This window comes from Panthera tigris, chromosome D1, assembly GCF_018350195.1.
Source record: "Panthera tigris isolate Pti1 chromosome D1, P.tigris_Pti1_mat1.1, whole genome shotgun sequence".
Lineage (NCBI taxonomy): Eukaryota > Metazoa > Chordata > Mammalia > Carnivora > Felidae > Panthera > Panthera tigris.
Genome location: NC_056669.1, coordinates 31,923,033 through 31,995,121, shown reverse-complemented (window position 1 = coordinate 31,995,121; position 72,089 = coordinate 31,923,033).

Sequence of the window (72,089 nt, the reverse complement as noted above, 5' to 3'; positions counted from 1 at the left end):
TTCTCCTTGCTTTTGGGCTGAAGATTTTTTCTTTCCTTTTAGTATTTTGAATATATCATACCATTGCCTCCTTGCTTACAAATTTTCTGCTGAAAAATCTGCTTATAGTCTTGTGAGGTTTCCCATGTATGCAGCCACAAATTCTCCTCCTCCTCCTCCTCCTCCTCTTCCTCCTTCTTCTTCTTCTTCTTCTTCTTTTTTGTCTTGATAGCTTCAAAATTCTTTCCTTCTTACTACATTTTAACATATTAATTACTACATGTCTTGGAGTGGACCCCCTTGGGATGATTTTCTTAGAGAATCTCTGTTCTTTCCCAGATTCTGAAAGGTTTTGGCTTTTATGTATTCAGTAAATTTTCTGCCCCCCTTTCTCTATTTTTCTCCAGGGATCCCTATAACATGAATGTTATTACACTTGCTGGAGTCACTGAGTTCTCTAAGTCTATTTTCACTCTGCATAGCTTTTCCCTATCACTTCCTCAGCCTAATTAATTTCTATTACTCTTTCCTCTATATTGCTAATTTGTTATTCTCTTTCCTCTAGTCTGCTATTTATTAAATTTAGTGTATTATTTTATTTTATTTATTGTGCTCTTCATCTCTGATTGGTTCTTTTTTACATTTTCTAACTCTTTTTTATAGGTCTCACTGATGTCCTCCACTCTTTTCCATAGTCCAGTGAGTATCTTTACGATCATTACTTTAAGTTATCAATCAGGTTTGCTACTTATATCTGTTTTATTTAGGCCTTTTTCAGTGGTTTTGTCCTTGTTAAAAAAATTGGGACATATTCCTCTGTCTCCTCATTTTGTCTAACTCTCTCCATCTGTTTTTTATGTTTCTCTGTGTTAGGAGGATAAGTTAAGTATCTTAATCTTGAAAGTAGTGGGTAGAGTATACACTTTTTGCAAGGTGGCACTTGTTCTTTCCAATAGGAGACATGACTTTATTGCTGTGACGGGGCCTGGCCAGGGCCACTCTGCAAAGTGTGCATGGTTGGAATGTGTAGTGCCAGCAAGTTGTGCACCCTGGTCTTCTTCCACAGGGGCTGCAAAGACACTGACAAGACAGGAACAGCTATGACTGCTCTACAAAGTATGCCCAAACAGTTTTAACAAAGTGGGTCCCTCCTCTGTGGGAGGTGACAGGCCATAATGACAGTCAGGACTGAGGCCCCCAAAGTTCACAGTCTGGAGGCATAGTGTTGATAAGGTTTGTTCTAGTCTTCTGGAGGAGAGGACTCACAGTTCCAGGACTGTAGCAGGCCTCTCTGGAGGGATGTGCCATGGTTTAAACAATTTAGGTAGTGAATGCTGGGTGCTGTGCTGGTTCCTGCAGGTGGCTGTGTTTATGCTGGGAATTAGGTAAAGGAAATGGTGTCCGCCATAGTAGGAGTCTCCAACTAATCTCTGTCCCTGTGGGACACAATCTGCAATTAGTAAATAAGTCCCCCTCCCATAGGTCCCAGGAGTTTTTCACACTGCTGCTTCTATGCTGTATTTTCACAGGCTCTTTGTTGTGCTGTCTTTTAAGGGCATGCAATTACTTTCTTATTACTCTCGGAGCTCTGTCTCCCAGAGCTGAGTCTGCTGATTTTTAAATATCTAGGCTTAAAGTCCCACTGCTAGTAAGAACTCAGGAAGTAAGTCCCCTCTGGTTTTCAAAGTCAAATTCTATGTGAACTCACCTTCTCCATGTAGACTCCCCAGTGTGGGGGTCTGTTCCTCTCCCTTCTCTGTGCCCATGATTCTCTCCTTCAAATAGCCCATGAGTCTATTTAGCTCCTGACCACATCTCTGCTCTTCCTATCCTCTTCTAAGTGGCCTCTTCTCCGCATTTAGTTGAAAAGTTTATTCTGCCAATCTTCAGGTCATTTCTGGGTTATTTCCACTGATGTAAGTGCTGTCTAGTTGTATCCGTGGGATGAGGTGAGCTTCGTGTGCTTCTACTCAGCCATATTCCATGGACATAGGAAGTGTATTTTTAAATGGTAATTTTGTCTCCTGCTTTAGAAGAAGATGGAAAAGTAGAAGGATAAGAAGGAAAATGAAGAAAGAAGAAGAAGAAGGGGGGAGGAAGAGGAGGAGAAGGATGAAAGGGAGGGGGAAGGGGAGAGGGAGGAAAAGGAGGTGACAAAAATTCCTCTTTGACCCAGTAGCGATTCACTAAGTATCATTGGCCACCAACAAGAAATCACCACAAACTTGAACTCTTGTTTTTCTCCAATAAACTTTGTTTTAAAAAAACATTCCAAATTTTCTCCTAAAACTTAATAAAGCTGACCATCCCTTTATCTCTTCATATTTTCCCATGTTTTTCTAGAGTTTGTCTTTACTGAATTGCAATTCTGCTATTCTTGAATAAACTCATTCTGCTTGTAAAATTGGCTATTTTAAGATTTACACTTTATAAGCACACAGCTTCTGATTCTCTTTTTGTGCCCTTCTGTCTTCTCTCCTTTCCTCACCCTCCCTCATCTCCGTCACCTAATTGATCTTCTCTTGAACCACTTAAAACTTGTGTTTTTTCTACTTTTCCTCAATTCTTCAATTCTAGAATCTTATAATTGGGTTTCCCCTTCTTCATTCTTCTATTTATATGTCTAGATTTAGTACTGTTCTTTTCTCCTTTAGTTCCTGACTCAATTCAAGTCAAAAAATACACTTAGGACAAACTACACATCAGGCACTGTACAATTTAATAAAACAGAACATCATGACAGACTGGTCCGAGCCTGGGTGAATTTGCCACTTCCCCGCCTTTTCCTGAAACCTTTGGTCTCTTCTTTTCAAATATCCATCAATCTCTACCTCTCTTCTTCACCTTGTGTTTCTTTTCCTTCCTTTCCACTGTATGTCATTTTCTCTGTCTTTTTCTTTTCTTTTCTTTCTTCCCCCCCCCATTTTTTTTTTTTTTTGGTCTTAGATGGCATCAGAATTCTATAATAGAAACTCATATCCCATGTTACATGGCTAAATTTCTGTTTTCTCATTATATTTTTCATAAATGAATGTAATGCAAGTAATTTTTGAAATATTATTTAATTAAATAAATTATGAAAAGTACACAGCAAACACAGGGATTCCTATAATCATTTATAACGATTATTAAATCTCTGCACAACACTACATATTGAACTATATGGATGGCTTCTAGGCTTTGTACGTTTAAAAAAGTCCTTTCAAATTAAAGGATTTTATATCACCTTCTTTATCATTTGTGCATACACTCTTCTTCATCCACATTGCCAAACTTCACACTTCAGTTCCTTTTAGCCCATACTTAATTTTGTTTAAAAATAAAGTGAATCAATGAAGTCATTTTATTAATACTGTATAGGTTTTATTTGTTTCCCTGCAGTCCACTGTGATTATAAAATGAGAAAGTGGGTCTGAGATTGGTTTGGTAGTGCCAGTCTCAGGAGCTAGGAATTGATCTATCACCTTTCTCTGAGAAAACCTGAGCAATTGCAGCTGCTATGGTCAATGGTTGGGCATAAGAGGAGACTGGAATGAATTCGGGAGAAAAAAGGCCATCCCTGTTCTGGTGGCTATGAACATGATCTGCCCCCGGCCATTCCTGGCCTAAGTTGCAATGAAATGGGCAAAGCCCTCATATGGGTCTTGGGGAGCTGGACTCATTGGGTCAAAATGCCCAAATATGACTGTTTAGAAAAACATAAGATACAGAGCCTGGCCATATCACCAGCACATAACCTTGTCATCTCCCCAGTGTAATGGCAGAATACCCATTCTAATGACCTTTTGGGTCTGACTTTTCCCTACCTCATACTTGTGCCCACTTCCTCTCTCGCAACTGACTTGATTTTTCACCAAACTCCTGAATTCTCCTGGACACATCATTTTATTCTTCCACATTCTGCACTTGCACTTTTACTGTCTTTCATTCATTTCCCCTTGTCTTCCTGGAGAACACTTTCTTATTCTTTACGTTTAGCATGAAAGTCATCATCTCATGCAACCTTCCCTCATTTCCGGTGCAGTGTGACCACTGGTCACTCTGTACCTCAGTAGACATGCCCATGGCTCAACTCTAACACACTTACTCTGTTCTCACTTCATTCATTTGCTCATATGTTTTGCCAAGACTTTTATAATGTCTTGGAGGACAGGGACTATGTCCTGTTAATATCTGAGCCCTTGGCACCTTGCCTGGACCTCAGCTCAGAGCAAATGTCCTGATGTTTTATAACTGAGTAAATGAGTGAATTAAGAGTGCAAGAGGGATAAAATCTGGGTTCAAATTGCTGAATTCCAAGCCTCAGAACACAGCTTTCAGTGCTACTGATGGGTTTCTTCCCTGCAGTATTGTTGGAGAATGTTGAGCTGACTCAGGAATATCTTTGAGGGGATGACCATTCCTATGATCTCTTCTCCCTTTGAGAACAAGTTGTCCACTTTGCTATTGTCAAAGTTCCCTACCATCAGTTCTCCTGTCACCCATAGATAGATTATAAACAAGGTGGGTTGTGAGTCTCTCTGTAAAGAGACAAGGTTGCCGGTTTGAGGATGTGCAGTCCCTGTGTATGCAAATGCATCCCTCTGTCACCAGATAAGGCTGGAGAAAGTGGCACACAACCTGGGTCTACCTTGTCACTGACAGAGCTATGTCTCTGTTCTTTGGTATCCTAGTGAAGGGAAGTCACCAGGAACAGAAATGACAATAGATGGCAAAGTTGAGGCATAAATGAGGTAATCTGCCCAATGTCCTGTACATCATAAGTGGCAGAGATAGGAACTGAGCCAGGCAACTAGAGTATATCCTCATAACGTCCCTGTTCTCACAGCTGTTAAAAAAATAAATATCTGCTAAGCTGATCGTTTAGTAGGAAAAAAACCAGGTTTATTGGTTAGGAAACTCATATGAGGTTTTTTTTATCATCTGTGAGCTACCTCCATCTATCCATGTTTATAAACATATTTGCCACATTATACACAAATGCTTTGTGCATTTGGTTAGTTTATTGTATATTCCAGAATAATAAGTAATTTACCTCTGGGAAGCCCAAGGCTTGGATAATTAGAGACTTTACATTTTTTTTAAATTTTATAAAATGTTTATTTATTTATTTTGAGGGACAGAGCAAGCAGGGGGTGCAGAGAGAAAGGAAGAGAGAATCACAAGCAGGCCCAACACTCAGCGTGGAGCCTGATGCAGCACTTGATCTCATAGCCATGAGGTCATGACCTGAGCTGAAATCAAGATTTGGATGCTTAATCAACAACCACCCAGGTGCCCCTTGAGCCTTCTAATTTATGTGAAAATTCATTGTCCCTACTACTCTAGTCAGCCTGCTATAAATGTTACTACTATTGATCTGAGGGTCAGATTCATTAGATTAAAGACCTTTGTTCTTTGCTGAGCACAGGTTCTTTGCTCTATAACTGTGAAAATGAGGAGGGTTGACTTTTATGCTGACCTTGGTGCTAAAACCAACATCTGGGGTCATTCATGATTCAATTACCACTGTGTGTCTTCACAAGGCTCCATCCCCACATCCATTTCCACCTGTGTTATCAGGAAAGGTTTTAAAAACCACACAAAGGATATATATATAAAATTTTTATTTATTTTTGAGAGAGAAAGAGAGAGAGAGAGAGATCAGGGAAGGAGCAGAAAGAAAGGGAGACACAGAATCCAAAGCAGGCTCTGGGCTCTGAGCTATCAGCACAGAGCCTGACGCGGGGCTCGAACTCAGGAACAGTGAGATCATGACCTGAGCTGAAGTCAGATTCTCAACTGACTGAGACACCCAGGAGCCCCACAAAGAATATATATTTTATCCAAATATCACCGAATAGCAATTGGAGGGTTTTAAGCAATGTAAGTAACATGATTTGTTTGAATTTTTGAAAGGGCATTCCTGTTCTGATAGAAATGTTGATTATTAGACTAAATAAGCAACTCTTTCAGAAATTCTGCCGGAAGATAAAATTTATTTGGGAAAGAATTTTGATGGAGAGAGTAATATAAATTTAAATTATGTTTAAGAAGAAAAACATAGTAATAGTTTGGATTATGATGTGAAGCAGAATGAAGAGTCAAGGGTAAGTACTAGTTTTCTAACATGTTATTAGATGACTATTTTAAGTTGTAATGTTAAGTCACATTAAAAGAAGAGGTCTAGTTTCAGAGAGATAGAAGATCATAAGCTCTCCTTGGGACATGTTTTCTTTCAGGTATGTTGAGACATTCCAGAAGAAAAACCATGGAGGCAGTTGGATACATAAGTCCGAAGGTCAGAACAAAGCTCTGCACTGGAAATAAACACTTGTGTGCCATCTACCTATAGGGGTAATAGGATCCATAGTTTTGGATGAGATACTCTAGGAAAAATGTTGAGTGATTTAAAAAAAAGTCAGCTTAATATCTAGCTTTGATTGACATATCATGGTCAGGTAGAAAAGGATGAGCCTACAAAAAAAAATGAAGTGAGCATTTTTTAGGGACTAATTTTCTGTCTTCTCCCTATCTCCATCAAGGCCAACACTGAGCATAATGAGCCTTTACAGTTGAAATTAGTCAAGGAAGAGAGCAGACAATACCAGATAGGGTGGCCCGACATGCAGAGGAAGATCTTTGATAGATTTTCCTTCTGAAAAATGATACTTTACCCATCACTTTAAGAATGTGGCTGGAGTAGAAACAGTCATGGTATTTTAGATTCTGTTTCCCTAGCTTAACCTAGATCAATCATAGATCTTCTTATTTCCTTTTCTTTAATATAAGCCCTGTGAAAAGCTGTTTCAGTCCCTCTTTGGGGCTCAATGTGGAGCATGTGCCTGGACAATGCCATGTGGTTGTTGTCTGAGAGACATTTATCTATGTGCTAAGTAAATGATATTAAAGAAAAATATATTCATTTACTTGTTAAAAAACAGTAAGACAGAATATTCAACAGGAACCATCAAGATAGGTGTAGGGACCACTTCAATGGGGTCTTGCAGGGAGAGAGAGAGAGAGAGAGAGAGAGAGAGAGAGATTGGGATCAATTATAAATACAAAAAGTTAAAGTAGGAATTTACATCCAATAAGCAGAATGGGACTCAATGGATGGAAAATTACAAAGAGAAATATCAAGATAATGGGTATTCTGGCTTAACTGGCCTAAAAGTTTTCTTGCTAAGGCAGATCAAGGTTTTTAGACATTATCTGGGGAATGGTGGAGGATGAGGATTCCGATCATATATGCAGGGTGAGAAGATATTGAGGGTGGCTAAACTGACTTAGCAGAATTCTTTTTTTTTTGTTTTTTGTTTTTTTAACGTTTATTTATTTTTGAGACAGAGAGAGAGCATGAATAGGGGAGGGTCAGAGAGGGAGACACAGAATCCGAAGCAGTCTCCAGGCTCTGAGCTATCCGCACAGAGCATGATGTGGGGCTCAAACTCACAGACTGTGAGATCATGACCTGAGCTTAAGTCGGACGCTTAACCGACTGAGCCACCCAGGAACCCCTAGCAGAATTCTTAATAAACTCAGACAATTCAGAGATGAACAAAAAAAGTCCAAAAACCGAGACCTAGTTGAAAAAAAAATCAGAGAAAGCTATTTAGAATTTGGTCAGGGAGAGAATCTTTGTCAATGATCATCTCTTGACCAGAAAGTGCCATTACCGGCCATGAAGAGGCATTGATGGGGACTGTAAAGTGGTTGAAGAAGATGAGAACTCACTCTCAGGAGTGAGGAGCCCATCACACAGGTGGGCTGTAAGTTGTTCACTGAAGGGACCCTGTTCTGCACTGAGGATGGGTGGAAGGAATCAACTCAGAAAGGGTCAGATGTATATGGTTTACTGTGAATAACATGTGTTATATTTTGTGAATTTTGTGTCTTGGATCTGGAGGTGTCATTATCTCTTACAAAGTACTGAAGCCTTGAAGACACCACTGTACTTATGCTGATTTCTGTGGAGTCACTGGAGAAAACTGCCTGAGTCTCTGAGGTGGAGGGATAAAGGGAGATGCCTCTAGGTAGAAGGAAAGGAGATTCATAGCCAGGAGGCTTTCTCTGACTGTGGATTCCTCCTTAGGATCCACATAATGCATGTTGGGGCCAGAGCAGGACTGTGTGTTGTACAATATATAAAAGCAGAGTAATTTAGAACAAAATCTTTTAATAAAATTATTTTCCCTTGGTTATATGAGATTATTTACTTATGTAAATTATTGGTCTAATTAATACTTTCTGTGTCAAAGAGAAAAATATAGTAGCTAGCATGTATTTTGCCACGAGCTGCATGCCTGGAGACATCACTTGACACTGGCCACTCATCACCTTTCACCTTCTCAACAAATCTGAAGGGTCATCATCCCTCTCCTCAATTTATGGTTGAAAACATAGACTCAGAGGGGCTGGTGACATAGGCAAAGTCCTTCCTGGAAAGAGAGCCAGTATCCAAATCAGGATCAAGGAAACTGAACTCATAGTCCTGTCACTTCTCATAGACATGATTCTGTCATCCTATCAGTGATTCTTATTTGATGAGTTGAAATAACAGCAGGCAAGAGAAATACTGATCTATGTTGTGGCTCCAGTGTCACCACTTACCTTCTCTCTGACCTCCACTGTTAGCCTCAGCCCAGAAGCCTGAATTTTATGGTCCTTGGAGGACCCTGACTGGAAATACCTCAAGGTTAAGAGGTCTATGTCACTTGGCATGTTTTGGCTGATTGCTTCCTTGGGAAACAGAATGGAAGGAAGGAAAACACTGGGACTGTCAAGCAGGAGTTGGCATGTTTAAGGGAGGTAATCAATCCCATACCTCCTCATTTCTCATGCACAGCTCTAGAACATGCTTCTATATCTTGGCCTGGTAGTCTATTTTGTGAGGCACCTAGCCCTCCTTGGGCCTTGATTCTGGAAATGGTGACTTTGTGGCAGTCAACATCTACAATTTTGAGCTCTTTGCCAGAATAAGAGGTTGAGGCAGAAAACTAAAAAGGGTCTCTAATATGAGAAGGGCTGCTCCTGCCTGTCCAGGATGCCTTTCATGTCACGTTTGTGGGCTTACACAGATTGCTCATACAGACTGTCACCATGGAGCTTCCCTAAACCACTGATCTACCTGCAATTAAATTTCATGGAGGGGTTGCATTGCCATCCCTACATTATGGCTATGACAGCCACACATCAAAGTAGGAAATCAACTTCTAGTTTAAGAATTACTGTGACAACCAGTTGCCCAACAGGAAGCCAGGGATGTGGCTGCCCTAGGAGAGGAGGGACAGGGACTCTACTTATTTCCACTCCGACCACATAACTCAGCTGGTGGCTTTTCTGAGCCAAGAGTCATGTGGGGGACTTTTTTTTTTTTTAATTTTTTAAAATGTAAATCCAAGTTAGTTAACATATAGTGTAATAGTGATTTCAGGAGTAGAATTTAATGTTTTATCACTTACATATAACACCCACTGCTCATCCCAACAAGTGTCCTCATTAATGCCCATCACCCATTTAGCCCATCCCTCCACCCACCTCCCCTCCAGCAACCCTCAATTTGTTCTCTGTATTTAAGAGTCACTTATGGCTTGCCTCTTTGTTTTTATCTTATTTTTGCTTCTCTTATGTCATCTGTTTTTTAAATTCCACATATGAGTGAAATCATACAATATTTATCTTTTTATGACTGACTTTTTGCATAGCATATACCCTTTAGTTCCATGTATGTTGTTGAAAATGGTAAGATTTCATTCTATTTTGATTGCCTAGTAATATTCCTAGTTATATTCAATGGAATATATACATATACCACATATTCTTTATCCTTTCTTCAGTTGATGGACATTTGGGCTCTTTCCATAAGTTGGCTATTGTTGATAGTGCTGCTATAAACATTGAGGAGCATGTGTCCCTTCAATTCAGCATTTTTATATCCTTTGGACAAATATCTAGTAGTACAATTCCTGAGTCATAGGGTACTTCTATTTTTAATTTTTTTGAGGAAACTCCATACTATTTTCCAAAGTGGCTGCACCAGTTTGCATTTCAAGAGTTATATGGGGGACTTTGGGTGACAGTGCAGAGCCCATCTTCCTCTGAACCAGCCAGCACTATTGTCTTTAAGTCTTTGGCTTGATCACTACCCCAAGGTGCATCCTCCTGCCTCTGTCCCTCTTGTAGTCTTTTTTATTAGTCTCACTATCCTCCATCTCCTGTGCAGATATTTTTTCTCTTCTACTTTTTCTGTCATTAAAATCATTGCTCATGTTTTTTTTCCTTCCTCTTATCCTGCTCTCCATCAATATCCCCACATGTACAACTGTCCCATCTTCTCTTCCTTTCCTCATTCTTTTTTCTTACTCTTCCTCACTGGTATTCTCTCTATATTATTTTCTGTAATTTCCTCTTTCACTTTCACCTTTCATTTCCTATTTAACTCTGTACTTCTTTCTTTCTCTGTGCCTTCATCTCCTGGTTTCATCTTTTCTTGACTCACTCTTTTCACATTTAAATACTGGCCTGCAGCCATGTGTCTGGTCAGATAATCATCCTAAATATGAGGTCATTTAGCAGGTCCTAAAGAAGTTCATGACTGCCTGGGAAGAGGAGTCTAGATGAGAGGAAAAGAGAAAGGGATTCATTCACAATCAAACCAGTAGTTTTACACATCAGAATCTTCAGTGCTTCTGATCACACCTGATTTACTACTCTGAAAAGAACATGAACACGGGACCCATTTAACTAATGTCTCCCTTGGAGGAGATTTGGCAAGGATCTGGGTGTCTTCAGGTTTTTCACTTCATGCTTCTGCAAAGGCTCCTGCCAGGATACTTGCAAACAGAGGAAAAGTTAATCTTCTTTGGGGATTCTAGGACCAGCTGGGCTCAATCCATTGGTGTTTATTTGGAACCATTACATGATCATCTTCTCATTCTTGGTAATGAGCCATTATGTTCCCAGATAAAACAAGTCAGCTTTTCTTCTTTGGCTAATTTTGCTAGGACAATCCCCTAGGACTAGGGTGAAAATTGAAAACACTTTTCATTTCAGAAACTAAAGGATATGTAATATCTTGGCAATGATATTGAGAAAAGCCAACTAGTGTAAAAGGGAGTTGAAAGAGAATGAGGCTGTGGAGAAGGACCCCCACGGTCAAGTCTGGCATGAATACCAGACTTGATATGCCATTATCAGAAGACAAGCATGCTTTATCTTTGTTCTTTTCCCCAGATTTCATTGTTTCTTTTCTGGAAAACTCAGTGGTTTTTGCCTTTCTCCCACTGTCCCTTATAGTTACCCCTGATATATATGGCAATTCGTCTTAAACATGCTGTTACTTATCCAAAGTATACTGCTGCTTTCATTGAAAGCGGGATGTCAGTAATACATCTTTATAGATTTCTGTTTATCTCAAAATCATTATTCTGTCAGTAATATTATTACTAAAGATAGAATTAGTGTAGGAGTTGAATTAATGTCTTTCAGGACATGAAAGCATATTCTTTCTTTTTATATAGGAGATGTTCAGTGGAGTGTGTCTAATGCCATTAGGAGAGATCCCTTGGCCCCAGTCATAGAGAGCTTGGCTTTCTCCTCTCATTCCAAAATTTCCATATATTCTCTTTCCTGATGCCACAGTCAGTCACAACAGATGAAGACACAAAGAGAATGGAGCGGAAGGTAATATAAGACTCCACATGTTTCAATGTCAGAGGATGTTATCAAGGAGGTCGAGGAAGAGAGAGAGAATCCCAAGCAGGCTCTGCACTGTCAGTACAGAGCCCGATGTGGGGTTTGAACTCATGACTGTGATATGACCTGTAGCTGAAACCAAGAGTCAGATGCTTAACTGGCTGAGCCACAACAGTGCCCCACACTTGCTTTTTATTCTCAGGAAAAACAGTTGCAAAAATTTTTCTCCCCACTGGCCTCACTGGTCTGGTTACTTTGAAAACCAACTCACTGTTTGCCTGCTTGTTTTCCTTCTTTCTTTCGTGAAATGTTTATTAATTTTTGGGAGAGAGAGCGAGAGAGAGAAAAGGAGACACAGAATCTGAAACAGGCTCCAGGCTCTGAGCTGTCAGCACAGAGCCTAACACCGGGCTTGAACTTGTGAACTCATGACCTGAGCTGAAGTCAGAGGCTTAACTGACTGGGCCACCTAGGTGTCCTAATTCACTTCTTTCTGTAGCTGGAGCCAGATAACTCCTAAACCAACCACTGTACATGTTTAAAAGTGCTCTTCTGGACTTATGCTGAGCTTCAGACAGAAGACAGAGAAGCCATGAGCAGGATTGGCAGCTCAGAGTATGCGGTCTGGTGCTGAGAGTGATCCGGAGAAGGCCCTGGAGAGGACTTTATCCCACACAGGCCTCTAAACCATGACTTGTGTGTTCAAGCTTCATCCACCTCAAGTGGGTTGTTCTCCTAGGAGAAATTAGTAGATGCCCAGAGAGGGAGAAGGTCAGTTAGCAGGGCCCCACAATGACTTTTGTCAGAATGAGTCTGTAGTCAGTTGATGGAATGGGTGTGAAGGCTTGACAATAAATGCTCTGCCATCTTCCTGGCATTCCCCTGTGCCCATGCATTCATTTATGTGACTATGTATGAGAAATCAGGCATGGTGTAAGGCCCTGAGCTACAGAGTATTATCAAAGCCTCACTCCCTATGTTCCACTCCTTGTTGCACAACTAACTTAATATGTGACCTTGGCTATATCACAAGATCATTCTGAGCTTATTTTCGCTCAGTTATGAGCAGTATGTAATGACACCTATCCTGTGCCCAAGGTTATGGGGAGGATTAATTGAATTAATATATGTCAAAAAGTAGTCATAATAGTATCAAGAAGGGGCAAAAAAAGATAATGACATTCAGAGCTTTCAAGACATACTCCTGTCCTCAGAGAGCTTGCAACTTCCTGGGACTATAGAACAAAGGAGTTAAGCAGCAAGGTCTCTGGATTTTGCAGTAGAAAGTGATTTAGAAATAAGTATCTGACTTTCTAAGCTCCTGCCTGTACCCAAGGCATCCCCAGTCTCCTACAGGCTAAACGTACAGGGGGTAGCACCCTTTGTAATCTAGGCTGCTTCTCTTCCTCAAGCTGTTTTCACAAAGCTAACAAAGCATTTCCTTCGTCAGTGTGGACCTATCTTATTGATGCTTTAGTGGAAAATATTTTGTGTTGATATTTGGAAATCTTGACAAGTTAACAAGTGGAAGTGTGTGTAAGTTTATGCATGTATATTGCAAGCACACACACACACACAAAGACAAACACAAACAGACACATACACTATACACATGCACATGCACACACACTTGCAGAACAAAACAAGCACCATATATACACATGAATGTACACATACCACACACACACACACACACACACACACACCTACTCCTTTTTATGTGTCTTTCTTGGAGCATTTAACGATGCCTATTGACTGCTGCATATGAAACTTTGGAATTCCTGGCCCTGTAGACAAATGAGATGTTTGTATTTGTATCAAGGTCTTTATTTGCTTGGAGAAAGGATAATAGGAATGCAGAGAGGTGAAGACCAGTGGTGTTGAAATGGTCAGGTGGCAGGTGTTATCAATGGGGAACTCAATGAGAAAGGGGGCATAGCAACCAGCACAACATGTTTTTAGTCACCATTGCCTATTGTGATAGGACAATGCTTCTGGAAGCCTTGAGGAACATATACTGTACATTGTGATGCCCTCCACCATACCTCTTGTTACTATTCCTACCTCAAACCACACATACCACATCACACACACACACACACACACACTACACACACTACACACAAACACATACTGTCATACACTCCCAGTGAGGGTAGACTCTATGCAGTAACTGCATTACACACACACACACACACATACACACACACGAATGAAACATTGGGAGAAATCCTGTAGGGGAAGCAAAGATGAGTAAAGCAATATCTGTTTTATAAGAGTTCTAAAATCAATGGGGAAGGTATACAGGTAGACAGAAAAACTGGAATACAAGGTGATGTGTTCATAATTAAACTGAATCATGGTAAAATTGCAGAGAGTCAGTGTGTTTAAAGCAGGAAGCAGAACTGCTGGCTCTGCCAATTTATCAACATGTAGAAAATTCATTCTTAGACAGCTCTTTCTTGTTAGTGCTATTGCTTTTTCATCTGTAAAATGTAGACATGGATACTTATCTTAGAAGCTGTCTGGAAGTACCGAATAAAAACTTTTAGACTCTGCATTACAACAGAACTTGAGCAAATCTCTGGCAACATTTTGCAGTATAGGAAATAACATGAGTAAAATCAAGAAGGTGAATGTACTGTTTGTGTGGGGGAATACACACTATTAGAGTCAGACTGTAGTGTTGTACATATAGGGAGTGTGGTGTGGAGTAAAAAGTTAGGCTTTAACTTGACCATCAAGAACCTTGAGTGCCTAAATAAGAAAAAAGGAATGGGAGATAATTGGACAAGGTCATAAAGCCACTGACTGAGTTCATCACCAACGTTTCTTTTGCCTAAGATGGTGTTTTTAATTCACTTTTAAAATTAATTCAAATCCATGAAGACACTCCTGGGGCATCCAGGGTTCATCACCAACATGTTTCTTTTGCCTAAGATGGTGTTTTTAATTCATTTTAAAATTAATTCAAATCCCTGTAGACACTCCTAGGGCATCCAGGGTGCCTTAATACAGGGTATTCCCCTGTATTAAGGAAATGTGGTGATTAATCAGGTTCCAGGGTGAAGTATGTGCTAGGCTTTCAGAGTCTGGCTTAATTCATGCATTCTTTCAACAGCTCCTGACCATGAAACATGGACAAGATCCTGTGCAAACCTTAGGGATACATTAGTACTTACAGGGCCTTTCATAGTGTTAAGTTAAAGTTGTCCTGTTGATGTTTAGATCAAACAGACATTCATTGGGATTAACTGAGATATAGATATAGATGATGTAGCTATACATAGATTGGAGTAGATATATGTAGATATAGCTATTTAGACAATCCAGGTGAGAAAATGGATATAAGCACACTGTTAAAAAACAAAAACAAAAAAAACTATAAGAATTAAACTGTGCTAGAAGGAATTTCACAAGCTAGCACATGCTAATTACCAAGCTTCCCTGCAAGTCATGGGACCTTTGATACTTACCTTAATTTCTCTGAATCTGGTCTGAAATCTTTGGGATGTAGCAAAGCAGTTCTAAGAGGGAAGTTTAGAGCAATACAGGCCTACCTCAAGAAGAAAGAAAAATATAAAAAAAATAACCTAATGTTGCACCTAAAGGAGATATAAAACGAACAACAATAACAACAACAACAAAACCCTAAAGTCAGAAGAAGGAAGGAAATAATAAAGATTTGAGCAGAAATAAATGATACAGAAACTAAAACAAACACACACACAATAGAACAGATCAATGAAACCAGGGACTGGTTCTTTGAAAATAATTGATAAACCTCTAGCCAGATGTGAGAAAGAGAGAGAGAGAGAGAGAACTCAAATAAAATAATGAGAGAGTAGAAATAGGGACCAAAACATTGAACTATACACAATTATAAGATAATATTACTAAATACTGTATGTCAACAAATTGGATTACCTAGAAGAAATTGACAAATTCCTAGAAATATATAACCTACAAAAACTGCAGCAGTAAGAAATAGGAAATTTTAAAAGATCACTACCCAAGAAAGAAATTAAATCAGTAATCAAAAAGATCCCAACAAATAAAACCCCAGAACCAGATGACCAGATGACTTCACAGATGAATTATACCAAACACTTAAAGAAGAGTTGATACCTATTCTAAAAAAAAATCTATTCTGCAAAAAAAAAAAAAGAAAAAAAGAAAAGTAATGAAAACTTCCAAATTTATTCTATGATGCCAACACCCTGATGACAAAAGCATGCAAAGACATCACAAAAAAAGAGAACTACAAGCCAGGTCAATATCCTGTTGAACACAGATGCAAAAATCTTCAACAAAACACTAGCAAACTGAATCCAACAATGTATTAAAAAAATCACTCACTATGACCTAATAGAATTTATTCCTAGGTTGCAAGGGTGGTTCAATATTCCCAAATCAATCAATGTGATGCATCATATCAATAAGAGAAAGAATAAAAACGATATGATAATTTCAATGAATGCAGAAAAAGAATTTGACAAAGTACAACATAAATTCATGATTAAAAACTCTCAACAAAGAAGGTTTAGAAGGAACACACCTCGACATAATAAAAGACATATATGAAAAACCCACAGCTAACATCATCCTTAATGGGTAAAAACTGAGGTTTTTTTCCCCTAAAATCAGAAACAGGACAAGGATGTCCACTCTCATCACTTTTGTTCAACATGTTACTGAAGCAATCAGAGCAAAAAAGAAATAAAATGCACCCAAATTGTTAAAGAAGAAGTAATACATTTGCTATTTGCAGATGACATGATACTATATATGGAAAACATAAAAGACTCCACCAAAGACTGGTAGAACTGATAAACAAATTCAGCAAAGTTGCAGGATAAAAAATCAATGTATAGAAATCTGTAGCATTTATTTTTTTAATGTTTATTAATTTATTTTGAGAGGGATTAAGAGAGACAATGCACATGTGAGTGGGGTAGAAACAGAAAGAGAGGGAGAGAGAAAATCCCAAGCAGGTTCCACTCTGTCAGCACAGAGCCAAACATGGGGCTCAATCTCACAAATTTAAGATTATTACCTGAGCTGAAATCAAGAGTCAGACACTTTAACCAACTGAGCCACCCAGAAATCTGTTGCATTTCTAAACACCAACAATGAAGCAGCAGGAAGAGAAATTGAGAAAATAACCCCATTTATTGCTGCACCAAAAATAATAAGATGCCTAGGAGTAAATCTGACCAAAGAGGTGAAAAAACTGTACTCTGAAAACTATAAAACACTGATGAAAGAAATTGAAGATGACACAAAGAAATGGAAAGATATTCCATGTTCGGGGATTGGAAAAACAAATATTGTTCAAATGTTTATACTACCCAAAGAAGTCCACACAGTTAATCCAATCCCTATCAAAATGCCAACAGTATTTTTCACATAGGTAGAAAAAACAATCCTACAATATTTATGGAACCACAAAATCCCCGAATAGCTGAAGAAATCTTGAAAAAGAAAGGCAAAGCTTGAGGAATCACAATTGAAGACTTCAAGTTGTATTACAAAGCTGTAGTTAGAAAAATAATATGGTACTGGTACAAAAGTAGATGAATAGAACATAATAAGAAGCCTAGATGTAAACCCATAACTATATAATCAATTAATAGTCAACAAAGCAGGAAAGAATATCCAATAGGAAAAAAAGATGGTCTCTTAAACATATGTTGGGAAAACTGGACAGCTACATGCAAAGTAAAGAAACTGGACCACTTTCTTGAACTATACACAAAAATGAATTCAAAATGGATTAAGGACCTAAATGTTAAACCTGAAATGATCAGAATCCTAGAAGAAACACAGGCATTAACTTCTTGGACATAGGCCATAGAATCTTTTTTTCTAAATATATGTTCTGAAACAAGGGAAACAAAAGCAAAAGTAAACTATTGGGACTACATCAAACTAAAAAGCTTCTGCACAGCCAAGTAAACAATCAATGAAACTAAAAGGCAATTTATGGAAAAGGAAAAGATATTTGCAAATGGCATTTCTGATAAAGGGTTAGTATCCAAAATATATAAAGAATGTATAAAAATCAACATACAAAAAGGAAATAATCTCATGAAAAAAAGGACAGAAGGCATGAACAGACATTTCTCCAAAGAAAGACATACAGATATCTAACAGACACATGAAAATATATCATCTCTTACCATCAGGGAAATGCAAAACAAAACTACAATGAGATATCACCTCATACCTGTCAAAATGGCTAAAATCAACAACGCAAGAAACAACAGGTATGGGCAAGGATGTGGAGAAAAAGGAAGCCTCTTGCACCGTTGGTGGAAAAGCAAACTGGTGCAGCAACTCTGGAAAACACTTTGAAGGCTCCTCAAAAAAGTTACAATTAGAACTACCCTAAAAACCACAATTGCACTACTGGGTAGTTACCCCAAAATGCAACAACACTAAGTCAAAAGGATACATGCACCCAATTTTTATTTTCAGCATTATTTACAATAACCAAGTTATGGAAGTAGTTCAGATGTGCATCAATTGTGAGCTGATAAAGAAGATTATATATATATATACACACACACACACATACATATACATACAAACACACATACAATGTATATGTTACATATTATATATATGTATATATATGTGTGTGTGTGTACACACATACGTATATATATATATATACACACACACAATGGAATGTTATTCAGCCATAAAAAATAATGAAATCTTGCCATTTGCAGTAACATCAAGCTAGAGATTATTATAGTAAACTACGTAAGTCAATCAATGAAGACAAAGAGAATATTATTTAATTCATATGTAGAATTTAAGAAACAAAACAAATTAGCAAAGAGAAAAAAAAAGACACAAATCAAGAAAAAGACTTTAAACTATAAAGAACAAACTGATGGTTAACAGAGGGGAGGAGGGTTGGGGGATGGTCTAAATAGGAAATGGGAATTGAGTATACTTCTCATGGTGGGCACAAGATGTATGGAATTGTTCAATTACCATGTTGTACACCTGAAGCTAATATAACACTGTATGTTTAAAAAATTAATACACTTTAAAAAATTCTCTAATCTCTATTTTCTGAAACAAAGATTTAGCAATTCTCCTTCTTATCTTGCTACATTGCTGATTGAATCAAATGAACAATAGGGGCGCAGTATTGTAGGGCTGCAAGGAAACCCAGTAACTCAATTTGCAGATGGTGAAACAGAGTGCAGAGATGTCTAGCAATTTCTTTCCCTTTGCTCTTAGGCTAACAATGATAATTGATAAGATTTTATTTTATTGTAACTTACACTTAAAAAGATGCTGGATTCATGGAATATTTTTACAGATGTCTAATTTAATCATATTATTTTATGAATAAGCAGTACTCCAACCCAAGTCCTGTGTTAGGCTCAGGGTGAGACATACAGTGCACTCAGGGTGAACAAGATTAACAGTAAGTTCTGTCATCTTAGAGCTATAGCCTTTCGGGGGATATGGACATAAAAACTACAATAGGCTGGGGATGAAATGTATACCAGTGCTGGGGAAGTACACAGAAGGACCAGAACAAGCCAGGAAAGCCAGGGAAGGCATAAGTCCTGTTGTACAGACAGTTACTTACTAGGATGGCAGCCAAATGGGAAAGGAACATGTAGTCTTCAGCTCCAATGTCAGGGTCAACTCTCTTGAGGGTCAGTGTAAAGACTCCTTATGTCCAGCTGGGTTGTTGTGGCTGAGACTATGGATTAGGAAAGATTTGGGGGTTAGACTTCCTGGGGCCACATCTTGGCTGAACAAGTTACTGGAAGTGTGACCTTGGACAAGTTATGTCAATTTCTCTGTGCCTTTGTTTTCTTACATGCAAAATAGAGATAACAGGGCAGTTATGAAAATTGAATGGGGTAGAGTTTCTTAAGGATTTAGCTTAGTGCCTAGTACATGCAAGCACTGTAAGAATGTTTGATAAACTCTTGTCCACATATAGGTGATATGAAAACCAAGAATGGTTATTTTAGACTTAATTTGACTTGAGAATCTTCAGTAAAGATGAAAGATTTAAGAAAAGAATGAAAGGAAACTTTGGATTTAGATGGAGGCTTGAGAATAAAGAGACAATTATTTCAGGCGGAAGAGAGAAATAAAAGTTCTGAATGAATAATGTTTGAAGACTCCTGGTTTTGCCATCCACATTGCCAGTTCACAATCGTGGTGTGATTATCCTAGTAAGACCATGGAAAATTTCACACTGAATGCTTTCCTTCTCAGGCATTACTCACCTTTCAAAACAGTGGCAGCTTCCCAGAAATTTATTTCACCACTTTCAGTTCTGGGGAGAGCAGCATGCCAAACTTTCATGGAATCTTGTGTATATAAACTGGATTTTTGTTTTTGAAAAAAATTTTACTCCAAAATGGAAAATGATATTTTGTCAAGTGGTAGCAGGCTGGATAATGTGGACAAATTGCACAGGGTTGTGGTCATTCTGACAATCTGCTCTGGTTGTCATGTTGCTGCTTTTCATGACTGTTTCTATCCCCACATGGCTCACTCAAAGTGAGGCAAACCTCTTGCCCTGGGTAGAAGGGTTTACATGTCCCCCAGTTATTTGGAGAGAGAACTACTGCTGTCTTGATGAAGGCAGACAGTGTCTACAACAGGATCTGGATACCTGGGTTCTTCCACCATGGCACAAATATGGGACCAAGCAAACTTTGCATATTTAAAATGATAAAATTTACATTTTGAGATTTCAATTTTTTAGGATAACTTTCAAATACTTTACATTTAAGTAGATGCTCAATTACATAAATTATGAATAGAAATTTTTATGAATAAAAAGTAACAGTTAGGTGGTCTTGTAGTTAAGATGGTGGAGCAGCATGAAGACCCTTAGCTTATCTCATCTCTGAAATGCTGCTAGATCAGCACCAAACCATTTTTCACACCTAGGAAATTGATATGAGGATTAACACAACAATCTGTATAACTTGAGCCACATAACTTGGCAGGTACTCTGTGCGAAGAGGTGATCTGGGATAGAGAAAAGCCATGGAGGGTAGGGAGCTGTTTTTGTAGAGACAGGGGGAGAGTGTGGCACATCGGGACATGTAGGAAAAACACTCCCCTGAAAGTAGCTACAGAGAAAGAGAAATAGTGAAAACACTTGCAGGAGACTGAACAAGAAATCTGTTCCCAAAACCACTGATGGGTAGAAAGGAGATGGTTTAAATACCACCAGGATTCTGTAAACAGTAGAGTGCAGAGTCTGAAGTTCCAGAGCTCACTGCATGTTGTTATTCTGGTGAGGTAAAAGGGTGAATCCCCAGAAGCAGGCAAATGGATGTGAGGGGTCCATGTGCCATATAAGGAGAAGTGGTTCCCCTGCTTGGAGAGCATTTGGTAGAAGCCATATGACCTCCCCACAAGAAAAGATCCCAGTGAACCCTGGTGAGAAGCCATGTTTGCTGTATTGGAACAAAGACACCAGAGTGTGGTGAAGCCTGGCACCAGCTGTGTGTTGTGATGTGCCATAATCTCTGAACCTCCACTGCTACATGATTGCATAAACATTTCCTCTGGCATGCCGGCACCCAGCCATTGCTCAGTGAGACCCTCACCCAGAGAGACAGCACGGGTCCAAGCCACTGGGGTCTCTGAAGTGTGGGGTTCTGAAACACTACCCCATTTGAGATAAAACTCTGAGGGAGGTGCTGCCTGGCAGGGGGGCGGCTTGGACACAACAGTGTACAGGTGGGGAGTGGATGGAGCCCTGAAACAAAGGAGGGGTGCTTGATTATGGGTTGGTGAGAGGGCAAAGTTCCTATTCCAGAAACTAGGGAGCTGGGTGAAGCCATTTCCAGCTCTCCCGAGCAGAAGCATGCATGTGCACGCCATGTGCGGCACACTGGTCGACTCCAGTAAGCTAAGCAATGCCACCTAGAGAAGAAGAGAGCCATTACACCAAGTCTTGCCCAAAGGCACCCTCCAAGCATACTCTACAAGACCAGCACAAGTCCCTTCACCTGCTTAGAATATGAACTATAGAGTGCTTCATAGCTTCAGTTCTGGGAGAAATTGGATATAACTTCATTTGGGTTTCATTCTGTTTGCTGGTTCATTTAGTAGTTTCATTTTTTGTTTCTGTTTTTGTTTCTTTTTTTTCTTTTTTTTTCTTTTTCTTGGATAAAGAGAAAGAATATTTTTATTTTCTTTTTAAAATTAAAAAAATAAATTATTTTTATTTTATTTCTATTATTTAATTTTTACTCGATTTCATTTTCTTCTTTCATTTTATTCTATTTTTTTACCTTTTAAAATTTTTTCTTACTTTTTTCTTTTCTTTCCTTTCTTCTTTTTTTCTCTATTTTGTCAAGATTGTTTCAAAAAGCAAACTAACACACACTTACGATCTAGCTTCCCCTATTTGATTTTTTGTTGTGTTTTATTTTTTTTTAATTTAAACTTTTAAATTTTATTTTCTTTCTTCATCAAAAATGACAAAACAAAAAATTACCCCAAAAGAAAGAACAGGAAGAAATGACAGTCAAGGACTTAATCAACACAGATATAAACAAGATGTCTGAACTAGCATATAGAACCATGGCAATAAGAATACTAGTTGGGATTGAAAGGAATCATGGAATCCCTTTCTGCAGAGATAAAAGATGTAGTCTAGTCAGGATGAAATTAAAAATGCTATAACTGAGCTGCAATCTTTAATGGATGCCATGATGGCAAGGATGGATGAAGCAGAGAAACGAATCAGCAATGTAGAAGACAAAATTATAGAGAATAATAAAGCAGAAATAGGGAGAGGAACAAAGGCAAAAGAGCATAATACAAGACAGAGAACTCAGTGTGCCTGGGTGGTTCAGTCAGTTGAGTGTCTGACTTCAGCTCAGGTCATGATCTCATGGTTTGTGGGTTCGAGCCCCACCTCAGGCTCTGTGCTGACAGCTCAGAGCCTACAGTCTGCTTCAGATTCTGTCTTTGGCTCTCTCTGCCCCTTCCATGCTTGTGCTCTGTCTCTCTATCTCTAAAATAAACATTAAATTCTTTTTAAAGACTTAGAGAACTCAGTGAATTATCAAAAGGGAATAACCTCTGAATCATCAGAGTCCCAGAAGATGAAGAGAGAGAAAAGGGGGAAGAAAGTTTATTTGAGCAAATTATACTGTAAAACTTTCCCAATCTGAAGAAGGACAAGGCATCAAAATCCAAAAAGCACAAAAAACTCCCATTAGAGTCAACAAAAAACCAACCATCACCAATGCATATCATAGTCCAATTCACAAAATATAAGACAAGAAAAGAATCATGAAAGCAGTAAGAGAAAAAAGTCCTTAACCTATAAAGAAAGACACATCAGGTTCACAACAGACCTATCCACAGAAATGGGAGGACAAAAAGGAGTGACAGGATAAATTCAACGTGCTGAATTCGAAAAATATGCAGCCAAGTATTCTTCATCTAGCAAGGCAAACAAACAAAAAATAATGGAGTTCATGACCCCTAAATCAGTCCTGCAAGAAAATTTAAGGGGGACTCTTTGAGTGGAGAAAATATGAAACAAAACAAAAAAGACCAAAGGAAACAAAGAGTAAAAAGACCAGAGAACATCGCCAGAAACACCAACTCTAAAGGCAACACAATGGCACTAAATTCATATCTTTCAGTATTCACTCTAAGTGTCAATGGACTAAACGCCCCAATCAAAAGACATAGGGTATCAGAATGGATAAGAAAATAAGCCTCGTCTATATGTTGCTTACAAGACACCCATTTTATACCTAAAGACACCTTAAGATTGAAAGTAAGGGGATGAAGAACCACCTATCATGCTAATGGTCACCAAAAGAAAGCCAGGAGTAGCCATACTTGTATCAGACAACCTAGATTTTAAAATAAAGACTGTAACAAGAGATTAAGAAGAGCATTATAACATAATTAATGGGTCAATCCATGAAGATATAACAATTGTAAATATTTATTCCCCCAACGTGAAAGCACCCAAATATATAAATCAATTAACCATGAACACAAAGAAGCTCATTGATAATAATACCATAATAGTAGAAGACTTTAATACCCCAGTTACAACAGTGGGCAAATTATCTAAACAGAAAATCAACAAGGAAACAAAGGCTTTGAATAACACACTGGACTGGGTGGACTTAACAGATGTGTTCAGAACATTTCATCCTAAAGCAACAGAATAAACATTCTTCTCAAATGCACACAGAATATTCTCCAGAATAGATCACATACTGGGTTATATATCAGCACTCAACAAGTACAAAAAGATCAAGATCATACCTTCCATATATTCAGACCACAATGCTAAGAAACTTGAAATCAACCACAAGAAAAATTTTTCAAAGACTATGAATACTTGGAGATTAAAGAACATCCTACTAAAGAATGAATGAGTTAACCAAGAAATTAAAGGAAATTAAAAAGTACATGGAAGCCAATGAAAATGAAAACACAGCAATCCAAAACCTCTGGGATGCAGCAAAGGCAGTCATAAGTTGGAAGTGCATAGCAATCCAAGCCTTCTTAAAGAAGGAAGAAAGGTCTCAAATACACAATCTAACCTTACATATAAAAGAAAAATAACAGCAAATAAAGCCCCCAAACAGAAGAATACAGGAAATAATAAAAATTAAAGAAGAAATAAATGATATCATAATAATAATAATAATAAAAACAGTAGAACAGATCAATGAAACCAGGAAATGTTTCTTTGAAAGAATTAAGAAAATTGATAACCCCCTAGCCAGTTTGATCAAAAAGAAAAAGGAAAAGACCAGGGCACCTGAGCAACTCAGTCAAACATTGGACTTTGACTCAAGTCATGATCTCATGGCTCCTGAGTTTGAGCCCGGCATCAACCTCTGTGCTGACAGCTCAGAGCTGGGAGACTGCTTCGGATTCTGTGTCTCCCTCTGTCTATGCCCCTCCTCTGCTCTCACTCTATCTCTTTCTCTCTCTCAAAAATAAATAAGCATTTAAAAATTAATTTAAAAAAAAGAAAAAGGAAAGGACCCAAATACATAAAATCAAAGAATAATGAAAGAAGAGAGATCACAACCAAAATACAAAATACAAAAATACAAAATACAAACAATAATAAGAGAATATTATGAGCAATTATATGCCAAAAAGTTGGGCAATCTGGGAGATGTGGACAAATTCCTAGAAACACATAAACTACCAAAACTGAAACAGGAAGAAGTAAAAATTTGAACAGACCCATAACCAGTAAAGAAATTGAATAAGTAATCAAAAACCTCCCAACAAACGAGAGTCCAGGGCTGGATGGTTTTCCAGGGGAATTTTACCAAATATTTAGAGAAGATTTAGCACCTATTCTTTTGAAGCCATTCCAAAAAATAGAAAAGGAAGGAAAACTTCCAAACTCATTCTATGAGGCCAGAATTACCTTGATTCCAAAACCAGACAAAGACCCAACTAAATGGAAAACCAAAGACCAATTTCCCTGATGAACATGGATGCAAAAATTCTCACCAAGATACTAGCCAACTGGAGCCAACTATACATTAAAAGAATTATTCACCATGATTGAGTGGGATTTATTCCTGGGATGCAGGGCTGGTTCAATATACACAAATTAATCAATATGAAATATCACAGTAATAATAATAAAAAAGGATGAGAACCAAATGATTCTCTCAGTAGATGCAGAGAAAGCATTTGACAAAATACAACAACATTTCTTGATGAAAAAAAAAACTCAGGAAAGTAGGGATAGGAGGATAATATCTCAATATCATAAAAACTACATACAAAAGACCCACCAGTAAAATTATCCTCAATGGGGATAACCTGAGAACTTTCCCCCTAATGTCAAGAACATGACAAAGGTGTCCACTCTAACCACTGTTATTCAACATAGTATTGGAAGTCCTAGCTTCAGCAATCAGGCAACACAAAGAAATAAAAGGCATCCAAATCTGCAAAGAGAAAGTCAAACTTTCACTCTTCACATATGACCTGTGTGGAAAACCCAAAAATCTCCACCAGAAACTGCTACCCAGCAATTGCACTACTAGATATTTATCCAAAGGATATACAAGTCCTGTTTCAAAGGGGCACATGCACCCCAATGTTTACAGCAGCACTATTGACAATAGTCAAAGTAAGGAAAGACCCCAAATGTTCATCAACAGGTGAATGGATAAAAAAGATGTGGGATATGTGTATATATATATGCATATATATAATGCAATATTACTTGGTGATCAAAAAGAATGAATTCTTGCCATTTGCAGCAATGTGGATGGAACTAGAATATATTATGCTAAGTGAAATAGTCAGAGAAAGACAAATATCATATGATATTACATATATGTGAAATTTAAGATGCAAAACAGATGAACATAAGGGAAGTGATGCAAAAATAATATGAAAACAGAGAAGGGGACAGACCATAAGAGACTCTTAAATACAGAGAACAAACTGAGGGTTACTGGAGGGGTGTTGGATGAGGAGATGGGCTAGATGGGCTAAATGGGTGATGGGCATTAAGGAGGGCACTTGTTGGGATGAGAACTGGGTGTTATATGCAAGTGATGAATCTAAATTCTATTCCTAAATTAAAAAAAGTAAAAATAAATAAATTAAAAAATAAATTAAAGGTTAAGCACATAGATTTCCCATTCACTTTAAGAAATAAAGCCACTGGGGTTTCCTGGGTAGCTCAGTCAGTTAAAGCATCTGACTCTTGATCTCAGCTCAGGTCTTGATCTCATGGTTCATGAATTTGAGCCCCATGTCTGGCTCTGTATTGAGGGTGAAGGGCCTGCTTAGGATTCTCTCCCTTTGTCTCTGCCCCTTCCCCTTTTGTTCTCTCTCTATCTCTCAAAATAAATAAATAAACTTAAAAAAAAGAAATAAAACCACTTAAATTCCTTATCATCCATCTGTCCCAGATCCATTCCTATAGGAACTACCATGATTTCTTGACATATCCAAAATATTTTACCATATGTGTTTATGCCTAAGTAATACATTGTATCATATGTGTTTATTTTAACTTTGTGTAAACAACATCATATTGCATTTTTTTTTATAAAAAGATGGGGGGGGTGGCATAAGTGAGCAAAGGTCAGAGAGAGACTGAATCCAGGAAGGGCATAGAGAGAGAGTGAAGAGGGGCTCACCCAAAGCTGGGCTTCTGCTCACCAAAAGTGTGGCTCAAGCTCACATGAAGGGGGCTGAGGTTCATCCCATGTGGGACTCAAATTCAGGAACCAGAGATCATGACCTGAGCTGAAGTCAGATGTTTACACGACTAAGCCACCCAGGCACCTCATTTGTAAAGATTTCCTTATAATTTTTTAACTTATTTTTTTGTGATATCATTACTATTGCCATATAGTATTCCATTGTATCAATATACCACAAATTATTTATCTCATGCAGATGTCAGTTTTTCCCTTAACAAATGTTTTCATCATTTGTGTGTCTTCTAACAAACAAACTTTAAGAGTGTCAGATGCCCACTGGGGGGCTGTGAGGCACTCTATCAAGGCTGGGCTCCACTATGCCAGGCTGGTTCTAGGCTTCTGGCTAGGTTTAGTTCTGCTCCATGGGTCTTATTCTGCAGAAGACTGAAGGAATGGTGGCTACATGGGTCATGCTGTTTTCGTAGAGGGGCATAAAAGTACAAGAGGCCAAGCCACAGTACACAGCACATTTTCAGTTTCTGCTTGGGTCATGACTGCTGAAATTCTGTGGGTCAGATAATCTTGAGCCAAGCCTATCAGCAATGGCATGAGGAGATGTTCCAGGGGGAAGAACTGTGGGTCACACAGCACAGGGTTTGCAGGGATAGTCCTAATACCCATGAAGAATATCAGGAGCAATGAATGACTTGATCTCATAAACTGCTAGTGGGACTGCAAAGAAGTATGTGCCATGTCTGGGGAGGCTGAATCTCACCTATCCAATAATCCAGCCACCCACAAGACATGTGCTCTGTAGACACTCAAATGCCAATGCTTTATAATGTATGGTCCCCCAAACATGCAGTATTCTAATCATTATTTTTAAAAATACTTCTGGGTAGGTATTATTGTTCTTACTTTGCAGATAAGAGCACTAGGGGTCAGAAAGTTTAAATAATTTGCCAAGAAAGGAAGGAACCAGGCCCTAGAAACAAGGCTTTGAGTCTCAGTCACGTGCTATCTCCACTGCTCCATCCTGCCCACCTGCCCTCCATGTGCACCCATGGAGGTGGAGAAAAAATCCTCTGTAATGTTGGTTATATTGGGGCAGAAAACTTTTCCCTTCTTTCTTCGAGGTACTATGGCTGGCCTAATAATTCATTTGACATAAGACAAATTAACAGTATAAAAATAATTTTGTACATTGGTAGCCCCATAAAAATATGAAATTTAAAGAAGCGACCAAAGAAACATGCTTTTATACCTTTTAAAGAAGGAAACAATGCATTTGTGAAGAACTGGAAAGGCATAGAAGTTTGGGATGGGATAGTAAATTAGTAAAGAAGTAGTTAAGTTTTGTTTATACAAACTTCTTGGCCCCAAATTCCCTATTTCTTGTGATAGGGATGCCCTTTATCTTCTTGGTACAGGGAAGGTACCTTTCACATGGAAGATTTATTTCCTGATTTTAAGGGGACAAAGGAGGGTAGGAGTATACTTCTCATACTCTTTCTTAAATAACTTTAATTTAAAATAATTAATATGTCAAAATGGCACATTTTGTGCTTATATATTCTGCTCCCCCTCAGTTCTGCCTTTCAAATTTCCCTAAGAATTTTAGTAGTCTGGAAACTGAGTTGATAGATTGCTCTCTCACTAAACCAGTCTCTTAGTCCTGATAATAGGTCAGTTCAGTTAAACTTATCCAGGAGGTGGCAATGAAGGTGTGCTCTCAAAGACCTATATTGCACAATAAGGTATTTCATAAGAGGAATTTCTATAGAGGCACAGCAAGAATAATGGTTAATGATTAGAACAGACAGTAAATCCAGTTTCTGAGTTCTGAACTCAGTCAGTCTAGAAAATTTCTAGAGGTCAGGCTCAAAGCATGTTCAGATGAAATGAGGGCAGGCAGTGGCAGTCTGATAGCTTTCCTGGTTTTCAGTTTGAATGTCTCTGGTGCTTTTGTTGAATGGCCCATACAGCAACAGGAATGAAGATTGTTCATATACCAGCTGTTGTGATTTCTCTGAAGTTTATATTAAGTTGCCCAGCTTTAGCTTGCTTGGCCTTGAAAACAGGGAAGTTTAGTTCTTAATGATTCCAAATCAGAAGGGTAGGAGAAAATTAGAAACCTTAGTTCATAGAGTTGTAGTCAGATATTGGAGGAAAAAAAAAGATATTGGAGGAAATGAGAATTTAGGATCCAGTCCAGGTAACAGGTAAAAACAAAACTTCAAAGACAATTAACAGCACTAGAATCTGATATTCACAAAGGCATATTACTGAAATATTTTTTCTGTAGTTACTCCCATTTCAATCAGAGATAATCAAAGTAAGGCTAATATTTACAAAATAAGTTTTGTTTCAGTAAACTTGGCCTTAGTATTTACATTAGTGCAATAAGAATAGTGATTTACCATATTGACATTTTTACAAGTCTGCTTTGCTGGAAATTTGAGATTGGACTTTTAAAAAACCTCTTGGGGCTAAGAAGCCAAGACCGGAACTTGTTATCAGATTTTGCCTGAGATACCTACAGATTTCGGTGAAATCTTCCCGTCTCGAGGTTCCCCAAATCATCCGAAGTTCCTGGACCTGCCAGGAGATGACCTTCCTTCCGTACCTGGTGAGCCTGTTAGGAACCTTGTAAGCAAGGTATCAGACAGTTTTTTTAAGGGATTTTATTGGCTTCATAAAGTCGACCTTAATTCCTGGTTGATATGTCTGGTTTATGCAGATCTCTCTCAAATGTAACTCTCTAGTCAAGCCTTGGTAATGTCTCTAGTTGTTTCCTGTTACAAGAGAACAGATTCATATTGAACTTACATAAATAACTACATTCTGATGAAAATAATAATATTCACTAGGAGTTTCTGAATTCTGGATGTGGAGGGTTAGGTAGGGAGAAAAAGTCATCATTTCATCTTTGTTCACAAAGGTATATTTTACCAAATTACTGATAGCTTAAGAGAAAAGAGGGATAAATTTTCTTAAATCTGGAAAAAGTATCAAAGAACCAGCAATATGTCAAACAAAAAGTCATAAAAATTAATAATGATCCTCATCAGTCTATTCAGTCCCATGTAATTAATTCTTATCAACTTCAATCTTCTGTTAATAGTTTCATGAAGCTATCAGTTTCTCCACTAGAATTTTCTAAATTCTTACCCAGTTCATTAGAATGATCTGAAAGTTACCAGAAACTTGTACTGCTTAGGCTTTTCCATGAATCTCTTTGAAGGTAAAGAGATTTGCAGGAACACTTTTGCAAAACCATCAGAGGAAAACACCTGTCTATTAAAAACCATGGTTAAAGATCCAATAGGTGTTTATTGTAATGCAACTGACAAGGCAAATTGATTACTTCTATGACACACAACATTTTAAGATAATAACTGGAATTATGACGAACATTATATATCTGATTTTTAGAAATTTTGTGCAATTTCTGGAACACTTACACTGATAAGGTATAACCACACAATCTAAAGAAGAGTTAGTATGGCTCCTTATTTAATAATGCTTCCCATGTAATTTAGCATATCAAATACAACTAGTTCATCATCTCTATTATTATAATGAGAGAGAACATATTTTCTGAGACATTCTAGGGACCATCTAAAAATTCCCAAAGTTATTTTGAGGTCAAAAAGTCTAAATTTTGTATTTTATTTTTGGAAAGTTTGTCAAAAATCAAGTTTAGGGGTGCTTGGGTGGCTCAGTTAAATGACTGACCTCAGCTCAAGTCATAATCTCGTGGTGAGTTTGATCCCAGGCCTCTGTGCTGACAGCTCGGAGCTTAGAGTCTGCTTAGGATTCTGTGTCTCCCTCTTTCTTTGCCCTTCCCCACTCATGCTCTGTTTCTCTCTGTCTCTCAAAAATAAATAAACATTAAAAAATAATCAAAAGTTTTAACACATTTAATTAAATAAGATTATAGGTCACTTTGAAAAATAACTCAGTTATCTATTTAGTCAAAGTGACAATTAAAGACTTCACAGGTAAATACAGAAAATAATAGAGACAATAGCTCTTTTAAAGAGAGAACAGTTTTCTTAAGTAATCAAAGACCTGATAAAGACAATATGAAACAGAGAAATCATTTCAATAAAACATACAATCTTTGTTTTCTAGGCACATTACTTAAAAGATAAAGAAACACTTTTTATAATCTTATCAAGAACAGACCAAGAAAACTTTCTTCTTTTAAGCCACAAGGAAGAAAATTAAGTTTTTGCTTACAATTGATTTTAAGCCTTAATTTTTTTAATTTAATTTTTTTTAATTTACACCCAAATTAATTAGCATATATAGTGCAACAATGATTTCAGGATAGATTCCTTAATGCCCCTTACCCATTTAGCCCATTCTCCCTCCCACAACCTCTCTAGTAACCCTCTATTTGTTCTCCATATTTACGGGTCTCTTATGTTTTGTCCCCCTCGCTGTTTTTATATTATTTTTGCTCCTTTCCCTTATGTTTATCTGTTCTGTGTCTTAAACTCCTCATATGACTGAAGTCATATAATATTTTTCTTTCTTTGACTGACTAATTTCACTTAGCATAGTATGCTCTAGTTCCATCCACATAGTTGCAAATGGCAAGATTTCATTATTTTTGACTGCTGAGTAATACTCCATTATATATATATATATATATATATATATCTCACTTCCTCTTTATCCATTCATTCATTGATAGACATTTGGGCTCTTACCATGCTTTTGCTATTGTTGATAGTGCTGCTGTAAACATTGGGGGTGCACCTGTCCCTTTAAAACAGCATACCTGTATCCCTTGGATAAATACCTAGTACTGCAATTGCTGGGTCATAGGGTAGTTTTATTTTTAATTTTTTGAAGAACTTCCATACTGTTTTCCAGAGTGGCTGCACCAGCTTGTATTCCCACCAGCAATACAAGAGAGATCCTCTTTCTTTGCATCCTTGCAAACATCTGTTGTTGCTTGGGTTGTTAACTTTAACCATTCTGACTGGTGTGAGGTGGTTTTAATTTGTATTTCCCTGATGATGAGTGATGTCCAACATTTTTTCATGTGTTAGTTGGCCGTCTGGATATCTTCTTTGGAGACGTGTTTATTCATGTCTTTTGCCCATTTCTTCACTGGATTATTTGTTTTTGGGTGTTCAGTTTGATAAGTTATTTATAGATTTTGGATACCAACCCTTTATCTGATATGTTGTTTGCAAATATCTTCTCCCATTCTGTTGGTTGCCTTTTAGTCTTGCTGATTGTTTCCTTCACTGTGCAGAAGCTTTTTATTTTGATGAGGTCTCAATAGTTCGTTTTTGCTTTTGTTTCCCTTGCCTCCAGAGACATGTTGAGTAAGAAGTTCCTGAAAGATATTAAACCTTATTTTTAAAGCCCCTTTATAATAAATTCATTTTTAGCTAATTTGACCACACAAGTAAAATTCCATCTTTTTCTCTCTTTTCCTAATATCTATGTCTAGTTAGTTGTCATTTATTCTTTTATTTATTCTTTTGAAACAGTTTTTTTTTATTTTAGAAAAAGATTTCCACATTTTTTTCTTAACAAAAATACATTTTACCTCTTTCCTTTTCTTAGCCAAAAGTACATCCTATTTTCTCTGCATACAGAAACATTTCCCTATTATTATTTCTAGTAGTTAATTGCATATTGTAATTCTTAATTCTTGCAAAACATAGTTTCTAGTGAAAACTAAGGTATAAACAGTTGTGAACTGTCTGTTGTAATATCATTCTTTAGGTTGACAAATTTATGAATAAGAATAACCTCTAAAAGTGTAAGCTATCTCAAAGTACACATTTTTTCAATGTGGCACAAGACTTATTTACTGGAAGATTTATTTTTGGTTTATCTGTAATAAGTAGTCAAAAGTGGATAAACCTTTGTTCAATAAATTATGTTTCCGTATTTTATCTTACTTGGAAATTAGATATTCAATGAATTTCCATCATTTCACTTAGATTAGCAAAACATTAAGGGAGTATGTAAGTTACCAAAGAGATTTAGGAAACTAAGTCAACGTATTATATAACATAATTATTGTTGAAAATTTTACTTAAAAACTTTTAATTCACTTGTTATGTTTACATTACTCATGAATATTTTATGAGACATGCAAAGTCAGCTATCATCTCAAGGTATTTTTCTTGCTGATAAATTTTGTAATAGAGATAATGAGTTTACTTGACTAGTCAACCCAGGAAGAATTTTTTAAAAATGTGTGTTTGCAGTATATTTAATGCTAGTAACTCAGAAGGCATGCCAATTTTAATTAAAACAACAAACTTAAACTAGCTTTTATTTTCTGAAAATTATCTCATACCATGTGAACCTGAAAAACATTTGAGTTGATTTTTATTATTTTTATGAGTTTAGAAATATTTAATTTGATAAGTGATGCTTTTTCTTTAAGCTAATTATAGAGCTTTTTTACAAATTAATTTTGATAATATCATCTGGAGGAAGAAAATTTCACATATCTACAAGTATATATATATATATACACACACACACACACACACACTCAAACATTCAGACAGACACAGAGACCTTATAGTTAACATTCTAAAATTTGATCTGTGAGTCAGGCACAATAATACAAAACTCTGTAAATATCAACTAGGTCCAAATTTTATTTCTGGCAGTTGGAATAATTTAAGTTAACCCACTCAAGTGGCTAATTTTTTTTTAACCACTTGTGGAGACTTTTAAGATTTGTATTTGCCCTTGACAAGTAATTTTATGGAGACCCTGGGCTACAGTTTGGACGGGGGAGCTTTTACTGCAGCTTGCATTTAAAAAGTTTTTTTTTTCTCTCCCTTCAGTGGCAGGTTAATTGTAGGCAGTGTCTTAGTATCTCCTGGGATATTTACATTTCAAAGACAAGGGAAGATTTGTTCAAGAGATGGAAGAAGAATATAAGTTTTCTCCCAAGAGTTTTAGAATATATTAGATTATCAGAAGTCTAGGGTAATTATTATTTTAAAATTTCCTTTTTTTTAAAAGGCAGTACAATTGTATTTCCAATTTGCTGTATATATATATATATATATATATTTACAATATCTACAGGCATTATGAGATGAATAAGGAAAGTTTAGGGCTTGGCAAAAGATAGATGGACTGAGGGAAGATGGCGGCATAGGAGGACACTGGGCTCACCGCCTCCTGCTGGTCACTTAGATTCCACCTACACCTGCTTAAATAACCCAGAAACCTGCCAGAAGACTAGCAGAATGGAGTCTCTGGAACCAAGTGCAGACGAGAGGCCCATGGAAGAGGGTAGGAAGGGCAGAGAGGCAGTGCGCGCTACACAGACTGGCGGGAGAGAGGCGGGGCAGAAGGGCAGCCCCCCCGCCAAGCAGAGACCTCGAGTCTGGCTGGCAAAAGTGGAGGGGCCAGACAGAGTGTGTTCTGACAGCAAGCGGGGTTTGACATCTGGAGGGTTATAAGTTAACAGCTCTGCTCAGAGAGCAGGAAGGATGGAGGACAACGGGAAGGAGCGTCACTGAGCCCTGGGAGGACAGATCTCAGTTTGGTGGGGAACAAAGGTTCTCACTAGCGCCATCTCCCTTGCCCAACCCCCAGCCAAAATCCCAAAGGGAACCAGTTCCTGCCAGGGAACTTGCTTGCACCACGCAAACACCCAACACTGTGCTTCTGAAGATCCATTCCTCAGGCGGTGGGTCTGACTCCCTCCCGATGCCACAGGGCCCCTCCCGAAGCAGATCACCAAAGGAGAAGAGAGCTAAGCCTGCCCCTCCCGCCACTGTGCACCTTTCCTATCCACCCCCGCTAATACACCAGATCCCTAGCACCACAAGCCTGGCAGTGTGCAAGTAGCCCAGATAAGCCATGCCACCCCACAGTGAATCCCGCCCCTAGGAGAGGGGAAGAGAAGGTACACACCAGTCTGACCGTGGCCCCAGCAGTGGGCTGGGGGCAGACATCAGGTCTGACTGCGGCCCCGCCCACCAACACAAGTTATTCAAGACAGCACAGAGGAAGTGCCCTGCAGGTCTGCACCACTCCAGGGACTATCCAAAATGACCAAACGGAAGAATTCCCTACAAAAGAATCTCCAGGAAATAACAGCTAACGAACTAATCAAAAAGGATTTAAACAATATAACAGAAAGTGAATTGAGAAAAATAGTCATAAAATTAATCGCTGGGCTTGAAAACAGTATAGAGGACAGCAGAGAATCTATTGCTACAGAGATCAAGGGACTAAAGAACAGTCAGGAGGAGCTAAAAATGCTATAAACGAGCTGCAAAACAAAATGGAAACAACTACGGCTCAGATTGAAGAGGCAGAGGAGAGAATAGGTGAACTAGAAGATAAAGTTATGGAAAAAGAGGAAGCTGAGAAAAAGAGAGATAAAAAAATCCAGGAGTATGAGGGGAGAATTTGAGAACTAAGCGATGCACTAAAGAGAAATAGTCTACGTGTAATTGGTATTCCAGAGGAGGAAGAGAGAGGGAAAGGTGCTGAAGGTATACTTGAAGAAATAATAGCCAAGAACTTCCATGATCTGGGGAAGGAAAAAGGCATTGAAATCCAAGGGGCACAGAGAACTACCTTCAGACTAACTTGAATCGATCTTCTGCATGACATTTCATAGTGAAACTGGAAAAAATACAAGGATAAAGAGAAAATTCTGAAAGCAGCTAGGGATAAATGTGCCCTAACCTATAAAGGGAGACCTATAAGACTCGTGACCGATCTCTCTTCTGAAACTTGGCAGGCCAGAAAGGAATGGCAGGAGATCTTCCATGTGATGAAGAGAAAAAATATGCAGCCAAGAATCCTTTATCCAGCAAGTCTGTCATTTAGAATAGTAGGAGAGATAAAGGTCTTCCCAAATAAACAAAAACTGAAGGGATTTGTCACCACTAAACCAGCCCTACAAGAGATACTAAAGGGGATCCTGTGAGACAAGTACCAGAGACATCACTACAAGCATAAAACATAAAGACATCACAATTACGCTAAACCCATAACTTTCTATAATAACACTGAATGTAAATGGATTAAATGCACCAACCAAAAGACATAGGGTATCAGAATGGATAAAAAAAACAAGACCCATCTATTTGCTGTCTACAAGAGACTCATTTTAGACCTGAGGACACCTTCAGATGGAAAGTGAGGGGATGGAGAACTAATTATCATGCGACTGGAAGTCAAAAGAAAGCTGGAGTAGCCATACTTATATCAGACAAACTAGACTTTAAATTAAAGGCTGTAACAAGAGATGAAGAAGGGCATTATATAATAATTACAGGTTTATCCATCAGGAAGATCTAGCGCTTATAAATGTCTATGCGCCAAATACAGGAGCCCCCGATATATAAAACAATTACTCACAAACATAAGCAACCATATTGATAAGAATGTGGTAATGGCAGAGGGCTTTAACACTCCACTTACAGAAATTGATAGATCATCTAGACACACGGTCAATAAAGAAACAAGGGCTCTGAATGATACATTGGATCAGATGGACTTGACAGATATATTTAGAACTCTGCATCCCAAAGCAACGGAATATACTTTCTTCTCGAGTGCACATGGAACATTCTCCAAGATAAATCACATACTGGGTCACAAAACAGCCCTTCATAAGTATACAAGAATTCAAATCATACCATGCATACTTTCAGACCACAATGCTATGAACCTTGAAATCAACCACAGGAAAAAGTCTGGAAAACCTCCAAAAGCATGGAGGTTAAAGAACACCCTACTAATGAATGAGTGGGTCAACCAGGCAGAGAAGAAATTAAAAAATATATGGAAACAAACGAAAATGAGAATACAACAATCCAACCGCTTTGGGATGCAGTGAAGGCAGTCCTGAGAGGAAAATACATCGCAATCCAGGCCTATCTCAAGAAACAAGAAAAATCCCAAATACAAAATCTAACAGCACACCTAAAGGAAATAGAAGCAGAACAGCAAAGGCAGCCTAAACCCAGCAGAAGAAGAGAAATCATAAAGATCAGAGCAGAAATAAACAATATAGAATCTAAAAAAAAAACCTTTAGAGCAGATTAACAAAACCAAGGGTTTGTTTTTGAAAAAATAAACAAAATTGATAAACCTCTAGCCAGGCTTCTCAAAAAGAAAAGGGAGATGAGCCAAATAGATAAAATCATGAATGAAAATGGAACTATTACAACCAATCCTTCAGAGATACAAGCAATTATCAGGGAATATTATGAAAAATTATATGCCAACAAACTGGACAACCTGGAAGAAATGGACAAATTCTTAAACACCCACACACCTCCAAAACTCAATCAGGAGGAAATAGAAAACTTGAACAGACCCATACCCAGCGAAGAAATTGAATCGGTTATCAAAAATCTCCCAACAAATAAGAGTCCAGGACCAGATGGCTTCCCAGGGGAGTTCTATCAGACGTTTAAAGCAGCGATAATACCTATCCTTCTCAAGCTATTCTAAAAAATAGAAAGGGAAGGAAAACTTCCAGACTCAGTCTATGGAGCCAGTATTACTTTGATTCCTAAACCAGACAGAGACCCAGTAAAAAAAGAGAACTACAGGCCAATATCCCTGATGAATATGGATGCAAAAATTTTCAACAAGATACTAGCAAAACGAATTCAACAGCATATAAAAAGAATTATTCACCATGATCAAGTGGGATTCATTCCTGGGATGTAGGGCTGGTTCAACATTCACAAATCAGTCAACGCGATACATCACATTAATAAAAGAAAAGATAAGAACCATATGATCCTGTCAATTGATGCAGAAAAGGCCTTTGACAAAATTCAGCACCCTTTCTTAATAAAAACACTTGAGAAAGTTGGGATAGAAGGAACATAAGTAAACATCATAGAAGCCATTTATGAAAAGCCCACAGCTAACATCATCCTCAATGGGGAAAAAGTGAGAGCTTTCACTCTGAGATCAGGAACACGACAGGGATGTCCACTCTCACCGCTGTTGTTTAACATAGTGCTGGAAGTTCTAGCATCAGCAATCAGACAACAAAAGGAAATCAAAAGCATCAAAATTGGCAAAGATAAAGTCAAGTTTTTACTTTTTGCAGATGACATGATATTATATATGGAAAACTCGATAGACTCCAGCAAAAGTCTGCTAGAAATGATACTTGAATTCAGCAAAGTTGCAGGATACAAAATCAATGTACAGAAATCAGTTGCATTCTTATACAGTAACAATGAAGCAACAGAAAGGGAAATAAAGAAACTGATCCCATTCAAAATTGCACTAAGAAGCATAAAATACCTAGGAATAAATCTAACCAAAGATGTAAAAGATCTGTATGCTGAAACTATAGAAAGCTTATGAAGGTAATTGAAGAAGATATAAAGAAATGGAAAAACATTCCATGCTCATGGGTTGGAAGAATAAATATTGTCAAAATGTCAATACTACTCAAGGCTCTCTACACATTCAATGCAATCCCAATCAAAATTGCACCAGCATTCCTCTTGAAGCTAGTACAAGTAATCCTAAAATTCATATGGAACCACAAAAGGCCCCGAATAGCCAAAGTAATTTTGAAGAAGAAGACCAAAGCAAGAAGCATCACAATCCCAGACTTTAGCCTCCATTACAAAGCTGTGATCATCAAGACAGTATGGTATTGGCACAAAAACAGACACAGAGACCAATGGAATAGAATAGAAACCCCAGAACTAGACCCACAAAAGTATGGCTAACTAATCTTTGACAAAGCAGGAAAGAACATCCAATGGAAAAAAGACAGTCTCTTTAACAAATGCTTCTGGAAGAACTGGACAGCAACATGCAGAAGATTGGAACTAGACCACTTTCTCACACCATTCACAAAAATAAACTCAAAATGGATAAAGGACCTGAATGTGAGACAGGAAACCATCAAAACCCTAGAGGAGAAAGCAGGAAAAGACCTTTCTGACCTCAGCTGTAGCAATCTCTTGACACATCCCCAAAGGCAAGGGAATTAAAAGCAAAAATGAACTACTGGGACCTTATGAAGATAAAAAGCTTCTGCACAGCAAAGGAAACAACCAACAAAACTAAAAGGCAACCAATGGAATGGGAAGAGATATTTGCAAATGACATATCAGACAAAGGGCTATTATCCAAAACCTATAAAGAGCTCACCAAACTCCACACCCGAAAAACAAATAACCCAGTGAAGAAATGGGCAGAAAACATGAATAGACACTTCTCTAAAGAAGAAATCTGGATGGCCAACAGGCACATGAAAAGATGCTCAATGTTGCTCCACATCAGGGAAATACAAATCAAAACCACACTCAGATATCACCTCACGCCAGTCAGAGTGGCCAAAATGAACAAATCAGGAGACTATAGATGCTGGAGAGGATGTGGAGAAACGGGAACCCTCTTGCACTGTTGGGGGGAATGCAAATTTTTGCAGCCACTCTGGAAAGCAATGTGGAAGTTCCTCAGAAAATTAAAAATAGACCTACCCTATGACCCAGCAATAGCACTGCTAGGGATTTACCCAAGGGATACAGGAGTACTGATGCATAGGGGCACTTGTACCCCAATGTTTATAGCAGCACTCTCAACAATAGCCAAATTATGGAAAGAGCCTAAATGTCCATCAACTGATGAATAGATAAAGAAATTGTGGTTTATATACACAATGGAGTACTATGTGGCAATGAGAAAGAACGAAATATGGCCCTTTGTAGCAAGTGGATGGAACTGGAGAGTGTGATGCTAAGTGAAATAAGCCATACAGAGAAAGACAGATACCATATGTTTTCACTCTTATGTGGATCCTGAGAAACTTAACAGAAACCCATGGGGGAGGGGAAGGAAAAAAAAAGAGGTTAGAGTGGGAGAGAGCCAAGGCATAAGAGACTCTTAAAAACTGAAAACAAACTGAGGGTTGATGGGGGGTGGGAGGGAGGAGAGGGTGGGTGATGGGTATTGAGGAGGGCACCTTTTGGGATGAGCACTGGGTGTTGTATGGAAACCAATTTGACAATAAATCTCATATATTGAAAAAAAAAAGAAAAAAAAATAAAGAGCTCACCAAACTCCACACCCAAAACCAAATAACCCAATGAAGAATTGGGCAGAAAACATGAATAGACACTTCTTTAAAGAAGACATCCGGATGGCCAACAGGCACATGAAAATAGGCTCAACGTCGCTCCTCATCAGGGAAATACAAGTCAAAACCACACTCAGGTATCACCTCACGCCAGTCAGAGTGGCCAAAATGAACAAATCAGGAGACTATAGATGCTGGAGAGGATGTGGAGAAACAGGAACCATCTTGCACTGTTGGTGGGAATGCAACTGGTGCAGCCGCTCTGGAAAACAGTGTGGAAGTTCCTCAAAAAATTAAAAATAGACCTATCCTATGACCCAGCAATAGCACTTCTAGGAATTTACCCAAGGGATACAGGAGTACTGATGCATAGGGGCACTTGTACCCCAATGTTTATAACAGCACTCTCAACAATAACCAAATTATGGAAAGAGCCTAAATGTCCATCAACTGATGAATGGATAAAGAAATTGTGGTTTATATACCCAATGGAGTACTACATGGCAATGAGAAAGAATGAAATATGGCCCTTTGTAGCAACGTGGATGGAACTGGAGCATGTGATACTAAGTGAAATAAGCCATACAGAGAAAGACAGATACCGTATTGTTTCACTCTTATGTGGATTCTGAGAAACTTAACAAAAACCCATGGGGGAGGGGAAGGAAAAAAAAAGAGGTTACAGTGGGAGACAGGCAAAGCATAAGAGACTCTGAAAAACTGAGGACAAACTGAGGGTTGATGGGGGGTGGGAGGGAGGGGAGGCTGGGTGATGGGTATTGAGGAGGACACCTTTTGGAATGAGCACTGGTTGTTGTATGGAAACCAATTTGACAATAAATTTCGTATATTGAATAAATAAATAAATAAATAAATAAAAGATGGACTATGAAATGTTTCTGGAGCCACACCTCTGGTCCTATGATAACATGATTTTTTAAACAACCCCAGCTGGTTCTAATTTTTCAAAGTCGAAAGACTTATCCACCATTCAACTATTTTCCTTAATTTGTTTATACCAGGGAGATTAGCAATGAAAATAAAATCAAAAGATTTCTATATTCTAGAGTTTAATTTAGATGCCTTTGTAAAGTCTGTATCAAGCGTTTAACAAAGGCCTTCGAATACAATCTTTTCTGAGTGTATGATCCAATCCTGGACCAATTTTTCTCAGGGAGAAAACGTCTATTATTGCTTCTATTAGCCCATTAAACATTGACCTCCAGCTGACGCATTTATAAGAAAGCCTAGAAGAAATTATGTTCTTTTGTTCCTTCTGTAAGTTTCTTTTTCCCTGTTCCCTGGGGGTGGGGGGGACACCTGGCTTGTCTCATAACTGTAGTATAGTCATGGGAGGAATTAATACCACTTAGTAGCTGTTAAAAATCACAACTAGGGTGCTTGGGTGACTCAGTTGGTTAAGCGCCCAACTCTTGATTTCAGCTCAGGTCATGACTTTAGAGTTTGTGGGTTCCAGCCCTGCATCTCACTGTCAGTTTGGAGCCTGCGTGGGATTCTCTTTCTCCCTCCCTTTCTGCCCCTTCCCTGCTCATGCTCTCTCTCTCTCTCTCTTTCAAATTAAATAAACTTAAAAAAAAAAAGAAGAAACAGTAAACTGAAGCCTAGGCCTCACCAATTAAGTCTGAATCTGTTGGGTGGGACCTGGGCATCAGCATTTAAGAAAAATGAAGACAGGTCCTAAATGGATTCTTTTATGCTAAAACCCACAAAATCAAACCAAGACTTATTTACAGTTTTGGCTCTCTCAGAAATAACATCATAAACTAGTCAATCAGGAATCACCTGGTCAACATTATGTAAGTAATCTGCCTGAGAACATCCTTATCATCCCTAGAATGAAACTTTGCAATAACCAACCCACTTTTTTGCCAGCATAACTTCTTTCTTCCTGTTCTCTTCTGCCTGTAACGTCTTTCATTTTGTACAGCTTCTTGGTGCTCCTTTCTATCTACTTGATTGGTTGCTGCTCAGTTCAAATTGATTTTTGTTCACATAAACTCTTACATTGTTTAATATGCCAGAGTTTATCTTTTAACACAGTGAAACAAGGTCTTTATGAATGGGGTTGTAAATTTTTTCTAGTATTTCTAATTTCTCCCTAAATTTGGTAGGATTTTTGGAAAGTGGAAATAAAAGGGCATTACAATTTTAAAGATCTATTGCTTTCCAGGAGACAAATAAATTACTTGTGGTGGTGGGTCCAGAATATATCCATTAGAACATTGCATAAGAAGACTTAAAGCTTATGGAGACTTATTATAGAGCCTTGAAAAGTAAGATAAATTGTAAGAGACAACAAAGTGAGGCTTAATGTCCATCCGAGGTGATTCTGCTAAATGCACTTCTTGACTTTGGCCATTTGTATATCATCTGTATATTCTGGCTTTAAATATCAGGCTAGAGTGCTCTCTGTAAATCTTATATGGAAAGAGAATTCAAAAAGGTGTCTAGGAGATGTTGTGGGGAGAAGGTAAAGAAATTTGGGGAAACTAAAGAAAGTTGCTGAAGATTTGGGGCCAGATTTGAAATTTGCATTGGATGTGGACTTCAATAGTTGATATGACTAATTTCCATTCTTTCATCTTGTTAAGAGAGTCCCTAAGGCTAGTGGTCACAATCCTTTGTATACAGTTTTAAATTTGGCCTTTCCATAGGTATCAATAAAACAATTGTTTAGGATGAGAACTCTTCAAGTGTTTTTTTTTTTCAAACATAGAAACTTTTCCAGTTCAAAGGGTCTACAGTTTAGTCATTGACAAATAGGATCTTATATTAATCTTAATAGGGACTCAAACCAATAAACCTTTTTTTTTTTTATAGAGTAACCGTGAACACAAGAAGGATCCCAAGAGGGTACAAAAGATGTAGTCCTTATAAGATCCAGAAAGTTCACTCTCAAAGTTAGCCTAAGAAAGTAAAGACCTTTTTGTCACACACAGGTTATAAGAAGGGTGTCATAAAAATAGTGTCTCCTGTTTCCCATGAGATCATGAGGCACTTGCAGTCACAGACCCACTAATCTGTGATGTCAGGCAGGTACTACTAGAATGGAACTCTTTCACCACTAGCAAGACTTATGAAGGTTGAGATGGTGAAGACCCCTTGTGACAAATTCCTTTGTGAGCTGGCACAGTTAGACAAAAGGAATGGTGATTGTGACACCATGTCTCAAAATTCCAATTTATTTTGCATGCACCTTCTGGATGGTGAAGGTCAGAGAAAATATTCTCACTGGTTACAAAGATAAACTGTCAGGACATAGAACAAGATAAAAGGAAACCTCATCTGATTTTTACATAGCAGACTTATATCAAAGTTAGTTTAAATGGACACTGGTTTGCTGAGAAGCCTGAACTCACCAGTGTGTGGCTAGCTCAAAAAATAAGCTTATTATAGAACCTATGCCTCTTGCCCTATGGATTGCATTCTTATGACAAAATGACACAAAAGACAGAGACAAAAGGAAACAATGACTACCTTTGAGAGGAAGAGAATCAGTAGCAATCAAGGGTATTTAGAGCAAATCTTTACCAGAGTTGCTGTATATAAGGAACTGGTTCACACAAATATTTTCTTCTTCTAATCTAAATTTAGAAAAAGAAAAGGATTTTCAACACTCTTGCTTCCACAAGACTCTTTAGACAGAGGTCCAGGAAATTGACATAGTAAAAAATTCTATCTTTTGTCAGTTTCAGTCAGAGGTCCCAGGAATAAGCAATATTTATACAGTGGAGAGCCTCACTTTGAGCAGCAAAATTCCCTGCATTTGTTCAGGGAGCCAACCCAAAGAACCTTTTCTTTTGTGCTGTCTCCCTTGTGCTGAAACATAAGCCTTGCCTAGAACACAGTTTGACCACTAGTAAATTTATATTGCTTGGAGAGCCCAAGGACCCAACTAGAGCTCGATCCCACAAACCGTGATCATGACCTGAGCCAAAATCAAGTCAGTTGCCTGAACCAACCAGGTGCCCCTTAAGTAACTTTAATTTAAAATAATTAATTTGCAAAAGTGGCATATTTTGGGTGGCATATTCTGATCTTCCTCAGTTACTTAATGGACAGAGTCTGCTGCTCTCTGGCTTGGTTCCTGTGGTTCAAAGAAGCCAGATTCTGTGAAGCTGTATGGAAACAAAGCTGAGGAAGTCACAAACCCAGATATCCTGACTACTTGAGGCAAAGCACTTGGATATTTTGAAATCCCACATACACATGGCTGTCTGCAGTGTACCTTGTTCACACAGACAATAAGATCTATGTTACTATAACAAATGAATACAGTGCCATGAGAGGCCCAGACCCTGCCTCTGGGAGATGCAATTTCATTCCTGCCCCCACAATTTGTAACAGAATTAGATGACTTTTTGTATATTGGTAACATCAAAATAATAGTTCAGTAGCTAACAGAGACTTGAAGCCAGTGCTGACTTCCTCTAATACTGACTGAGAAAAATCCTGCCTGAGAATACTCAGAAGCATCATGAAGGAGAATTTGGAAAGGCAGGATGAAAGAAAGGGGAACTAACATTTAGTGAAAGCAATGTGTTGGGCACCATAAGTAGCCCATTGTCTCATAACATTTCTGAACCAAGTTTGCAATCAAGAGACTGATGATCAGAAAAGCAGTTAGTGTAAAAATGTAGGCTACCTAATCCCAAAATCTGTATTGCCTGGGACAGTGCCTGACTGATACTCTAACACCACAAGTGACATTGATTACAGCTATCCCACCATTCATTGATTATGTAGCACATGTGCTTTCCTGAAAGTGTAAGCAGAAAGAGTTATGGGTCCCCAGAAAAAGAAAGAAGAGACATAGCTTTTGTGACACAAAATAAGTCATTTTTGGGGTGCTTGGGTGGCTCTGTCGGTTAAGCATCCGACTTTGTCTCAGGTCATGATCTCACAGTCCGTGAGTTCAAGCCCCGCATCAGGCTCTGTGCTGACAGCTCAGAGCCTGGAGCCTGCTTCAGATTCTGTGTCTCCCTCTCTCACTGCCCCTCCCCCTCTCTTGCCCTGTCTCTGTCTCTCCCAAAAATAAATAAAGATTTTTTTAATCTTAAAAAAAAAAATAAGTCATTTTAAGCCCCCAGCTGTTTTCTGTGATTTATTCCCTACTTTTCCAAGCATACTTCTTGCAGAACTTCCTAAGAAGTGTCAGTATTACAAACAAATGCAAAAGCCTCAGTAGGTAAAGAATTTAAAGGAAAAGGGAAATGCAAAAACTAACAATCTCTAGCCTAACCATATCAGAGACAATAAATCAGTGGTTAAAAACTTCCTGTGCTATTTCAAAAGGAAACACAACTCTGCATTCCTTACTCAAGATAATGAGTGCAAGATCATATTCAGTTGATACCCGCTTGCAGAACATGCCCATAGCCCCTTTCTTGTTCAACAGTTACCTCTACTCCTTTATAATGTTATAGTCTCTGCCCTGGAAGAAGCACATGCTTCATTAACATAACATAGAGTACATGTATTGGCATATTTTCCAAATATGACTGTTCAATTTTATGCTTGTCTTTACAGGTGATGACAAATCTACTCTTTCTGAATATTCATCCTGACTCTAAATAAAATGAACTCACTAAACCCTGCTCAGGGAATCATGGCTTTGGAAGTTATTCCCAGTGGTTTCTTCTGATTTGTTGCAAATAAAGTTTCTTTTGTGTGACAACTCCACCTGGTACAATCTTTATTTGTAAGGTACCAAGGACTGCATTCACCTTGTTTAGTTACAATAATAAAGGGCCTCCCATGGGTTTTGCCCACCTCCCTAGTCTCATTGATTCCAGGGAACCATTTTCTACCCTCAGGCAGGGTAGAACTCAGCTTTCCAGAATTCCTGGTCTCAGGGCGGAGGCAGCCAAATGACCACAGTCACATGTTGGCCAGGGCAAGATAAAATAAAAGCAGAAAAAGTTGAGTTAAATCAATCATAACAGGTAGTGAGTACCTGGAAAACACAAATGAGTTCCAAGGGAGAAGTGACATTTCACGGTGAGACCTATCAGATCCTTTTCCAACATAAAGGAGGCTTCAGAGGGGGAGAGTTTGTTATTAGAGTTGTTGAATTCCAGAGTTTTGGAATCCAGAAATGTTACTGGATCAAGTATATCTGTATATGAATTAAGTGTTCAGAGTAGTCATGGTCACTCAATTGTATGTGCTTATGAGTAGGAAGAATAAAATATGATAACCAGAAAGGTGCTCTATGGTCCCCTGGAATACATTTAAAAAGCTAGTAAGAAAGAAATATGCTTATAACTCAGGATGTTACTGTAAAAACCACATAGTGCGGGACAACTAATATTTGCTTCCTAAAGGCAATGACCTCCTGCTGAAAATCACCTAAGCACCATGGTCTGTGCAAGAAAGAACGTGAAGGAGCACCTGAGCAGGCCCTGGGCTTAGGCTGCTCTGAGACAATAGCCAGCTGTGTGACTGAGGAAGACACTGGGAAAAATCACATTGTATTATGAAGAGGTTTGGTCATGCAGAAGACAGGAGGGTAGATCTCTCTGACTGCAGCATTCTCCCCACTAACTCTTTCCTGAAGCAAAAGTTTGAAGAATGAAGAGAGGAATGATCTCAGCTCTGTACCTCCATATTCCTGCCTCCCTTTGTGCAGACCTAATTATACTCAGGGCAAACTTCCTTTGGGTGGACAGCAGCCCATTCAATCAAGTGAGCAAATTGAAATTGAAGGAATTTTTTTTCTTTAAAAAGGTGCATCCCCAGCCTTTCTAGGGGACATGGGGCTGTCAGGCTTCCTTGGGCAGCTTTACTTCCACAGAATTTTTTCCTAAGCTGCCTTTCTTTTGCAATTCTGTTAGAAGGAAATTACAATACTGGTGGCTTCTTGATGCTAAACTGAGTTTTATATCCCTGTTCATCTTAGATTCTTTATCGACTGAAGGCAGAGATTTGATCCTTTCTCATACGTGAACCTTTACAGAAAAGAGTAGATAGGACTGTTCAAAGCTAGGTTCATTTTTAAATCTTTATATTAAACAGCATCTCAATCCAAATCCTGTCAGGTTTTATGTTGTAGGTGTATGTACAAGTTTAAGAGCTGATTCAAAAATTCTTATGAAAATGCAGAAGGACAAGAACAAATTTCTCAAAAGAAAAACATAGGTGAAAGGCTAACACAGCCAAATATCAAGGCCTATTACAAAGCTGACTAATTAAGATAGTGTTGTACTCACGCAAAAATAGATGAACTAGCCAAAAAGAAAAAGTCCAGGAACAGATTCAGGCATATAGGGTTTCTGAATATGCAACAAAATGTGACACTGCAGTGCCACATCCTGTGATGAATGTCCTTCTGAATAAGTGACCCCTGGCCATGTGGACATACAAATGGAAGGAAATGCACTTGTGTAAGAGTGTAAACTGAAACAATATTTTTTTTTAAAGCTGCTTGCATAGTTACTAAAGCTGAACTCATGCAGACTGTGTAAACCAGCAGCTCCAGTCCCAAATGTATGCTTAGTGGAAATGAAAACCATGTTTTCCCAATGACACACCCAAGAATGTTCTCAACATACCCCTGAGCTTTTCTGTAGTCATCCTTCAAGACCCCCATCATGTGGCTAACCCTTAGAATCATTCCAAAATCCTTTATCTGAAACCTTGACCTTATGTAGATTTCTTACTGTACTAAGTTTAGCTTACTCTGCCTTGTGTGGCAGTTACTTGAGGTGTGTGAGTGAACTACAGTTCTGTCATGTTGTATTTAGTGGTGTCAACCTTAAAAATGAAATAGCCAGTTATTGATAAGCAAAAGAGGGTTATTCTAGAACAGCAGGGGAATTGCAATTTGAGACAAGTGAACTGTGGCATACCACAGGCAAGTCTGAATAGACAAAGGGAAGTGCAGCTTTTATGAGGTTTTAGTAGGAAGTTGGGAGGGTTGTTTTGAACAAAAGTTCATTTGAGAAGAACAAGAGTTTGAGGTGTTATTTTTCTCGTTGGCTTTAAGTGGTGGTTAGTGTGTTCTTGCTGGGGCAGGAAGACATCTCCCTTCTTTTTCTCAAAAACAGGAGATAGAAATTCTTATGGGAAAAATAACTTCCCTTTTAAGATAATTCTTATCTTCCTTATTTCTATTGCTTACACACCTGCAACAAGTGGTACATGAATGAGAGAGCTCATTCTTCAGTTTTTTTTTTTTTACTCCATTCTAAATGAGATTTCCTTTACTCATTTTCACAGTAGGTGTTGACATGGCTGACTTGGCCATCTGGCTTATAGACAGGAGTCCATGTTCCTTCTCATCTCTAAGATGTAAACAACACTTCTAACATAAGCAAGATGCCATTTCTGTACTGGTCCCATCTACCAACTGGGCTACAGGCTCTTCATGGGCAAGACCTGTAGTTGACCAGCTTCTCTCCTCAGAGTTCCAAGCCACAAAGTGAGAGCTCACTACATGTATATTAGGTAGCTATGAAATATGGGTCAGAAAAAAAAAAAGAAATATAGGTCAGAACTCTTCTTTTCTATAAGTGGGACATAGAGATTTGCCCCAAAGGACAGTTACTAATGATAATTAAAATTTATTGCAGAATCAACTTGATAATAAATAAAAATCTGTCACTGGGATGGGCAGTTGTATGCATTTATATATTTACGAGTAGGAAGTGGAAGATACTGCATAACATTTGGCTAAAGATAAAGGAAGAGAATAACTGAATTGGAATCCAAGGGAGCAGAATTTGCCACTCCAAAATATGCCTCTTTGGCATAAGGATTACGTTAGGCCAAATATTTTTAAGAAACTTCAAACATAAGAAAACCTCTGAAAACTGAGTAGAACTTACCCTTTGTGCGGTCCATTTACATTTATAAGGTAAATATCCATTTATAAGGGTGTCTCTGTGTGCCAGAAAGAAAAGGATGACTAAAACCCTAGAAATTCTTATCAATAGAGAAGACAATAATGAAAATCTGAATGGCAAACTGACTCTTGTTTACTGGGTTTTCCTCATAGACTTTCATGACTAGCCTCCTCTCCCATCCAAAATCTTATTTTGTCTTTAGCTAGAAATGTTATTTAAGGGGATAACTTGGGCCATTTGGAGGAGTTACTCAGTTTTCCTGGGTATCTCCCATGTATACAAATGATATTAAATTATATTAAATTTGTTTTTCTCCTGTTAATGTGCCTTCTTAAAATTTTTATTTATTTTTAATTTTTTAATTTTAATTCCAGTATAGTTAATATACAGTGTTATATTAGTTTCAGTTGTACACTATCATTAATCAACAATTCTATATATTCCTCAATGCTCATCAAGATAAGTGTACTCTTGGGGCGCCTGGGTGGCTCAGTCGGTTAGGCGTCCGACTTCAGCTCAGGTCACAATCTCGAGGTCTGTGAGTTCGAGCCCCGCGTCGGGCTCTGGGCTGATGGCTCGGAGCCTGGAGCCTGCTTCGGATTCTGTGTCTCCCTCTCTCTCTGCCCCTCCCCCATTCATGCTCTGTCTCTCTCTGTCTCAAAAATAAATAAACGTTAAAAAAAATTTAAAAAAATAAAAAAAAAGATAAGTGTACTCTTAATCCCCATCACCTATTTTACCAACCCCTAAACTACTTCCCTTCCAGTAACTCTGTTTTTTTTTTTTTTCTGTAGTGAAGAGTCAGTTTTTTGGTTTATTTCTTTTTTCCCCTTTGTTTGTTTTGTTTCCTAAATTCCACATATAAGTGAAATCAATTTCATTTACATTATACTCTCTATCTCCATCCATGTTGTTACAAATGGCAATATTTCATTCCTTTTTTTGGCTGAGTAATAGTCCATTGTATACACATTGCACATCTTCTTTATCCATTCATCTATCAATTATGGGCTGCTTCCATAATTTGGCTATTGTAAACAAAGCTGCAATGGACATAAGGTTGCATATATCTTTTCAAATTAGAGTTTTCATATTCTTCAGGTAAATACTCAGTAGCTGAATTACTGGATCATAGGGTATTTCTATTTTTAATTTTTTGAGAAAACTCCATTCTGTTTTCCATAGTCACTGCACCACTTTGTACTCCCATTAACAATCCAGGAGGGTTCCTTTTTCTCCATATCCTCACCAACACTTGTTGTTTCCTGTGTTTTTTAATTTAACCATTTTGACACGTGTGAGAGAATATCTCAATGTGGTTTTTATATGCATTTCCCTGATGATAAGTGATGTTGAGCAACCTGTGATGTGTCTTTTGGCCATCTTTTGGTATGTCCTTTTTGGATAAATGACTGCTCATGTATTCTACCATTTTTTAATTGGATTATTTTGCTTCTTTGGTGTTCACTTGAATAAGTTCTTAATATATTTTGGAAACTAACCCTTTATCGAATATGTCACTTACAAATATCTCCTCTTATTCAGTAAGTTATCTTTTAGTTTTGTTGATTGTTTCCATTGCTGTGCAGGGCTTTTTATTTTGATGTAGAAAAACAAAAAACTGTTGCTATGGCTGAAGTCAGAGGAATTACTGCCGGTTCTCTATTGTAGGATTTGCAAGTATTTAGTTCTCACATTTAGGTCCTTAATCTATCTTGAGTTCATTTTGGGGTATGTTTTAAAAAAATGTTGCAGTTTTATTCTTTTGCATGTAGCTGTCCAGTTTTCCCAACACCATTTGAAGAGACAGTCTTTTTTTCTCAGTGCATATTCTAGCCTCCTCTGTTAAAGAATACTTTATAGTATTCTGTACTTTATAGTAAATCTTCAAATCTATGATTGTGACACCTCTAGTTTTGTTTTGTTTTGTTTTGTTTTGTTTTTCAAGATTGCTTTGGCTATACAAGGTGTTTAGCGTTTTCATTCAGGGTCTTTTGCAGTTCGACATACATTTTAGGATTGTAAAAAAAATGTTAGTATTTTGATAGGGATTGCACTAAATGTGTAGATTGCTTTTGGTAGTATGAAAATTTTAACAATAGTTGTTTTTCCAATCTATGAGCATGAAATATTTTTCCAATTGTTTGTGTTGTGTTCAATTTCTTTCATCAGTTTGTTATAATATTTAGAGTACAAATGTTTCACCTCCTTGGTTAAATTTGTTTATAGGTAATGTTTTTTTTTTTTATTCCTAGTTATTTTAATGTTTGTGGTGTAGTTTTAAATGCTATTGTTTTCTTAATTTCTTTGCCTGCTACTTCATGACTGTATAGAAATACAATATATTTCTGTATATTGACTCTGTATCCTGAGAACTTACTGAATTCATTTATCAGTTCCAGAAATATTTTTTGGTGGAAGCCTTAGGGTTTTCTATATATAATATTATGTTACCTGCAAATAGTGAAAGTTTTACTTCTCCTTTACTAATTTGGATACTTTTTGTTTCTTTTTCTTGTCTGATTATTATGGTTAAGGCTTCCAGTACTATGATGAATAAAAGTGGTGAATGGACATCTTTGTCTTTTTCCTGCCCCTAGGATATAGTGTTCAGTTTTTCACCATTGATTATGATGTTATCTGTGAGGTTTCCATAGTTGGCCTTTGTTACGTTGAGGTATGTTCCCTCTAAACCTACTTTGTTGAGGGCTTTTATCATGAATGGATGTTTTACTTTGTCAAATATTCTTTTTTTCTGCATCTATTGAAATGATCGTATGATTTTATTCTTTCTTTTACTGATCTGATGTATTACAATGATGGATTTGTAGACATCAAACCACCCTTGCAACCCAGGAATAAATCCCACCTGATCATAGTGAATGAGACTTTAATGTATTGTTGGATTCAGTTTGCTAATATTTTGTTGAGGACATTTTTACCTATGTTCATCAGAAATATTGCCCTGTAGTTCTCTTTTTTTACTGTCTTTATATGGTTTTGGTATCAAAGTTGCACTGGCTTCTTAGAATCAATTTGGAAGATTTTCTTCCTCTTCTATTTTATTCTTAATACCTTGAGTAGAATAGGTAGTAACTCTTCTTTAAATGTGTGGTAGAATTCACCTATGAAACCATTTGGTTCTGGACTTTGCTGGGAGATTTTTGATTACTGACTCAATTTTATTGCTGGTAATTGGTTTGTTCAAATGTTCTATTTCTTCCCGATTCAGTTTTGGGAGTTATGTTTTCTAGAAAAAATTTTTTTTTCCATTTCTTCTAGTTTGTCCACTTTGTTGGCATTTCATTTTTCATGATATTCTCATAATGTTTTGAATTTGTGTGATGACAGTTGTTATTACTCCTCTTTCATTTCTGATTTTGGGTCTATTCTATTCTATTTTTTTAATTTTTTAAATGTTTATTTTTTTTGAGAGAGAGAGAGACAAACAGTCAGAGTGTGATCAGGGAAGGGGCAGAAAGAGAAGGAGACACAGAATCTGAAGAAGGCTCCAGGTTCTGAGCTTCTTCACAGAGCCCAATGTAGAGCTCTAACTCCTGAACTGTGAGATCATGACCTGAGAAAAGTCAGATGCTTAACTGACTGAGGCACCCGAACACCCGTTTTCTTTTCTCTTTTTTCTTTTCTTTTCTCTTCTTTTCTTTTCTTTTCTTTTTTTTCTTTTCTTTTCTTTCCTTTTTCTTTCTCTTCTTTTTTCTTCTCTTCTCCTCTCCTCTCCTTTCCTCCTCTCCCCTCCTCTTCCCTCTTCCTCTCCTCTCCTCTTCTCTTTTCTTTTCCCTCCTCTCTTCTCCTCCCCTCCCCTCCCCTCTTACTCTCCTCTCCTCTTCTTTTTTCTTTTCCCTCCTCTCCTCTCCTTTCCTCTCCTCTTTCTTTCTTTCTTTCTTATGAATCTGGCAAATGTTTCTACCAATTTTGTTTATCTTCTTATAGAAACAGTTGCTGGTTTCATTGATCTGTTCCACTGTGGGGTTTTTAATTTGTTTGTTTGTTTTTCTTTTGTTTCAATTTTATTTATTTATGCTCTAGTTTATATTATTACCTTCCTTCTACGGGTTTTTGGTTGTATTGTTTTCTTTTTCTATCTTCTTTAGATATAAAGTTATGTTGTTTATGTGAAATTTTTCTTGATTCTTGAGATAAGCCTGTATTGCTGCTATAAACTTCCCTCTTAGAACAGTTTTCGCTTCATCCCAAAGATTCTGGACCATTGCATTTTCATTTTCATTTGTCTTCATACAATTTTTGATGTCTATTTTGGTTTCTTGGTTAACCAATTCATGTTTAGTAGTATGTTATTTAGTTTCCATGTATTTGTGTGTTTTCCAGGTAACTGTTTTTTGTTTTTATTTTTTCTGGTTCATTTTTAGTTTTGTAACATTTTGTTCAGAAAAAAAGCATTGTATAACTTCAATCTTTTTGAATTTTTTGAGACTTGTTTTGAGACTTGTTTTGTGTCCCTTGACTTAATGTGTGATCTACTCTGGAGAACGTTTCATTAGTACTTGAAAAGAATGTGTATTTTGCTATTTTAGGATGAAATGTTTTGAATTTATCTGTTAGATCCCTTTGATCCAATGTGGCATTCAAATCCAGTTTCCCTGATGATTTTATGTTTGGGTGATCTATTCACTGATGTAAGCAGGGTGTTAAACTTCCCTAGTATTATTGTATTACTATGGGTTACTATGTTTATTAGCTGCTTTATGTATTTGGGTGCTTTCATGTGGGGTGCATATATATTTACAATTGTTATGTTTTCTTGTTGGGTCTCTCCCTTTATGATTATATAGTGGCCTTCTTTGTCTTTTGCTATATAGTTTTTGTTTTAAAGTGGATTTTGTCTAATATAAGTATTGCTACCTTGGCTTTCTTTCCACTCTGCATAATATATAATTTTTCATCTCTCCATTTTCAATCTGCATGTGTCCTTAGGTCTGAAATAAGTCTCTTGTAGACAAACTTTTTATCCATTAAATCACCTTATGTTTTTTTATTGCAGTATTTAGTCCATTTACATTCAAAGTAATTATTGATAAGTATGTACTTATTGCTATTTTGTGATTTGCTTTATGGTTGATTTGTAGTTTTTCTCTCTTTTTTTTTTTTTGACTCTCTTCTCTTACAGATTTCTGGCTTCTTTAGTGATATTCTTCTATTCCATTCTTTTTGTTTTTGCATATTTATTATTGGTTGCTGATTTGTTGTATCATTAGATTTGTATATAACATTTTATGCATATAGCAGTCTATATTATATTTATGGTCACTTAAATTTGAACTGATTCTTTATTCCTCACTATGTTTTAGGTATGTGATGTCATAGTTTACATGTGAATCCCTTGACTTATTTTTATAGGTACACTTATATTTACTGGTTTTGTGATTCCTCCTTTTCTTACTCCTACTTATGCTCTTTCCCTTCCACTCAATGAGTCCCCTTTAATATTTCTTGTAGGACTGGTTTAGTGGTCATAAACTCCTTTAGCTGTTTCTCTGGGAAACTTTTTCTTTCTTTCTACTCTGGATAACATACTTGTTGGACAGAGTTTTTCTGGCTGCAGGTTTTTCCTTTCAGCACGTTGATTATATTATGTCTCTCCTTTCTAGTCTGCAACATTTCTGCTGAAAAACCAGCTGATAACTTTATAGGGTTTCCCTTGTATGTTACTGTTTTCTCCCTTTTAAAAGTCTGTCTTTATCCCTTCATTTTTCCATTTTAATTACCATATGTCCTTGGATTGATTTTGTTGAGAAATCTCTCTGCTGTATGGATCTGGATATCTATTCCCTTACTGATGTTTGGGAATTTTTCAAATATTGTTTCCTCAAATAAATTTTCTGCCCCCTTTTCTGTATTCTCATTCTGGGTTCCCTATAATGCAAATTTTATTACATTTGATCGTGTCACTGATTTCCTTATGTCTATCTTCATTTTTTATTATTTTTTTCTCTATCCTATTCAGCTTGATTGCTTTACATCATTCTGTCCTCCAGGTCACTAATATTTTCTTCTGCATTCTTTTTCCTACTATTTATTTGATTTTGATTTTTATTTTTTTCTATCTCTTTGTTAAGGGTCTTACTGAGATCCTCCACTCTTATTGGTGAGTGGGACCTGGTGTCAGACCAAATATCTGCCCCCATCCCACTGCTGAGGTGCAACTGGACTGGTGTATGTGTTTATCTTTCCCTCTCCCCAGGACAGGAGTCACTTTGGAGTATTGCTGGCTCTTGTCAGGGTTGTTTGCACACTGTCATACTTATGGCACAGCTTCGGATGTGCTCTTCCTAAGGACACATAGGATGGGGCAGGTTCACAGGAGAATGAGGGGGCAAGGCACCTAGTGAGAGCAAGGCCCACATGAGTCCACTGTAAGGGGGTACCTGCAGCTGTAGGGACCAATGCAGACCAGTTTGATCTGCATAAGTACATTGGGGTAGATTGGCAGTAGTGTTAGCAGGTTTTGAACAGGTCTGCTATAAGAGGATACCTGGAGCTGAGACCTGGCTGGAAAGGAGGTGTCTACAGGATAATGTGGGGGTGGGTCACACTGTTAACAAGTAAAATGGGAAATGTTGTTGCAGCCCTGATTGCTGCAGGTATCTGAATGTACTGGAGAATGGTGGAGAAAAATGGCTCCCTCCAGATCCTTTCTTCCTGTAGAAGTCCCTCAGTGATCTCTGTCCCTCTAGCACATGCTCTCAGATTAGTAAATCAATCTTCCTCCTGTATAACCCAGGCCTTTTTCAAACTGCTACTTCTATGCAGTATCTCAGTGGGGTGCTAACTCTTTAAGGGCAGAGACTTAATTTCCTATCACCTTCCAGCTTTCTCAGAGCTAGCTCCATGATTTTTAAAGTTCCAGATCTTAAGCCCCACTGATTATAAGAACTCATGAAATTTAGCCCCTGTGGTTTCCAAAGCCAAATGTTATGGGGAATCATCTTTCCCATGCAGGTTCTCTGTGCCTAGGGTGACTGGTATGAGTGTCTTTCTTTCCCCTTTCCATGCCCACAGCATCTCTGTCTCCATTTAGACAGTTCTGCAGGTCCATTTAGCGCCTGACTGTGTCTCTACCCTTTGGAACTTCTTCAATGTGAACTTTTGTCTACATTTAGCTATGGAGAGTCCATTCTGCCAGTTTTTTTTTCTGTGTTATTTACACTGATGTGTGTGTTATCTAGTTATACTCATTAGACAAGTTGAACTTGGGGTCCTCATACTCCACCATCTTTCCCAGAACTTTTTGTTTTGTTTTGGGTTTTTTGTTTGTTTATTTGGCTTTTGTGTTTTGTTTGTTTTGTTTCATTTTATTTTATTTTATTTTTTTTGTTACAGGAGTGTCTTAGCCAATAACTAGAAGAGTAGAGGGAAAAGTATATTTCCTTCTCCACAGAATTCTGTGGGAGCTACTATACACCTTAAAGGTGGATGGAGAAAATGAGAGATGCATTTCTAAAGAATTTCATACACCCAGCAGTTACACAGTTTGTGGGAAATTCAACTCAAAATAAGTCTCCTATAGCTTAAAGCCATGTGTCTTAGTAGCACCCAATTCACCTTCCTGAGTTTTATATCCCAGAATCTAGAGGAAAAACAAAAATCTTAAGTGTGATCATAAAGGAACACAGAGGCACCTGGATGGCTCAGTAGTTAAGCATTTGACTCTTGATTTAAGCTCAGGTCATGATCTAACAGTTTGTGAATTCAAGCCCCACATCAGGCTCTGTACTGCTGGTGCAGAGTCTGCTCGGGATTCTCTCTCTCCCTCACTCTCTGCCCCTGTCCTGCTCTTTTTATTTCTCTCTCTCTCTCAAAATAAACAAAGTTTAAAAAAAATGACCCCAGATTTGGTGACATAAACATGGAAGGACATAATCATGAGTGAAAGTGTTTCAGCCCATGCATCAATGACAGGATCACCCCCTAGTCTCCATGTTCATCTCACTAGAACTCCCATCCTACCCATGGTCCTTGTTCTTGCATTCCTCTATGCCTCCTCCAAGTTCCAGGAATATTATCCAACTTGCACTTGGACAAAGAGCTTTGTTCAATAAACAAGGAAGGTGTATTTGGATGTGGTGGGAATTTACTCTAATCCTCCCCCAAGTCCCTGGAAAAATCCTTTGTGAGAAACCCCTGGTGTCAAAGCACCTGCTATGTGTGGTTTGTGTACTTAGTAGAAAACCAAACAATTAACTTTGCGGCAAGGAAATATTGGTCACCTTGATACTAACATTTAAGTAAAGAAGACAGAAGCCTTCTTTGAAATGGATCAAGATGTTGAATAAGAAGAGAGGAAATAAAGATAGCATCTATTGTTAGTTTTCAAAAAATGTTCTATAAAGAAGAGAAATGGGCTTGTAGCTATAAATAAATGTGAAACCAAATAAGGAACATATAGTGTTGTGTTTGTGGTTTTTATTTTATTAACCAGGAATGTTAATCTGGTCTTGAAAGTGATTGGAGACATAGAGAGTAGGGCAAGGGTAGCAAAAGGGCAAAGTACTCGAAAAACAAGAGAGATTACTTGGGATTAATATTTAATCGGATCAGGTTCCTTGACTTGGTTGTGAAATAAAAAAAAGGGAGGACCACCACTGGTATATGTTAGTAGAGCTAGATACATAAAAATTAGGTATGATTAACCGTATCAATTTTATATAGTAAGTTTTTGACTCATATTTACTGAGATCCCACTAGTAACTACGTAACAAGTGGAAAAGTCAGTAAACTGAGTCACAGAAGTGAAATAAGAGATGTCAAGTCCTTTAAGAAAAAGAGTACTCTGCTACAGAAGGAAACATAGCAGTAGCTTTATGGGATGGAGACATAATGCTGCTTTTGATTAGCAGAAGTTTCAAAGTGCAAAGGAAGGAAGAAGAAGTACAAGAAAGAATTTGGTCTTGGTTGTTTTTTTGAAGATTTTGATTTCAAGTACCATCTTATTTAATCAATAGAATCCCATTCCCTTTTTGTTGCCTCCATATTTATCCCATAAATGGCAGCTAAGAAGTAAGAGTAACAACAGTGTGTGGACTGGGATTACATTATGTCATAGTAGTTTGCCTGACCTACGCCCAGCCAGTTGTCCCAGAGTTTCCACTGTTCCCTCATCAAGCACTTATTCCTGAGCCACTAGGTGGGTCTTTGTGAAAACAAGATGGAAGTAGGTAATTTTTAAAAGGAAGACAGGTGGGAGGCTATCAGGAGACTGCCTGAATGCTGGAGTGGAGTGGAGCCAGGAGCATAGTGATATGGAGGGTGTAGTATTGGAATAAATTTCTGTTTAAAATAACACTGTACAATGAGTAGGCTTTGGGGTCCTGTTGAGTTGATTTCCAGTGTGCTAATATGTGTGAAATTATCTAGCTATAGTGAAAAAGATATTGCTCTCATATCCTTGCAGATAATAGAACACTATACACTTTGAAAACCATGAAATTTTATAAAACATGTTCCATTTATTCCATGGTTTCCTCAGTATATTACTTCTTTCTGTTTTTTTCTCTCTCCTTTTCTTTCTCATTTTTTCTATATTCTTTCTATTTCTATTTTTTCCTCCTCTTTCATAATTTTTGTCTCCCTCCTTTCTTTTCTTTTTCCTCTTTCCAGAGAGAAGGTGAGAATGAGGGCTTTCTCCATTCTGCAGCTGCTCTAATAAGAAAATTAACATAAGACAGTTTAACAGGGGAACACCAAATGTCAAAAGTATGGAGGCCTTGTAAAGCTATGAGAATCCCCATCAGGCAGGAAATTGAGGCTTATATATAATCCTGAAATAGAGAGAAATAGGATAGGAGTGTGGGGCTTCCAAGGGGAGGAAGATAATAACAGGAAAATGAGAAGAGCAAATGTTTGGTAAATAAATATATGTCATGCCATTCTGAGAAATCTTTCTGATTTATTTAGATAGGTGGTCTGTACATAAAACAGAGAGCTGTAGCTGTCCTATAGTATAGCCACCTGTCTAAATACTTTTAGGCAGAAGACTTTTCCTAAATCTGTTTTACTTTGATTGCCTTCAGCTTGAAATAATCCACATGCCAAAGTGTCATGTTCTGCGGTGGCATATTCTGTTCCCCCTCAATATCTTCACATTGCCCTCCTTGTTCTCTGAGGCTTTCCTTGTCTCCATGTTCTCTCCTCCCCTTCTCTTCCTAACTGGCTTTGATTATCTCTCAAAGCAGCCACACATTCCCAGTCTTATCTTTTCTTTGTAGAGGCATCAAAGCCAGCACAAGCTGTGCTTGTCATTAGTAGGAGTGGGATGGCCATCCACACAGTTTTGAACAGTCCCTTTATTTCACACTTTAGTTTTGTTTTTGATATGATGTATATACCAAAGCTAAATTTAGAGTCAAATAAACATCTTCTACCAAATTAAGTATTTACACCTTCTCCAAGCACAGGGTAGAGACTATTATGTTCAGATCTGTTTTATTTCTATTTTGTACTGGAAAGAACACCAGATTGGAACTCAGCAGGCCTAGTTTCTAGATTCAATTTTACTGTTTTCTGGCCTTGTAATCTTAGAACTCCTTTTTACTAATGTACAACTAAGGATTTAAATCAACAGATATTGCAAATTGGTGACCTAAAGCTATATCTGAGCTCCAAATGTGTAATGTTGGTCTACAGAATATTTTGTAAATTGTGAATTTGAATGTTTTTTCTATGGCCTGCAATATTTAGTTTGCCACTGTCTTCCGACTTTCTATCCCTCAACATCTCTCAAGTTATTTGCCATGATTTTTTTTTTAATCTATGCTACCATTGATGACATTTGAGATTATGACCTCTGGAATAGATGAGACAATGCTAAGATTCCTTTAACTTCTAATATTCTTGATCCTATTGTAAGTATATCAGGGTGATTCCCACATGAAATCAAATATCTGGAGAAAAATATAAAAGTTTAGTTGTCCAAGCAATTCTTAGTATGTTGGCATTTTCCAATATGTAGCCATTGCTCCTTTATGGTATGCTCCATTATCAAATATTTACAAGTACTTAATTGTTCCTGGTTCATGCTAGGGACTGTAATAAATACATCCAAGATGACATTGGCACTTTCTAAGTGCTTATTTACCCTTGAAGATTTAAGAGTAAAGGGACTTGGAACTACTGGTGTTTTTTTAAAGTGTTTACTTCTTTCTGAAACGTACACAGAAGCATAATTATATAAGCATATAATGAAAATGCTCTGCATAGAAGCAATAGTGGATCTCTACCTTTGCCAGTTCAATGACTGAGCAACTTTTGGCTGACTCTGAAGTGGTCCACTCACAGACTATGGGTATTGAGTAATGTCGCCACAGGTGCAGATCTAAGGTCAGCAGAATCCTGGTTTCCTATTTCTTAACCTTTATACATATTCAGATTTTCATAACAAAATAATTGTGCTGGACCGAGGATGGGATGGAAACAGAAATAGCAGCTGACCAAACCAGGGGCTAGCTGCTGAGTCCATGGCTCTTGTGTTGGAGACAAACTCTGAAGAAGTATCTAACCTACACATACATCTGAGTTGAGACTTGAGTGAATAGGCTTCAGCCTTCCTTAAATGGGTTAGTTTATGAGAAAAGACAAATTAACCCTTTGGTAAAGAGAATACAGAATTCTGTTTAAGAGTTAGTCGGCAACATCCTGATCCTCCTAGAACAAAAGTCTTGTTTCAGGAGTGACACACAGCCCTCAGCATTCAGTTGACTGGTCAGGAAGTGTCCATAACACTTATCTCAGGTAAAAGTAAATTCTTTATATAAACAAACTCCCCTTTCTCATTCCATCATTCATTGAGTTAGTAAAATACCAATTAAGTACAAAATAGTTTCCTAGGCTTAGAAGACAAAAAAAAAAAAGACATATAATCTATATTATTATGTATTATATAAAATAGATACATTATTACAAATTATCCCCCAAAAGAAATTATATGAAATTATATCAAGAGTTAAAATTTTTGCTCCAACATTACCTGCTTGTGACTTTGGGGGAATCACTTAACTCCTTTGAGTTCAGTCCAATTCATTAAATTATTTCAATTTTCTAGATATTTATGATCCTATAGGTTGGACACAGAAACTATAGCACTGAATATTACAGACTGTCAAAAACCAAAGATGTCGGAACCGGTAGAGCTGGGGCCCAATTTAGTCAGGCCCACTCGTAAGAGTGGAAGGGGGACATGATCACTCCCTGGAGACCTCAGAGGTCTCACAAGTAGGAATTCTGTGGGAAGGAATGTAATAATCTCTTGTGTGTATGTGAGTGTGAATGTGTGATTCAGTCTAGCTTGCCTACTGAGTTCGATTCTGTGGTTCTACGGGTGGGCACCCTTAAGGTCCCCAAAAGCCCATGGAGTCTGAGTGGGCCCATCTGAGTGGGCTCCATACAGTCTATGGAGGCATCAGAATAGTTTCCGATCATAAGTCACAAAGCTGAGACTGTTAAGGCTAAGTGTCACCTAAGTTCCTTTGGGATATGGCCACATGGGCATCTGACTGCTCTCCTTATTGGAGGGGGCACCCTCTGTCTTTGTGAGTCTACAGACACCCTTAGACACCCTCTGTCTTTGCGACTCTACCTCATGGGAACATTATGGGCTCAGGACAGAACAAAGAAGAGATTTTTGGGAGACTATGGAATTAACCCTTGGTATGCTAAGGACCCTATGTGAGTTAGAATGGCCCACTTTTGGTGTAGGAAAGCCCTCTGAGGGAACCATGGATGTCCCAATGGTCTGCTGCATCTGGCATGTTGTCTCCAGAGACCCAGGTCACCCTGATCAATTTCTACACATTGACTCCTGACTTGAAATTGTCCGAAATCCTCCACCTTGGGTGCGGTTCATCCATAGCAAGGAGAGTCAGGCAGAGGTTTTAGCTGCCTTGTCTGGAGACTCACCCAGGAAACCAAAGAAGCAACGCACCACTCCCCTAGTGTTTGCAGGAGACCCAGAGGAAGATCCCATTTCTGCCACCTTATGACTCACTGAGTTCCCTCCCCCTGCCCCTGAGCTTGAAACTACAACCCCTTCTGTTTTCCTCTGGCCCTGGATGTGACGCCCATCTCTCCTCACCTCCTGGACCCTGAGAACCCTCCCCCACAAGGACCAGCGGCCAGATTGTGCCCTCGGCCAGGCACAGATGTTCTGCAGATCCTGGTCCACATCTGCTGTTACCAAGACGCTCTCCTCCAGGGGATCAGAGCAGGGGCTGAGAAGCCCATGAATATGCCCAGCAGCAAGGGGGTTCCCCCACGGATTATTATGAGAGGCTATGTGGGGCTTACACCCTGTTTGCTCCAGAGGCAAAAGAGAGAAAGGACAAAAGGAAAGGGAAGCTCTAGCCGCCAAAAGGGGGGAAGCCCAGAACCTCCTTACCAAGGGGTCAATGAGCCTACTGCAAGGAGAAAGGACATTAAAAGAATTAATGTCCCAACCAGGGAACATCCCAGAAACCCAACTGATATCAGGAGGAACCTCGAGAAGGGGACCTTATTGGTCTGGCTGAGATAGAATCAGACTGAAGGGGACACTGACTCTCTCTCCCTGTTCCTCTGCCTAACAGATGTGAGACATTTTCCCTCATTCCCAGGTTAACAGCTATAATTGGAGCCAAGTGTGATTAGTCTACCTCGGGATGGGGACTTTAAGGAATGTTCCCAAGCAGTTGCTGAAACTCCATTTGTTTTGGGGAAATTCCATCTTTTCTGGCCTGATGTGGACTCCATATTTCCACTTTTGTGGAAAAAATATGGCATCTGCTCCTCTGTATGAGTTAAGGTTTTGAGTTAGGTTTTCCTTCTCTGCCTTCTACTGGCACCTTGCCTCTTCTGCCTTCCCCTCCCCCTGCTGTTTCTGCACCAACTTGGGTGTGGTCTACACAACTGGTTCCTATACCCTCCTCAGTGCCTCAAGCACGATTGGCTCCTCCTCCCATCCTCAAAGTCAGGGAGTAAAGTGCAGCCCCTTGGACATCTAGGTCTTTTCCAAATAGAATGAATTGCTAAAGCTTTGATTACCGAACATAGGTTTGTGTTTTTAAGTTCTTATTGCAGAGAAATTAAGGCTATTTGGACCTATTTGAAAACATACTTTGTACTTAATTGGTTCATGAATTTACCATCTAAAAAAAATTCTGGCATAAACGCCTCGCAGTTCATTACTAAGTCCTCAATTGGAGACTAAGGTTTCCTAAGAGTTAAAATTCTAAGCGTACTCAAGACCATGGGGGAGGAGAAGGGGAAAAGAAAAGTTAGAGAGGGAGGGAGGCAAACCATAAGAGACTCTTAAAAACTGAGAACAATCTGAGTGTTGATGGGGGGATGGGAGGGAGGGAAGGATGGGTGATGGGTGTTGAGGAGGCCACCTGTTGGGATGAGCACTGGGTGTTGTATGGAAACCAATTTGACAATAAATTTCATAATAAAAAAATAAATAAATAAGCATTAAAAATAATAATAAAATTAAAAAATAAATGCGCTATAATTAAGCAAAGCAGGATACAAAATATTATTATACAGAAATTATTATATAGAAAATATATATTCACTTACACATAGAATTTCATTGGAAAACATTTTCCACCAAATTGTTGCCAATATTTCTATTATAGTCATGTATTTAAGGTAACTTTTGTCACTTGGATAATGTATGTAACTTATCTTTTCTACAGTTGGAATATTCTATTAATGAAATAGATAAAATATATTTAAAAAAATACAGATGGAAATAAGGAAAGCGACCCTGTAAGTAGGAAAGTAGGAGGTATGTAAGAAAGATATGAGGAATGGAAACACATTTTTGTTGAGGGTAGAAGAAAGAAATTTAGTCCTAAATGAGACTGGTTATTTGGAGAAAAATGGCTTTGGGACAAAGTTTGAAGGCAAAGGAATGTTGTAGAAGGTTCACAAGAGAAATCTTTTGAAAGGAATTTTATGTGTGCTCAGGATGGACTAAGTTTGAGATGAATGGAATTTTAAAAGTACACTGGTATAAGGTTGAAATTCTACTTTTTTCTCTGCTCAAATGATAAAGATTGCTTGGACTGTTGATCTTCTCTTGATAAGACAATGCAAAAAAAAAAAGGTTTGTCTTCCAGGAAAACCAGAGTTTTAGGTTTCATCTTTATCAAGGCTTCAATTACTTAGTTAAAACTTCTTAATGTTAAAGGAGCTAAGTTTTGGTAACAGCTATATAATGCTATGCATTCACCTTTAGGATCTTTTATTGCCACCTTGGTTGAATAAATAAAGTTTTAAGATTTGTAATGATCTGTAATCCTATTTAGGATGTACTTATAACTTCCTAAGGTTTGAACAAACTTCCAGGATTTAAATGGTAAATGAAGTCTTTTTGACCAATTAGACCCTTTTATTTGGGATGCTAAGTTACTTGGAAAAGCACTGTCATACAATGGTAAACCTTAGATTATATTGCACAGATAAGTGCTGTAACTGCCCAAATATATATGCAATTCCTAGAGTTTTACTGTTTTTGTATAAGGTCATCACTTCATATTCTGATTATTTGAAGTGTTATGTGTCACAGAAATAACCGAATTTCTTTGTCAATTGCATCATAATGAGCTCTCATCAGATCTTTTTTTTTACATTTATTTATTTTTGAGGGACAGAGAGAGATGGAGCACAAGCAGGGGAGGGACAGAGAGAGAAGGACACACAGAATCCAAAGCAGGCTCCAGGTTCTGAGCTGTCAGCACAGAGCCCAACGTGGGGCTCTAACTCCCAAACTGTGAGATCATTACCTGAGCCGAAGTTGGACACTTAACTGACTGAACCACTCAGGCGCCCCTCATCAGATCTTTAACAATGTCTATTTCTGAGTTTTGTCATTTATAGTTGTTCTTATTCTCTCACAAAACGTGTTTCTTCTTCAAGGAGATTTACAAAAAGGACTTTGGGGACAAATACAGGTATTCGACTTCTTTAAGATTCATTCTCAAATGGGTAAGAATTTCCAGAATTAAAAAGCTGCATTCAAACTGAACAAGAATTAGGAACATGGCATTAAATGAACTGAGGAAGATTATAGTTTTGTGATTCTTGTTGAAAATATTGCTTGTTCTCTAATGTTTCCTCTTCCAGGTTAAGGAAACTTTCTCTTAAGATATCTATGATATGCAGAAATGTCATAAAGTATGCATTTGTAAACTGAAGCATTTATCTTTTCTCTCTACAAAACTCCCCTGAAATTCAAAAACTCTCAGTGAGTATTCTTTCTTTCATGGAAATTAAAATTGTTTGCAATAAGTTCAGTAAGAATCTGTTCATCTTGTAACAGGTCACCGTTGGAAATACTGGTTATTTTATCAAGGCTTTGACTGGAATGTCATATTTGAGAATGACATTCATAGACTCAGATATGACCAGACAGCTTTAAGGAATTAGGGTTGACTTTATAAAACATGGAGCCATAAAGTCCCTGGGAAATGTTGGGCTTGTGCCTTGCTTACAGAGTTCCCAGCAGTTTCACCAGGTAAGTAAAGAAGGTCACTTGCTGGCAGGTGCAGGAACCTCAGGATATCTTGGGGACCTCATGAAGAGGAGTTTGCCCAATTCTATAGGTATTGCAGGCCTGTCTATGGCAAGTATTTGGCTTGGCTTCTGGCCTGGAGAGGCTACTAAAAGTTCAACCCTGAGATTCCTTATAAAAGTTTCCAGCAAAGCAAACTTTAAAAGATCCTCATGATCAATAGCTATTTTTGCTGAACTTATGTAAATAATTAGGTCATGTTTGTTAAGACTGAACTTGTTTTACAAATGCATTGGTCTCAATTTGGCTATCTCTGGAAACGGAGGGTGGGTTTAGAGAGAAAAACTATGTTTCAACAATGCAAAATTATGGATGTTAAATTCTAGTTTTGATTTCCTTTAAATGTTTGTTGTTTGCCTAAACTAGAAAACTTGAGGTAAACTTCAGAAAAATTGTCACAATATTTCATGTATAGACAATCTTCTGTGCTTGTTATTATGTGGGGATAATAAGACCCCATGGGCATATGATTATTTAAACAACTGGAAAACAGGATGGATTTCTAAATATGCAAACCATATCTTCCCTAAACCTTATCTGACAGTTACCAGAAACCCACCCCTTTCAAAGACTTGGAGGTGGACTTTACAGATATACAACCAAATAGACAATTCAGTTTCAGGTATCACCCCATGGGTCCATCACTCCAGAGTTAAGAAGGCCAACTCAGAGGAACCCTCAGCCTGGTGAAGTGATCCAGATCCAGTCAGCCCACTTAAACTGACCCTCAAAAAGACACTGGCCCCTGAGATCTCCAGCCCTGCTCCAGCCACACCCCAGAAGTTGGCTGGCCTGTGCATGGCAGAAGCTTGAAGATTCAACGTGTGGATCAAGCCTCAGGGTTCAGATGCAACTCTGCCAGCCCTTGTCTCTTGCTGGTGTCATAGCCCTGATCTTACTTCTTGCTGTTGGGCTAATAGACCAACAGATTGGACATGGAACAGATGGCAGACACCCTGGTAAACTTACAAAGCCAAATAAACTCCCTGGCAGCAGTGTCCCTCCAAAATAGGTGAGACCTTGACCTCTTCACTTCAGAAAAAGGGGAGAATTGTATCTTTCTGTGGGAGGAATGTTGCTATTTTGTAAACCAATCAGGAATAGTCAGGACTAAGTTTAAGGAACTCAAGGAAAGAATTCAACGTAGACAACAGAAAAATATCAGTCAATGGAGAGGATGGGATCTCACAGACTGGGCATCCTGGATCCCTGCCGTGGCTGGGCCCTTCCTTTCCATTATTTTACTTGTGACCATCGGCCCCTGTATACTAAATACCTTGGTACGTTTTACTGAAAACACTGTTGCTTTTTGAACTGAAGCACGAATCTTAGCCCTCCAAGGGTACCAACCCCTAGAACTAAAAAGTGATGCCTAATAAAAGATTTTTTAAAAGGCATGAAAAGGGGGGACGTTGGGAAAATGTATAAAGTTTTACACCATAAGATGGCCGAGGGGACTAAAACGAGCTCTGGTCTCTATCTTAGAGACCCCTCTTCTGGGTTCTTCTTGCCCTGTTTGCCATGCGTGTGAAAACCCACCACAGATATGGAAGCTGACAACTATAAATTACCCTTCCCCCCTTCATTTGGGGCTCAGATCTTTGGAGAAATGGCCTCCTCTGAGCCCGCTGGTGCTAAATAAATCTCCTCTCCACCAAGATCTCCGAGTGCCACTTGGTTTTTCTGTCAGAGTTCCAGCCTGGTTCCGTAACACTGTAAGACACAGCCATAACTTCTTTCATGAATTTTATAGTCTTGTAAGTAAGAGAGGTATTTAAAAAACTGGAAGCAAATAACATATTTGTTTATTTGTTTTAAGTTAAACTTTGTATTTTGAGACAAATGTAGATTTATATGCATTTTCAAGAAACAGTACAGAGAGATCATTTGTACTGTTTTCCCAGTATCACCCAATGGTAACATCTTGCAGACTTGTAGGATGTTTATATTGATAGAGTAGAATATACCACATTTTATCACCATAAAAATTCTTTTTATAGCTACACATATTTCCTTCTCAACCCAGCTCTCTTTAGCAACTGACTACCACTTATATGTTTTCCATTTATATAATTTTGACAGTTCAAGAAGTGAGTGGCACTATGCAGTATGTACTTTGTGCTTTTTCACTTAGCATAATTTTCTGAAGATTGGTCTGGGTTGCTGTATGTATATCAGTAGTTTAATCATTTTTATTACTGACCAGTATGGCATAGAATGAATGCACAATAGTCTTTATCCATTCACTTCAATTTTTTTTCATGTTTATTTACTTTTGAGAGAAAGAGAGACAGAGAGCAAGAAAGGGAGGGAAAGAGAGACAGAGAGATTCAGAATTTAGAGCAGGCTCCAGGCTCTTAGCTGTCAGCACAGAGCCCGATATGGGGCTTGAACTCAAGAACTGCAAGATCATGACCTGAGCCAAAGTTGGATGCTTAACTGACTGACTCAGGCTCACCTTTAAAAATTCAGTTTTAGAAGGTTTTTTTTTTCACCTGGTATTTTGGCTATTACAAATACAGAATATGCACAGGATTATTTTTTTTCTTTTTACTATTTTATTTTTACTATTCTTTTACTTTTTAAAAATTGAAGTGAAATTCACATAATACAAAAATCAACCTTTTTTTAAGGTTTATTTATTTTTGAGAGAGAAACAGCGTGAGCAGGGGAAGGGCAGAGAGAGAGGCAGTCATAGAATCTGAAGCAGGCTCCAGGCTCTGAGCTGTCAACACCAAGCCCAATGTGGGGCTTGAACTCACAAACTGCAAGATCATGACTGCAAGTTGGTTAAAGTTGGATGTTTAACCAACTGAGCCACCCAGGTACCCCATTTCAAAGTAAATGATTTAGTAGCATTTAGTACATGCAAAGTGTTGTGCAACCACCACTTCTATCAAGTTCCAAAATATTTTTATCACCCTGAAAGGAAACCTAATATACCAAACAATTATTTCCCATTTCCCCATTCCTACAGTCCCTAATGACAATCAATTTACATTGTCTCTACATATTTACCTATTCTGGATATTCCATATAAATGGAAAGCAATATGTGTTTTTTGTTGGCTGACTTTTTTCATTTTTTTTTTACTTTTTTCATTTAACATAAAATTTTCAAGATTAGTCCATGCCACAGCATGTATTAACAATTTATTCCTTTTTGTGGCTGAATAATATTAGACTGTACATGTATATGACAAGATTTTTGATCCATCTGTCCATTGATAAGCATTTAGGCAGTTTTTACCTTTTAGCTGTAGTGGATAGTGCTGGGGAAAACATGCATAAACATAAATTTGTTTGGATACCTCTTATCAACTATGTAGAGTTTATGGTTACGAGTCAAATTTCTGGATTATATAGTAATTGTATGCATAATTTTTTGAGAAGCCATCAAATTATATTTTGAGTAACATCTGAACCAATTTAAATTCCTACAATTTCTTCACACATTAAACAACTTGTTTTAATTTTATTATAGACATCCTAATAGGTGTCAGGTGAGGCCTCAATGTGGTTTTAATTTGCATCTCCCTAACAACTAATGATAGTGACCTTTATTCATGTGGTTTTTGGACATTTGTATACCTTTTTGTTGTTGTTATTAAAATATTTTCATTCCATTTTTTAAAGTGGGTGTATGTCTTTTTGTTGCTGAAATGTAGGAGTTCTCTATATGTACTTGATATAAGTCCTTTGTTTCCTCATCAAATATATGATTTGTAAATACTTTATCTTATTCCATAGGTTATCTTTTTACTTTTTAAAAGTTCTCTCATGCACAAAAGCTTTAAATTTTTATGGAGCCATATTTATTTATTTATCTATTTTCTGTTTTGTGGTTGTTCATGCTTTTGTCAAAGAATATCAAAGAATCCATTGTGAAACCCAAAGTCATAAAGATTTGTTCCTGGGGTGTTTTTTTCTTCTGAGTATTATGGACTATAACAGTGTTCCTTTTCTTTTTCAATATTACTTTAGCTGTTTGAAACCCATTATAATTACATATGAATTTGAGGATTTTCATTTCCAAAAAGCAAGGCTATTGAAATGTTGATAGTGTTTATTGAGTTTCTGAACTATTTTGGATAGTATACCATTTTCATAATAGTAAGTTTTTCCATCCATAAACATAGGATACCTTTGCATTTATTTAAGTTTTCTTTAATTTCTTTAGACAACATTTTCTAGTTTTCAGTGTTTTATTTCCTTGGTTAAATTTATTCCTATGTATACTATTTTGGATGCCATTTTAAAAACACTCGTTTTAATTTTTGGATTTTCCATTGCTGATGTATTAAAACACAAGAGACATGTGTGTGTTGATCTTGTGATATCAAACTTTGCTAACTTCATTTACAATCTGCAAATATGGATAGTGTTACTTCTTTATTTTTCTGTTCTTTTATGTGTGTGGCGGGGTGCCTTTTATTTCTTTTGCCTAATTTCTGTGGTCAATATTTCTAGTAAAATGTTGAGTAATAATGGTGAAAACAAGTGACCTTGCCTTGTTTTGATCTTAAGAAGAAAGGTTTAGTCTTTCAATATTAAATATGATCTTAGTTGTGATTTTTGCATTATGGCCTTTTCATATAGTGGAAGTCCTTCTATTCCTAGTTTTCAGAGTATTTTTTATCATAAACCAGTGTTTGATGGTTTCAAATGCTTTTTCTCTGTCGATTGAGAAGATCATGTATTTTTATCCCTTATTCTATTAATACGATGTCTAACACTGATTAATTTATTTTGTTGAACTACTATTACATCCCTGGGAAAAATCCCACTTGGTCGTTGTGCATAAACTTTTTAAGATTTTGTTGGTTTTGGTTTGCTTCTCTGTTGTTAACTACATTTGCATCTATATTAATGAAGAATATTATTTTGTAGTTTCATTTTCTTATATCTTTGTGTGGCATTGGTGTCAGAGTAAACTAGTATTATGGAATGAGTTAGATAATATTCCTGTCTCTTTCATTCTTGTCATTCAGGTCTAAAGACAAATTCTCTGAGTTTTTTTTTTTTCCCTGAGAATGTCTTAATTTCCCTATCAGCTTTGAAGTATAATTTAGTAAAACATAGACTATAGGTTAGCTTTTCTTTGTGGCCCTTTCAAAATCTTATCACATTCTTTCTGATCTGTTTGGTTTCGGATGAGTAATCAGTTGTTAATCTTATTGAAGAACCTGTGTACATGATAAGCTCCTTTTCTCTTGTTGCCCTTAAGATTCTCTCTTTCTCCTTGGCTTTCAACAATTTAATTATAAAATGTCTCATTGTAGATATCTTTGTGTTTATATTTCTTTGGTTTCATTGAGCTTCTTGAATGTAGGTTTACATATTTCATCAAATTTGAGAAATTGTCAATAAACTATTATTTCTTTAAATATTGTTTCTGCTCCTTTCTCTCTCTTCTTCTTCTAGGACAATGATTATGGACACTTTGGTACACTTTATGGTTTCCCACAGATCTTGTAGACAGATTTTTTTTTCTTCTTCTTTATTCTCTTTTCTTTCTACTCAGACTGGATAATTTCAATTGATTCCTCTTTAGCTTCTCAGACTTTTTCTCTTCTGGTTGGTCAAATCTTCTATTTAAACTTTCTAGTGTATTTTTCATTCCACACATTTCTGTTTCAAAATTTGGCTATTTTTAATTATCTCTATCTCTTCATTGACATTCTCTATTAGTTTCTAGATCATTTTCCTAGTTTTTTCTTTCTTTCTTTCTTTCTTTCTTTCTTTCTTTCTTTCTTTCTCTTTTGTCCTTGATTTCCCCCTAACTCACTGAGTACATTTAAGATAGTTGATTTAAAGTCTTTGTTGAGCAAGTCAATGTGTATGCTTCCTCAGTAACAGTTACTGTTAGTTTTTTCTATAAAGGGACTATAGAGGCCAAGGGTATGTTGTCCAAATTGTGACACTTAGAATATTCTGACTAAATGTTACTTAAGAAACAATAAAAATATACACTCTGATTCTCCAACACCCCCCCCCCACTTTATCTCCAGAAAACAGGAAATAAGTCTTCCATGTGAAAGGCAACCTTCCTGTAACAGGAGATAAAAAGATATCCTTACTACCAAAGATAGGAAATTCAGTCTAGAAGACTATATAAACAAACCTTGTACTTTTACTAACTTACTACCCCACCAAAATCTGTTTAGAATTCCTTACGAATTGAAGTTTCCAAACGTAACTTTTCTTTGTCCTGCCAATTCCTCACAGATTTAGTGTTTCTTTGTCTAACAATTACAAAATTTTTCTAAAAATTTGTCTAAAAATTACAAAAGCTGACTGCTTTGGTCATTTCTTTAGGTCTCAATTTTATTATTGGGCTTCTGTGAACATGTAATTAAAAGATTGTTTTTTCTCCTCTTACTCTGTCTCATGTCAATTTACTTCCTAGTCCAGGTAGAAGAATTTAGAAGGGTAGAGAAAAATTTTACTTTCTTAACAAGGAGACCATTTCTTGTTTCTTTGCACACTTCACAATTTTTTCTTTAAAACGAGTTTTGAATATTTTTATGTAATAACAGTAAATTAGTCTTTCCTCTGAAAGTTTTCATCTTGTTTTCCTGCTCTAGCTTTTTGCTTAGTGAATTTTATAACTTTATTTGTAAAGCTTGTGTTCTTTGTCATGTAAAGTCTCTATTCCTTAATTTGTGTTCGGATATTGCTCGGACAGAGATATTCTTAAAAGTAAAA